Source organism: Lepidochelys kempii, unplaced genomic scaffold (assembly GCF_965140265.1).
Source record: "Lepidochelys kempii isolate rLepKem1 unplaced genomic scaffold, rLepKem1.hap2 scaffold_250, whole genome shotgun sequence".
Taxonomy (NCBI): domain Eukaryota; kingdom Metazoa; phylum Chordata; order Testudines; family Cheloniidae; genus Lepidochelys; species Lepidochelys kempii.
In genome coordinates, this window is record NW_027333627.1 from 1,822 (window position 1) to 73,100 (window position 71,279).

At 50.6% G+C, this 71,279-nt stretch overlaps 1 protein-coding gene across 1 annotated transcript; it reads right to left on the reverse strand.

Annotated features, from left to right (window-relative positions):
* Window positions 1-13,262: 13,262 nt before the first annotated feature.
* On the reverse strand, window positions 13,263-55,543 carry LOC140904570 (class I histocompatibility antigen, F10 alpha chain-like). The gene is made up of 9 exons (XM_073326991.1): window positions 55,342-55,543; window positions 54,683-54,841; window positions 35,617-35,880; window positions 24,504-24,779; window positions 22,605-22,880; window positions 20,689-20,790; window positions 20,239-20,271; window positions 15,868-15,909; window positions 13,263-15,300 (listed from the first exon to the last, which is right to left on the reverse strand). The coding sequence occupies exons 1-9, from the start codon at window positions 55,541-55,543 to the stop codon at window positions 15,296-15,298; spliced, it is 1,359 nt and encodes a 452-aa protein (XP_073183092.1). The 3' UTR covers window positions 13,263-15,295.
* Between the last annotated feature and the right edge of the window lie 15,736 nt (window positions 55,544-71,279).

Genomic DNA, 71,279 nt, shown 5'->3' on the forward strand with positions numbered 1-71,279 from the left:
CAAAGTATTTGGGACCCAAAGTATTTGGGGCATAAGACTTGTCTGGAAGGGCGCACAGGGCTAAAGTGTTTTTTGCCATAGCAGGTGACTTGTGCCAAGAATGACGTCCATCCCCCTTCCAAACAAGCCCCAAATGAGCTGTTACCAGAATTGCCCTTTACCTTGGGGTACGCCCATTTGTTAGGGTTACTCTTCTGGTGGGGGGGAGATTCTGCAATTCTGTGAATGTGCTGCTTTTGTCACTTGTGTTTTCCCATGGAGCGCTACTCCTTCCTTCTACAAGTTCCCTCCCAATGGAGCTACCCTGCAGGACCTCGGTTCCCCAGGGCTGGGGTCTTCCAGCCTCCAGATGTGATGAACACGAACAGACACACAGGCACACACACATGAACATAGCATGTCAGAGAGGACTGGGTCATCAGCACTCGCAAGCTGACCCCTGATGTGTCCCGGGACTCAGTGGGCTGGATTGAACAGCAATTTAAAGCTGGTCCCCTCCTATGTCCTTGGACTCAGCTGGCTGGGCTGAGCAACACCTTAATCTGCCACCCCCCTATGCCCCAGGTTCAGCACACCCCTATCCCCGCCTTCACCCCACAACCGTTCTGCTCGTAACCCACTTGCTGAGCAAACCCCTGAGGACTTTTGGGGCTGCAGGGATCTTTAGCTTGGGTACAAGGAGTGTTGCTGCCGAGTGAATGGAGAAGCCAAAACCACCCATGGAGGTGGCGTGGGGGGCTAGCAAACTATAACTGATCACATGAGGCAGGGTCAGGAGAGACAGAGGCACAGAAATAGACAGATGGATCTCAGCACTCCTTGAAGCTGGAATCGATCAGGGTTCCCAGGTGGCCTTGGTCGCTGAGGGACCAGAGCGCTGGAGCCAGGCAGAGCCCCCAGCACAATCAGTCAGGAAAAGCGAATGAGGAGGACTTGTGGCAACTTAGAGACGAACCAATTTATCTGAGCATAAACTTTCATGGGCTAAAGCCCACTTCATCAGACACATGCAGGGGAAAATACAGCAGGAAGATATAGATATAGATATATCGATACAGAGAAGACAAGAAAATGGGGGTTGCCCTACCAACTCTTAACGAGACCAATCGATGAAGGTGGGCTGTTAGCAGCAGGAGAAAAAAACACTTTTGTTGTGATACCTTAATCAATTGGTCTCGTTAAGAGTTCGAATGGCAACCCCCATTTCCTCATGTTCTCTGTGTATATATATCTATGTATCTTCCTGCTGTATTTTCCACTGCATGCGTCTGATGAAGTGGGCTTTAGCCCATGAAATCTTATGCTGAAATAAATTGGTTCGTCTCTAAGGTGCCACAAGTCCTCCTCGTTCTCTCTGCTGAAACAGACTAACACGGCTATCACTCTGAAGCCGCAGCAAAGTCTCTTACGTAAATTAAGTTGTCATGGGATAAGAGGGAAGACCCTTTCATGGATTGAGAACTGGTTAAAAGACAGGGAACAAAGGGTAGGAATAAATGGTACATTTCCAGAATGGAGAGTGGTAACCAGTGGTGTTCCCCACGGGTCAGTCCTAGGACCAATCCTATTCAACTTATACATAAACAATCTGGAGAAAGGGGTAAACAGTGAGGTGGCAAAGTTTGCCGGTGATACTAAACTGCTCAAGATAGTTAAGACCAAAGCAGACTGTGACGAACTTCAAAAAGATCTCACAAAACTAAGTGATTGGGCAACAAAATGGCAAATGAAATGTAATGTGGCTAAATGTAAAGTAATGCACATTGGAAAAAATAACCCCAACTATACCTACAATATGATGGGGGGCTAATTTAGCTACAACTAACCAGGAGAAAGATCTTGGGGTCATCGTGGATAATTCTCTGAAGACGTCCACGCAGTGCGCAGCGGCAGTCAAAAAAGCAAACGGGATGTTAGGAATCATTAAAAAAGGGATAGAGAATAAGATGGAGAATATCTTATTGCCCTTATATAAATCCATGGTACGTCCACATCTTGAATACTGTGTACAGATGTGGACCCCTCATCTCAAAAAAGATATACTGGCAGTAGAAAAGGTTCAGAAAAGGACAACTAAAATGATTAGGAGTTTGGAACTGGTCCCGTATGAGGAGAGATTAAAGAGGCTAGGACTTTCTGTCTTGGAAAAGAGGAGACTAAGTGGGGATATGATAGAGGTCTATAAAATCATGAGTGGTGTGGAGAAGGTGAATAAGGAAAAGTTATTTACTTGTTCCCATAATATAAGAACTAGGGGCCACCAAATGAAATTAATGGGCAGCAGGTTAAAAACAAATAAAAGGAAGTTCTTCTTCACTCAGCGCACAGTCAACCTGTGGAACTCCTTGCCTGAGGAGGTTGTGAAGGCTAGGACTAAAACAGGGTTTAAAAGAGAACTGGATAATTTCATGGAGGTTAAGTCCATTAATGGCTATTAGCCAGGATGGTTAAGGACTGGTGTCCCTGTCCTCTGTTTGTCAGAGAGTGGAGCTGGATGGCAGGAGAGAGATCACTTGATCATTACTTCTTAGGTTCACTCCCTCTGGGGCACCTGGTATTGGCCACTGTCGGTAGACAGGATACTGGGCTGGATGGACCTTTGGTCTGACCCAGTATGGCCATTCTTATGTTCTTATGTTCTTGTGTTTTCAAACTACAGGTCTTGGTTTTGTTTTGGTGTTTCTCCTACCTGACCACATTTTCATCAGCACCCTTTGGGAGCTCCCCTTCTTAGGGTGGCTAAAAATCACAACTAAATTTTTTATTTAAATTATGACATTTAAATATAGGGTTTTTTTGAAAATTTACATCAAATTTCTTATCTACATATTGCTAGTTCTTCTCTTCCATTTTATGGTCTTAAATTGTCAAAGTGGATGTTTTCTACTTGTTTGTTTTTTTCGTTTCCTAAGTGTTAATAAGATTTTGGATTTTATGTCGATATTTTTCTACTAAGAAGTTTCACACTTAAAATGCTCATCTGTGCTGAAAAAGACAAGCCCAAGGCCTCATTAATATCCCCTAGTATGAGACTATACAGACGCAGAATTGAAAATCAAGAAGCCTGTGCTCTGCGCCTCCTTGATCAAGAGCTTTGAGATCTACTAGTGAAAATCGACATGGACGAGCGAGAGGATTTCTGGCCAGGACACTGTACTTCCACAAGTAAAGAGCTGAAATGCTTCAACCATCAGGATTTGCAGTTTGAACTCAATAGGACTTGTGCCCTGAGCATTCTCGAAAACCCCTCTCTTAGGTGGCTAAAGGCAGGCTGAAGAGCCTAATTTTGGGCTCCACTTTTTGGAAACTTTGACCGGTATAAAAAAATTGCTATTGTAAATTACTGAGAGTTTAAATAACTTTTTATTGTTAAAACAAAATTGTTTTACTGTTGAAGTGACAGATTTTATGCCACTACATGCCAAGTTCTTAATAAAAATACACGGAGTCCCTGACGCTGCAAACGCTCACTGAACTTTAAACCACGGGACTGTTTCTAGAGTAAAGTTCTGTGTCTGTTTAAGTGTCTGCAGGATCCGGGAATTAATTTTCAATATTTGGATTTTTGCATATAGCAATTTTATAAATTATGAGACCCAGTGGCTGGGAGGTGTGGGGGCTGCGGGCTCTGGGATTGGGCTGGGGATGAGGAGTTTGGGGTGCAGACAGGGCAGGATTAATGCAGGGGCTCTAGGGGCTGCAGCCTGGGCTAAGGGGGACTCCGCCAAAAGATCTCCAGGCTGCCAGAAGTGCAGATCTTTTGGTGGGGCCCCCTTAGCCCGGGACCCTGGACTGCGGCCACTGACATCCCTGCGTCCGGCCCTTCCTAGCGGGGAGCAGGGAGGCGGCTTCGTGCACGGCTGTCCCTCCCCCACCGTGCTGGGCTGGAGCTGGAGCTGTGAGCGCCTGGAAGCTCCGCCCACCCGCTGCCCTCGCCTGCAGGCTCCACCCCCGCAGCTCCCATTGGCCCGGTACTGCAGCCAATGGGATCTGTGGGGGCGGTGCCTGCAGGCAGACGCAGGGCAGCACAAAGAGCAACCTTCCCCCCCGGGGCCGCAGCCAGGGACATCCGTGCCGTGCCGGCAGCTGCAGGGTCGCTCCGGGAGGAGCAGCGCAGGGCCAGGGCAGGCAAGGAGCCTGCCTCAACCCCAGTGCGCCCCCAAATGGGAGCTGCCCCAGGCAAGCACCCCGCACCTCACGCCCCAGCCCTGAGCCCCCTCCCACACCCTAACTCCCTCCCAGACCCCCAGACCCACCCCAACCTCCTCCCCTGAGCCCCCTCCCGCATCCTAACTCCCTCCCAGACCCCCAGACCCACCCCAAACTCCTGCCCTGAGCCCCCTCCTGCACCCTAAATCCCTCCCAGACCCCACCCCAACCTCCTGCCTGAGCCCCCTCCCACATTCGAAACCCCTGATCCCCAGCCTTGCCCCAGAGCCTGCACCCCCAGTCGGCCCCCTCACCACCTTCCGCACCCACCCCCCTGCCTCAACCTGCACTCTGAACCCTGCATTTTTCACCACAGCCTGGAGCCTGGGGGCCCACAAAATCGAATAGCCCTGACCCCAACGAGGCTGCGCGGGGGCTCAGGCCAGAGGACTCCCCCAAACCCTCTCCCCACCAGCAGCACGGTGCTCCGGGGGAAAGGGGCTTCTCTCCCTTGCCGGGTGCTGGCAAGAGGGAGCTCTGGGGCCAGGAGAGCGGCCTGTGGCAGCCCTTCATCCCCAGCTGGCTCCCCTCCCAGCTACCCCTCTCCTCTCCAGGCCCCTGCTGCGTGGCCCTTCATCGCTGGTGTGCGAGCGCGTGGCTGAGAGGGAACTGAGACTCCAGCCCCCTGCTCGAAGCAGGGCCAAGCCCAACTAAATCCTCCCAGCCAGGGCTTGGTCAAGCCGGGCCTTAAACACCTCGAAGGAAGGAGATTCCACCACCTCCCGAGGGAACCCATCCCAGTGCTTCACCACCCTCCTCGTGAAATAGTGTTTCCTAACATCCAACCTCGACCTCCCCCACTGCAACTGGAGACCATTGCTCCTTGTTCTGTCCTCTGCCACCACTGAGAACAGGCGAGCTCCATCCTCTTCAGGTCGTTGAAGGCTGCTCTCAAATCCCCCCTCACCCTTCTCTTCTGCAGACTAAATAAGCCCAGTTCCCTCAGCCTCTCCTCATAAATCGTGTGCTCCAGCCCCCTAGTCATGTTTGTTGCCCTCTGTTGGACTCTCTCCAATTTGTCCACATCCTTTCTGTAGTGGGGGGCCCAAAACTGGACACAGTACTCCAGGTGTGGCCTCACCAGTGCGGAAGAGAGGGGAAGAATCATTTCCCTCGATCTGCTGGCAATGCCCCTACTAATGCAGCCCAATAGGCCGTTAGCCTCCTTGCTGTCAGCCTTCATGTCCAGCTTCTCGTCCACTGTAACCTCAGGTCCCTTTCTGCAGAACTGCTGCTTAGCCAGTCGGTCCCCAGCCTGTAGCGGTGCATGGGATTCTTCCGTCCTAAGTGCAGGACTCTGCACTGGTCCTTGTTGAACCTCATCAGATTTCTTTTGGCCCTATCCTCCAGTTTGTCTATCCAGCATAGGGGTAGGGTCCAACTTTTCATTTCTACTTGATTGCACGTTATTTAATAAAATGGATACATTCCGGAGCAATAATGGTCTCCATGAGGTTTGAAATGCAATGTTCTGAGCTTGGCCTTGGGGTGACGGTTTATTTGTGACTTTCCTGCTGTGAAGGAGGAGGAATAACATGGGTCTGGATTTCTCAGATTCATTCATCTGCAGAGGGGAAGAATGTGAGAATGGGCCTTCATGGGGTGAGATGGGACCTTCAGGGAAGTCTCTTGACGTGTTTCTTTTAAATTACAGAGTCTAGCAGGGCTCTGCTGTTTATTCCCTGCAGGTATCATGCATTCCTAAATCTGGAAGGTTAGCTCAGTGGTTCTGAACCCGCGGCCCGTGGGCCACTTGCAGCCCAATCAGCACACAGCTGTGGCTCATGTGACATCCTCAGGGGCATTCAGGTAGTATCTGTGTTGTGTGGATGCAGCCCACATAAGGAGGAGGCTCAGGACTGGGGCAGAGGGTTGGAGCGCTGGGGGAGAGGGCTCCAGGTGGGGAGGTGGGCTCTGGGGTGGGGTTGGGACTGAGGGGTTTGGGGTGCAGGAGGGGGCTCAGGACTGGGGCAGAGGGTTGGGGTGCGGGGAGTGAGGACTCCTGATGGGGGTACAGGCTCTGGGGTGGATCCAGGGATGAGGGGTACAGGCTGCAGCGGGGAGTGAGGAGTCCCCCCAGCCCTCTCTTTGTGCAGCAACCCGGGGCCAAGGGAGAGGCACCTCTCCCCGCCTGCACGGCCTTGATAGCCTGCTGCACAGCCACGCGGCTTAGAGGGAACTTAGGTAGCTGCCAGGCAGCATGAAGGAAACACCACTGTGTGGTGCGATCCCCACAGTAATTGATACAAACAGGCTGCTCCACGTGTCACGGCAGTCACACAGCCAGACAGTTTTGGACAGGTTGGGAGGCACCCCCAGTGATGCCCTGGATGTATGGCTGGAGGAGGAGGAGGAGGAAATTGGGCAGTTACCTCTGCATGACATTTTCCTGGAGTGGCTTCCCTGGGTGGAGTGCCACGTCTGGGCTTGGCCGACTAGCGTGGGCTGGAGGGGCAGGAGAGTGCTGCAGAGCTGGGAGGAACGGCTGTGGGAACCGGACGTGGGGAGGTTGAAGTGTAGGTTCCTGGAGCCCTGTGCAGCGCTCAGCCCGGAGCTGCAGGGGTGAAGTCCTGACACGAGAGCTCCCCTCGGCCCCAAGAAGCATGTGGCCAGGGCCAGTCTTAGGGCAGGGCAGTGTGGGGCCCTGCCGAGAGTGCTGTAGCCAGGGGGCACCGTGGTGCAGAGGCTGCCTGCGGGGTGCAGCCTGGCGTGGCAAGAGCGTCTGCTTCCCTGCTCCTGAGCAGAGCCCCCCGGCTCCCCACCCCCAGGGTGTCCCTCCCAGCCTGGCTCCACGTTCTGCCCCTGCCCTCTGCCCCTGCGAGCCGGGTCTCCCTGTGACGCTGCACTCCGTATTCTGTACGGAAATGTGCTCACGAGTATGAATATGACGTAACTGGAATATGCTTTATGCAAACTGCCTCTTGTGAGAGATCATTGAAAAAGTTCTCATTGACTGAATGAGTTCATCCTATTTGTATGCATGTGTCATTTCCATGTCTGAAGTTAGAAATATGAGGTATAAACATGGATTACTAATGTCGTCAGACGAAGGGAGGGCCATTAATGGTATTTCAGGAACTGGATGACTCCAGTTAACTAGAACTAGTTGTGAATGGTTTTGTTTTCCTGTAAGCCTTCCTGCGGATGTGTGGGCTAGCCCATAAAGTGTGGAGACTGGGGTCTCACAGGGACATGTGACCATGTCACCTGATACTGGAATCCATCTTAAACCAGGTACTTTTCCATAAGGAACTGGGAGGGTCAAGCTGAAATAAGGACTGCCTCCTTTTGCCAAATCTATATAAGGGGGTGAAACAGGAGGGAAGCTGCGGCCAGTCAGCAGAAAGCCCCTGCTCACCATCCAGGATGTCTGCTGGAACTAACATAAACTAAACAGGGGGAAGGATTGGGACCGGACTAGAAATGCGTCCAGTCTGTGGAAAAAAAGCTCATTGGAACATCTTTGAGGGTGAGATATTGCATGGAGCCAGTTTCTTAGTGTATTAGGTTTAGCCTTGTGTTTGTTTTATTTTACTTAGTAACTTACTTTGTCCTGTCTGTTATCTCTTAGAAACACTGAAATCCTACCTTTTATACTTAATAAAATCACTTTTTTCATTAATAATCCCAGTGTAAGTCATTGGTCCCTGGGGGGAGAGCAGTCTGTGCAGATCTCTCTTTACAAGGAGAAACAGGGTGAATAATATGAACTCACACTGCGTACAACTTATACAGGGTGAGAGGAGTTTATCTGGGGTTCAGGCTCCCAGGAAGGCGCTGCACTGGGTGCTGGGGCAAGACCCTGTTAACAGAGTCGCCCCACGGCTGAGTGAATCTCCGCGTCTGTATTCGGCAGAGGGTGTAGGCCTATCTCTGGGTCTGTGCTGGAGGGGGCCTGCAGGGTCTGGCTCAGCAAGGCAGAGTCAAGGGGTGCCCAGGCTGGCAGAAGGGTTAGGCTCCGTGGTAGCTCAGGACATCAAGTGACAGTCCCAAGGGGGGCTCTACAAGTGAACCCGCCACACTCCCCTTCCCCTCCCACCACCACCCAGATGGTCCCAGCCCTGCCGTTCCTCTTTCCATGGGCCCAATGGAAGATGAATGGGGCCAGCCAACGGGAGCGGGAAGTTGCCAGACTCTTCCAGGTTGGGAAGCGAGGGGAGGGGAAGGGAAGGGACTGGGAACTAAAACTGCAGGGCAGAGAGACAGTAAGTCTTAGGGGGTCCCGATCCAGTCCCCCAGCTTCTAGCCCACCCCCCCTCCCAGGGGACCTCTCCCTGTGCCCCAGCTCACACCGACCCAGCTTCCAGGGGCCCCCCCCGTGCCTCTAGGTCCCAGCCCACCCAACTCCCAGGAGGTCCCTCTCTGTGCCCCCAGAGCCAGGGGGACTCCTCCCTATACCCAGAGCTCCCAGCCCCCGGCCATGTCCACACAGCTCCCAGGAGGCCCCTTCCCTCTGCCCCACAGGTCCAAGCCTCCCAGTTCTCAGCCTCCTGCTGCAATTCTCCCCAGTTTTCAGGGTCCCCTGCCGCAGGCCACACGCTGACCCGACAGGTCCCCATGCTCCCCAGCTCTCAGGGGCTCCCCCTTTTTCTTACTCAGCCCAAAGGGACAGGCTAGTGCAGGGGGTTGGGGAGATTTCGGGAGTCAACCTTCCACCATCACCACCCACCCTAGCTCCCTCCATTGCGCTGGAGCGTGTTAACCGCCCCCTCCCCCAGTCACCCCCTGCTCTGGGCCGGGGGAGGGGCACTCGAACATTGGTGATGCTCAGCATTGGGGTGGGAGAAATCTGCCCTTCTGGAGCCCGCATGTCACTGCCCCCTCCCGGTATCCCCACACCAGTGTGAGTCTATCCAGCCACGTCCGGCTCCTTCCCCCCCGTTCTGGGGCTCTCAGGTCACCATGCGCCCCGGCCACCACAGCCCTCTGGTGCCCTCCTGGCACAGTGCCCCCCTTGGGCTGCGACCCTCTGGGCTCTGGCAGAGGAGCTGGATGCGGGGCTGAGTGGGAGAGGTTGGGAGGTGCAGGAGAGGGACGCCGGCCCCAGAGCCCCCTCGCCCTGTCGGAGCGCGGCCGAACGCCTGCTCCATCGTCTTGGCTGTCCTGCTCAGCGACCAGACGAGGGGTCCCTGGGGCACTGGCTGGGGGAGTCAACGTGACCGCTGTGGGGTTTCCCCTGGGGCCCGTCACCGTGGCATCCAGACGTGAGTCACTGCGGGGCAAGACCGGCCCTCCGGTCTTTCCCCAGAGTCAAAGCTGGTAAGGACAGAAGGCCCCATTCTGATCAGCTCACCTGGCCTTTGAGAAAGGCTAGATTAGGAAAGTGAGACACGAGGGGACATTTTAAGGAATGATTGGTTGTGAACCCTATATTTAGCCAATTTTCCCCTAGAAAATTCAGCTGCCCTGTGAGTGCTGTTGGGCCGGAGCTGGAGTCTCTGTGTGAGGATCACACTGCGGGAGAGGCAGGTCAGTCCTGCTCTTTGTGCATTTTCCAGCACAGGCTGGGGACAGAACCAGGACTCAGGACCCCGGAGACAGGAGCCGGAGTACAGGTCTGCCAGGAGGTCGCTGCTGCCCTCTGCTGGCTCCAGGAGGCCTCACACCCCCCTCCCCGCAGTCCAGATCCCTCTGACCACAGAACTGTCCTTTATCCCGTGTTTACCATCGGGGCCATGGGCATGAACCAGGATCCCGCTGCGCTCGGCGCTGTACAAACACAGAACAGACTATCCCTGGTTTCTTCGTCAGGCGCTATTAAACTGTCTTAGTTGCATTACAGTTTGACCAGCATTGGCTGTGATAATGAAGGCAAAAGCTGTGTTATAATGGAGGCTGGGAGGCAGGAATTATGGGGGAGAGGTGGTCAAATCCTGGAATTTCTATTTTAGGGGGAATTTTAACATATTGAAATTTGCTTTTGATCCAATTCAGAATGAAAACAATTTTTTTTGAAACTGCCAATGAGAGAGAATTAAAAAAAAAAGAAAAAAAATCATTTTAGAAAATATAATTTTGAAGTTTCGTTTAGTTATTTTAGAAGATTATTTTTACATGGTTTCTTGTATTTCATGGCTACTACGGACATATCAGAATAGACTATGTAAAACATTCTCTTTTATAAAATCATTAAGGGCAGCTGCTACTTAGGTACCAGTAGAAACATTTTAACTTTCTAGATCAGCAGGTCTCAAACTGTGGGTTGGGACCCCAAAGTGGGCTGCGAACCCATTTTAGTGGGGTCACCAGGCTGGCTTAGACGTGCCTGAGGGCTTCGGTGATGGGGCTCAGGTTACAGGACCCCTGCCTAGGGCTGAAGCCTTGGGGCTTTGACCCCTGGACCCAGAGCAGTGGGGCTCAGGCAGGCTTGGACTTCGGCCCCCCCTCCTGGGGACATGTCGTAGTTTTTGTTGTCAGAAAGGGGTCATGGTGCCGTGAAGTTGGAGAACTCCTGTTCTAGATCAAACATCCCCTGTCAGCCACTCCCTCACCCAGAGCCCCTGGGCTGCCTGAAACCGGCACAGTCCTCCTCACAGCCACAACAGAGTGAAACTACACCGGATCACAGCAGCTGCAAGAGCCCTCCAACAAGAAGGGAACTGATCACGCAGAGAGGAGGCAGCCCCAGCTCCTGGGAGACCGCAGGGGGGATATGGATGAGCCTGGAGCGGGCTCCGGGGTGGGGGATATGGACAGGGAGCTCCCCAACCAACACCAAGCCCCCCCATCACCACACCAACTAGTGCAAATCGCTGTCCACGCAGCTCAGACGCTATTCATCTCTTAAAGGAAGATTTGAGGAAGATTTTTGACCTTTCAACTCTGGAGAAATAGGGGTAGTAAGGGTACAAGGCCCTGCCCAGAGTGAGCTGTTTGATGCCAGCTCACGCCCTGCGATGGGCCAGGAATCAGCTCCCTTTTGGGTGAAGGTGCCTGGCTCAGAGGCATCTTTAAGCCCAGCCACCCATGAGCAGAGGGGAAGGCTATACAGTTTGCACTGGCTGCTCCTGTGCTCTCTGCCACCAGGAGAGATGAACCCTGGGCACCAAGCACCCAAATTCCCCAGGGAGGAGCCACCAGCACGTCCCCGTTACACTGTGGTACGATCCAGTCTCACCCCGGAGGTGAGAGTTAAACCCAGCAAGCCCTGCAGGCTGCATGGGACAGGCAGAGGGGCTTGGCCCCATCTGTGGAGGCTGGTCAGGGAGGGGTCTCCAGGCCATCTGTGTCTCTCACCTGCCGCCCTCCCCAGCCTGCGGTGGGTCCAGGCAGCCCCAGGACGGGGGAAGGAACAAGGCAGCTCCCCTGCTGTGCTCCTGAGCACAGGGACAAGGAATGCCGGGGCAGCTGCAGCATCACTCCCCGGGACAGACCCAGGAACGTCACAGAGCGACTGGACCGGGAGGGAGGACGGACCCGCTGCCCTGGCGTGTCTGCAAGGCTCTGACTGGGCGCCCGTGGGAGTTTGAGTTAAAAGTTGCTTCTGCTGATAAGTTGCTTTTGCTGTTGCTAGAGAAATTGCTTTAGCCCATGAGGGGTTATGATTGGTAAGATGTCTAGTCATGCTTTGAGTAAAACACTTGGCGAAGAAGGTATTGTAAGAAGAACTCTCATTTTAACTCTATCCGGAGGGTGAGAAAACAAGCTCATTGGAAAGTAACTCGGGGATTCGGCTCAAGGCCAGAACGGCTCGCATTTTTAACCCTTGCATGACCAGACTGTGGAGAAGCCAGAGCCCCAGATGACACAATGCTGACTGGCCATTAGGAGAGGTCTGTCTGCTTTATTGGGGGTGGTGAGCATTAGATGCTCGGTGAGTGTATTCTGCTGATCAGCTGCTGATTGCTAACAAATACATGTACATGTTTAAGAATATTCACAGTGTGATAAAGGCTCTTTCACTGGAAAAAGGTCCTGTTAACCCGTAGAGGGTCACTGCACCCCGAGGGGGAGGAGAGAGCTGTAAATTGTGAGGGCAAAAGAGAAGGTCTTAAGTGGGGTTCCCCAGGGATCTGTTCTGGGTCCAGCATTTAACATCGTTATTAATGACCTGGATGTAGGTACAGAGAGCAGACTGATCAATGATGCAGATGACACAAAGCTGCGGGGTGGGGGGAAGGATGTTGCCAGCACTTTGGAAGATACAGCTAAAATTCAGAGGGACTTGGATAAACTGGAGAACTGGGCAACAGACGACAAAATGAAATTCAACAAAGACCAATGTGAGGTGCGCCATGTAGGGAAGGAAAACCAGATGCACAAATACAGAATGAGGCAAACTGCCTCGGCAGCAGCGATGCTGAGAAGGATCTGGGAGTGGTGGTGGGTGGGTGTTTGTTAGTGGAAAGGCTTGAATCATAAATGATGAAGAGTTCAGGTGTACTAAGTGTTTCTTTCAAACTCTGATACTGATGGTAAATAAACCACAAACGGCTGAAAAAGTTTTGAATCTGTTTCTCTCTCTCTATGCAGATATGCCTACAATAACTGTATTTAACAAAACTCACACAAAACTTAAACCTGTTGCCTGAAAGTATTTTTAATGCTAATAGTTGCATCTATTTGACATTTTTCTAAACACTTTCTCAATGGTTCAGATAAATTACATCTTTCTTGGAGACAAGTATCAGGGGGGAGCCATGTTAGTCTGTATCCCCAAAAACAACGAGGAGTCCGGTGGCACCTTAAAGACTGTTGCCGGCACCCAGTGCCCAGAGGCCAAACAACAGCAGGGGTTCGTTACCCGGTGTGCTTCACTCAATAATCACAACGGGGTGGAGAAGCAGAAAAGTTTATGTGCAGCTGCAAACAAGGTCCAGGGAGAACAGAATCTCCAATTCTGCACCCAGAGCAGGTCATTACACACACACTTATATTCCTTAATGCTACTGCACCACACATCAGCCAATTAAAACTTTACACAAATACTCTGCCTTCCTTATATGGGTTACAACAATGTTTACTTCCTGCAACCGCTAACAAGCATTCCTAGCAACTTAAACATCCAGCATGTCCTGTCTGGCCTTGTAGTTCTCTCTCCTATTATCTTTAACTTGGCGTCAGCAAACCTTACACGATGAGGCATTATCTGCGGCTGCAACATTGTTTTAAGAGCAAAAGAGCTTACTCAAACCAGCCAGGCCTGAATTCTATTAAGGGGGGTTGAGAAGAAGCCCTTCGGCCTTCAGCAGGGAGACTTCCTCGACCCTTATGGCCTTCCATCCCCTCGACTTAACTAGTGGCCATGCCCTGGGGTCTCCAAGAAGACTAACCAATTTATTTGGGCATAAGCTTTCGTGGGCCCATGAAAGCTTATGCCCAAACAAATCGGTTAGTCTTTAAGGTGCCACCAGACTCCTTGTTATCTTTCTTGGAGGTTATTTTTAGGCTATACCATGGCTTGATTTTATTTTTCATTTAATGCACTAAGAATATAAACAATATAGGCCCTGGGCACATTTCACAGCACTGCAGGTGTTCGTTGAACAGGGGCAGTTGTGGTGTGAAAAATATTTCTCTTGAGTCTGGACCGTGGCTATATCTTGACCAAGAAATTTGGACCTTGACAAAAAATAATTATCTACCCCGGCATTAAGGGCTGCTCTGAAGAGGACGGTGATCAAGTGTTCTCCAGGTGCACTGACAGTAGGAGACGGAGGGATTTAGGTTAGACATTAGGAAAACTCTCTAGCTCTAAGGACAGTTCACTGTGGGACAGGTTGTCACAGACTCACAGGCCAGTGCCCTCTTGGCTCCATATGGCCCCTGGGGGGAACCGGCCTTTCAGAGTATTGACCCTACACGAGGTCACACTCTTTGCTCAGGGTTTAAGCTGTCGGCTTCTCCTCCGCCTCCCAGTACCGCCCGTCTGAGCCTCCAGCATGCCTGCCTCTCTCGAGCCTGCAGCGATTCTCAGCCAGCGCAGCACAGAAGGGTTTATTGTACGTCTGGAGTATAGCACAAGACATTCTCAGGGGCATCCATCGGGGTCTGTCCTCATCCAGGTGGGCTAAGACCACTCTTTGTTCCCAGACCAGAAGTGAATCCTCCTTTCTGCGGCCCACCCCATATCACCTTCAAGGCCCCACCTCCATCTGTCTTCTTTCCCGGGAAAACAGGTCTCCAGGTGACTCTCTCTTCTGCTCTTTGTTCTCTCCGCTGCCCATAACTGGCTGGCTCCAAGTTGGGATGGGCCTTCAGATCATCAGTCGCTACGTTACAAAGTGCCCAGGCCATGGTCTGGGGTCCAGGCTGCTAGACTGGGTCACACCTGGTCTTCTAAAACAACAGACACCCCCCTCCCACCTGGGTTAGACATGCAGCACACGGGGGAAACTGAGGCACACAGTATACATATGCAACATGAGGAAAATATCCCACTTTGTCACACAGGTTGCCTAGAGAGGATGTGGAATCCCCGTCGTTGGAGGTTTTTAAGGACAGGTTGGACAAACACCTGTCAGGGATGGTCTAGGTTAACTTGGTTCTGCCTGAGATTGGGGCTGGACTTGATGATCTATTGAGGGCCCTTCTAGCCCAGCATTTCTATGGCTCTATGAATGGTGAAAAGGACATTAGAGGCACTTACAAACTAAACGCAGACACTTATTCCTGTCCAACAGACGTCCTTAGCTGATGATGGCAACAGCGCGACCAGCTGCGAGTAGACCCGGCCATTTACCGTGTTATAATCATGAAATTCGACAGAAAAAAAAGCCGTCCCCACCACAGACGCACAAGCAGTTACTGCTGACAGACCTAGCTCACCGCACCGCGCAGCCAGAGGACGGTGCCCACACTGAATGGGGCAAACACTGAACTCTGACTAACAGAGTTTTTATCCATTAAAATGTTGGAAATTATTTTGTGCAAATAAAACATTATTACAGAAAACTATGACATCTGAAAAGCAAAACGTGGTTCAGTGAGCAGAGAGACGAGGCCGGAAATCCCACATGGGACGCTCCAAGTGCCAGAGAAAAGCTAGGGAGGGGTTGACTGGTTCTTGCAGGGAGACAGAGCAGAGCTCATCCGTCTTCCTCTCGGGGGTCCCCTCAGGCCGTGGCACGGACTCCACCAGGCTCAGTTAAGCTGCAGAAGTTAAACACAGGCAATGTCTGTCAAAGGGAACCTGCCATCATGTTTTGCAATGACAGTGCAGGCTGCGGTCGGGGCGGTCGCCCGAGTGGCTGCAGGGTTCAGTGGATAAAATCTCTAACCCCGCTGACAAAGCTTGTAGCTCCAGGGTCAGAGACCCGGGTTCCTGGAGCCCCAAGTGCTGGGCTCTGTCCCTGCTGCTTCCTCCCTGCAGTTCACTGGAGACTGTTCTCTGAAGCAGCTGGAGTTATCCTTGCAAACGCTGAGCTCAGCCCACGCTGTACCAGCAGCCACAGAGAAATCCCTCTCACTAGCGTCTTTCACTCCGAAAGTCATCGCAGCGAAAACAAGGGGGATTTGGCGGCAAACCTGTTCCTGCACCCCCAGTGTGAATAAAAGGGAAATAAGAGATCCCAAACTCCCCTGTTCTGCTCCTTGGGGCTAGTTTGCTAGAGGGGATGGGCCAGGGAGATTCAGGGTCCAATGACTTGGACTAGGTCTCTCTCTCCAGAGGCCTCAGTGAGAGCAGTGAACCCCTAGGCTAGAGCCCCCGTCACTTACCCTGGGCAGATAGGTCAGAGCCACTAGATCCTTGGTCGTTTGCTGTGCAGAGGAGGAGGAGAAGAGAGAGTGTATTAGCGTCTCTCACAGGGCAGGGTTTCAGCGTAGTTAGTACATACGGGGACTCCTATCCAAAGGGAACAGTCATCACCTGACTCTTCCCGAGCAGTGAGCTGGTTGGTGCAGAGACCAGCCTACAGGGCAGCTGCCCAGGATTTCCATTATTCATGTGGAAAAAACATCACCACTGCAGGGGGACAGCACTGCTCTGTGCTCTTCATGCCTCGTCAGAACGGGAGCCCAGACTACTCAACATTCAACGGCTGGCAAAGCAGGAGATGCTGGGCTAAGGATACTCCTGCCAAACAACCTCAACTCCGCCTCCTTTGGTCTGTGCCCAGAGGGGTCCCTCACGCAGACCACAGACGTCACCCTCCCCCCACCAATGAACAGCAATTCCCGCCTTAATCAATGGCGCTGCACCGAACAGTGTGGACGGTATGAAGACGAATGCGGATTTGGGTGGTGCTGGGCACACAGACAAGGACAAGTTTGGTTTGGCATGGTGCTGGTCTACTTCCTGTTCCTATTCCCAGACCCACTGGGGCAGAGTTTGAGTTGCGTGGGAAGCATCATAATTAAGACTGTACCAAATTCACGGTCTGTTTTGGTTAATTTCAGTCACAGGATGTAAAAAATTGTCATTTTCATTATTTCAGCTATTTAAATCTGAAATTTCACAGTGTTGTACCTGTAGGGTCCTGACCCAAAAAGGGGCTGGGGGGAGGGGGGGCAGCAAGGTTACTGTCGATGGGTCACGGCATTGCCACCCTTACGTCTAGGGTGCTGCTGGGGGGCACTGCCTTCAGGGCTGGGTGCCTGGCCAGCAGCCACCGTTCTCTGGCTCCCCAGCTCTGAAGGCAGCACAGAAGTAAGGGTGGCTATACTGTGATCCCCTCCAATAACCTTGCAAACCCCCTCCGCCCCCCACAACCCTCTTCTGGGTCAGGACCCCCTGTTAGAGAAATGCAGGTCTCCCCTGTGAAATCTGTATAGATTTCATGGTCCGTGATGCGTTTTTTATGGCTGTGAATTGGGCCATAATATCTCTGCATATCCTGGTTTGCCAACCTTTGACTTCTGGGAATTAAACATTCCCATTCTGAAAGGACACAGGGAGCCCAGGGCAGGGCTGAGCACCTGCCACCTTAACTCCCCATTAACAAAGTTCTTGCATGTGAATTTCTGTTGTTCTGGAGTAACGAGGAGGAGGGAAGGAGGCACGACTGAGGGCCAGCTGTAGGAGGAAGGGTGGTGCTCTGCAGAGGTTTTGTTGGCACTTCTCAAACCCCCTCCGTTACCTGCTGGGGGACCCCTGAGAGCATAGAGAGAGAGCTGGATGACTACACCCTAGCAGGGCCCGGCAGATCTGTGCACTTTATACTGGCTCTTCATACCTGACATTAGAGGGCCTCAGATGCAGTCAATAATGTATGTAAATATATCCCATAATTTTTAGTCTTGGTCCTGTTGGTAAAGCTAATTACAGGAGACAATTGAGGAGGGCTCAACAGGTAGTGATCAATGGCTCCATATCTAGTTGGCAGCCGGTATCAAGTGGAGTACCCCAAGGGTCGGTCCTGGGGCCGGTTTTGTTCAATATCTTCATAAATGATCTGGAGGATGGTGTGGATTGCACTCTCAGCAAATTTGCGGATGATACTAAACTGGGAGGAGTGGTAGATACGCTGGAGGGGAGGGATAGGATACAGAAAGACCTAGACAAATTGGAGGATTGGGCCAAAAGAAATCTGATGAGGTTCAATAAGGATAAGTGCAGGGTCCTGCACTTAGGACGGAAGAACCCAATGCACAGCTACAGACTAGGGACCGAATGGCTAGGCAGCAGTTCTGCGGAAAAGGACCTCGGGGTGACAGTGGACGAGGAGCTGGATATGAGTCAGCAGTGTGCCCTTGTTGCCAAGAAGGCCAATGGCATTTTGGGATGTATAAGTAGGGGCATAGCGAGCAGATCGAGGGACGTGATCGTTCCCCTCTATTCGACATTGGTGAGGCCTCATCTGGAGTACTGTGTCCAGTTTTGGGCCCCACACTTCAAGAAGGATGTGGATAAATTGGAGAGAGTCCAGTGAAGGGCAACAAAAATGATTAGGGGACTGGAACACATGACTTATGAGGAGAGGCTGAGGGAGCTGGGATTGTTTAGCCTGCAGAAGAGAAGAATGAGGGGGGATCTGATAGCTGCTTTCAACTACCTGAAAGGGGGTTCCAAAGAGGATGGCTCTAGACTGTTCTCAATGGTAGCAGATGACTGAACGAGGAGTAATAGTCTCAAGTTGCAGTGGGGGAGGTTTAGATTGGATATTAGGAAAAACTTTTTCACTAAGAGGGTGGTGAAACACTGGAATGCGTTACCTAGGGAGGTGGTAGAATCTCCTTCCTTAGAGGTTTTTAAGGTCAGGCTTGACAAAGCCCTGGCTGGGATGATTTAACTGGGAATTGGTCCTGCTTTGAGCAGGGGGTTGGACTAGATGACCTTCTGGGGTCCCTTCCAACCCTGATATTCTATGATTCTATGAGGGGATTTGAACTTGTTGTCATCGAGGCGACAGAGTGGTGCTGATCTGAAGTCAGTGGAAAGACTCCCATTGGCTTCAACAGGCTTTGGATCAGGCCCAGATTTCACAAGCACCAAACCAACTTTAAGGTAAATCAAAAGAAGTGTAACATTAAAAGCAGGTCAGACACCTTCAGGGTCACACTCAGCCACAAACAGCACAGCTCTAGGGGGATAATAATTCAGCCCAAAACCACTGTATACATTCCTGACTATCACCTTGTCTACACTACTAAAATTGGGACCCATGCCTGCAAGCCATGCAGTTCCACCAGAGAGAGCAGGGGTGGAGCAATTGAGGAGATGGGGTTCAGGTATTTTTAACCCTTGTATCATCTAGACTTCCTCGGAGCAAGGTTAGAGAACATGTGTCTACAGCCACTCTACACTACTGAAGAAGACTCTGCTGGGAAAACAACACAGCAGGGCACAGATTATCCAACAAGTTCTTGGAATGTATTGGAGACCATTTTTCTTTCAGAATGTGGAGAAAGCTATGAGGGGAGAGGCTGTTCTAGATTTGGTTTGACAAATAGGGAGGAACTGGTTGAGAATTTGAAAGTGGAAGGCAGCTTGGGTGAATGTGATCATGAAATGACAGAATTCATGATTCTAAAGAATGGTAGGAGGGAAAACAACACAATAAAATAATGGATTTCAAGAAGGCAGACTTTAGCAACTCCCTGAGTTTGCTAAGGTAAGATCCCATGGGAAGCAAGTCTAAGGGGAAAAACAGTTCCGGAGAGTTGGAAAGTTCTCAAGGAGACATTATCAAGAGCACAAGTGCAAATTATTCCACTGCACAGGAAAGAAATGAAGGATGGCAAGAGATCACGCTGGCTTAACCAGGAGATCTTCAATGATCTAAAAATCAAAAGAGAGTCCTACACAAAGTGGAAGCTAGATCAAACTACAAAGAAAAACTGAAAACAAATAACACAAGTATGTAGAGGCAAAATTAGAAAGGCCAAGGTGCATAATGAGATCAAACTAGCTAGAGACATAAAAGGTAACAAGAAAACATTCTACAAATACATTAGAAGCAAGAGGAAAACTAAGGACAGGGTAGGCCCATTAGTCAATGAGGAAGGAAAGACAATAACAGAACATGTGAAAATGGGAAAAGGGCTAAATGATTTCTTTGTTTCAGTTTTCACCCAAACGTGTCATAGCGATTGGATGTCTGACATAGTGAACACCAGTGAAATTGAGGTAGAATCTGAGGCTAAAATAGGGAAAGAATAAGTTAAAAATTATTTAGACAAGTTAGAGGTCTTCAAGTCACCAAGGCCTGATGAAGAGCATCCTAGAATAGTCAAGGAACTGAGAGAGGAGATATCTGAGTCAATAGCTCTGAAAAGTCATGAAAGATGGGAGAGAGGACTGGAAGAGGTGGTTAAGCACTGGAATAAATTGCCTAGAGAGGTTGTGGAATCTCCCTCATTGGAGGGTTTTAAGAGCAGGTTACTCAGGGATGGTCTAGATAATACCTAGTCCTGCCATGAGTGCAGGGAACAGGACGAGGTGTCCTCTCAAGGTCCCTTCCAGTCCTACGATTCTATGGTACTAGAGCAATAGTTGGACATTTCCCTAAAATCCTCAGTGTAGACAAGGCCTATGAGTGGGAGCGAGGATCTTCTGTCAGTGGCTCCAGGCTAAAATCCACAAGCAAATACTGATGGCCGTTCAGAGATGGCCACTTGAAAAGAGGCGATGGGTCTCTTGTCACTTACCCTGAGCTACAGCATAGCCATCTCCCTTCTTCCCTGCGGAGAGAAGGCAAATTTCAGTGAACGCAGCTCCCAAGGCAGGAACCGACTCTGATCTGTGTCCACAGCTCAGAAACCGGGCCCCTGGCCCAGCACAGCCCCCTGGCGCTCAGTAATGGACTCAAGGTCCCAGGCGCTCACAATTGGCAGGAGAGAAAGACACAATGAGACAGTTTCCACAGACCTTGGTGCACTGGGTGCTGAGCTCTTCGGAAAACCTAGTCCCATCTAAACTGTAATCCGCACCCAGTTTCTGGGTCTGACCCTCCAGCAGCTCCCATTGGGGGTCATTAGCTCAGTCCCGCAATGGGGCAGTTACACCGTACTGACACAGGCTCCTGAACTGCTGTTGCCCTTAGGCGGGTGTGCAGGGCCCGGCAAGTCCAGAGAATCCCCCCATCCCAGGCTCTTTACCTGGGCATTTCTTTTTCCAGACGACTACTCCGATTATAACACCAATCAGGACAACTGCAGTGATAACTCCAGCCACAGTGGGAATCAGATTGTTATTTGGTTCTGAAATGGAATGGAAAGAATGATCAATGGGGAAAAATCTCCTTCCCCCGCACCACTAAAATCCCCCTTTCATCCCACTGCAGGGATCCGTCAGTCAGCTCCCCAAGTTAGGGCTGAGTCCTGCAACCCTCCACCCCTTCCAGTGCAACCACCATGCATTGCACCCCACCATAGGAAGTCCTGGACACAGTCTCTACCACTTCAAGTCATAATAAATATTTAGCACTTAAACTCGAATACTTTTATAACATTAACCAATCCTCAGAACTGTGGGAGAGCATGGATGTCAGTATCATCCCTACACGGGAAAGGGGGGAGACTTGCTGAAGATCACACAGTGAGGCAGTGCAAGAGCCAGGAATCGACCCCAGGAATCCTGGCTCTCAGCCCCTCCTGCTCTAACCCCCTAACCCCAACTCCCCTTCCAGAGACAGAACTCAGGAGTCCTGGCTCCCAGCCCCTAACCCCCCTTGACCAGGCTGACTTTCATGACTAATGGAACACAGTCCCACTGCGGGAATCTGGTGCCAAACTGGAAACTGACTTCAAAGCTCTGGATTTCTCTGCCATGAATGGAGTTACAGACACAATGCGTGTTTTTTGAGGGGGCAGGAAGTAAAGAGGGGAGGATAGAAATATTAATTCTGTTCTTGGTTTATATAAACCTGTTAAACCCCGAGTTCTGTATACACTTTCAGTTTCATTAATCAGCTTCTCCTGTTGTCTGAAAGAGCCACATGATAATACAGCAAAAAGAAAAATATTTCGAAGAGAATAAGGAAATGTGGGTTATGACACAAAAATTGGCAGGGGACGTAGTAGCAGGATTTTGATGTGAAACCATCTGCTGACGAGAGTCCCGGTGCAGGCTGCCCTCTCAGAAATTGTTTGCACTTCCAAATGCTGCATTTTTCCACATCCCATTTAACCAAGCAAAAAGATGGCTGGAAGGCAGCTCCATCTGTAATAAATTATTCCTAGACTTTCTTGTGCTAGGGGCATAGGAGACTCTCCCCCGTGATGCAGGGCTCTAATCTGCCTCCTCGCTCCATTCCAAGGCCATACTTCCCTTCCAGCATCACTGCGCACAGAAACAAGCTGCTCCCAACATTAAACCTCTCTCTCTGGCCACATGGGCAAGAATGAAGAGCCCGTAGAGCCATGTTTCTGAGAACCTGCTGAATCAGAGGACCGGAAGGGACCTCGAGAGGTCATCTAGTCCCGTCCCCTGCACTCATGGCAGGACCATGAGTACCTGAAGTTGAGACCGGGCTGCAAGCTGAACCAAGACCAATTCTGTCTGGAAATAAGAGGCAGATTTGAGCTTCCCCTGGGATGTGGTAAATTCTCCATCCCTTGGAGACTTTACATCTGGAATGGGCATCTCTTTCTGAAGGATGAGCTCTAGTTTGCTCACAGATGACCAGACTGGATGCTGGGGTCCCTGGTGTGATTCCCCCCTGCCCTGGGCTATGCAGGAGCTCAGATCAGATGGTTAGAATGGTCCCTTCAGGCCTTAATATCCCATTGTTAATCTTCTCCCTTCAGAGATAGTGTATTGCTGAGATGTATCGAACAGCCCCAGAGGCAGCAAACTGGAGAGCAAGACATGAGCCCCAGGCACTGTGGGTCCCAACTCCAGCACAAGAACTTGACTGCAGAGGGACAGGGCCAAAGGGGACAGGGCCTCACAGACCCTGAGGAAATTCCAGCTTCAGCCTATAAATCCAAATGAGAATTTTTCAGGGGTTGAGTTTAATGGATTCCCCCTCTCCCACAAGGAAAAAAGAGACACACACACACAAATGCCTTACCCCAGGAGACGGAGAGTGGCTCTGATAGGCTTTCATGCTCCACGTGACATGAATAATGGCCTTTGATCTTGGGATCAATCTCCATTGTCACCCAGGTCTGGTAGGTCCCGTCCCCACTGGGTAGGATGCCTTCAGAGTAGGTCTCTTGCTGTCTGTTCTCCCCATTTCTCAGCCAGGTCACGGTGATGTCCCGGGGGTAGAACCCACTGACCTTACAGGACAGGGTGGTGAGGCCGTCATGAGATGACCTGTCGCTCACTCTAGCTGTTGGGCGCACTGGGAAAAAGAAGAAACTGATGTTAGTTGTTTTCAAGCTCTAATCCAGGCAGCCTTTGCTGGAGCTTTGCAGCATGAAATTCTGAGACCCCAGCAGGGGGAGAGGATGAGAGTCCATGAGACGGAATCCCTCTGATGAGAGAGAACCACCATGTTAGAGAATTCCTGTGCTGAATTCCCAGCATCAGCAATGGTGAATCCTGAATCCAGGTCCCTGAACTGGCTTCCGCTCCCAACTACAGTGACACAAGTACCTTGAAAGGCTTCACTAAACTCCAGATACGGATGTGAATCATGTGCCAGGTTTGTACCCATCTCCTTTCCATCCCTGGATTTGAAAGAGACAAAAATCTTGCCCAGGCCAGGGAGCAAAAAATGGACTGGATAAACTGACCAATTAAAGATGGAAAGTGACACACAGTGCTAAATTGCCCCTCAAACTAGCTAATATTAATTGGCTAATTTCTTTTCGGTTGTTACCAAATCTATTTACCCCAATATTATGGATTTCAAAAGGATTTACCCTTATGTTCCCTTGGCACTGAAATACACATTACACTGCTGTGTGTGGCTTTTTCTTCTTGGCATTTGTAAAGATGTCAAAAAGGACAAGACAATGTTCTGCTGAGGGTTGTGAGAGAAATAAGCAACTAGTATAATTGTTGCAAAAAACTGGGTACAAATTTCAAGTAACCTTGAACAGCAAGTGCAAACTGTTCGGGAACGGAAAGGGTGTGTAATGATGCTAACTAATCTGGGAAATGTGTGTCCACAATAACAGACAAGGTACGTACATGGGTAATAGGGAGTTAACATTTTGAAGCAGACTACGCTGCAACTGTCCTCCTGAGTCAGAGTGGTAAAGCATTTATCCTCTTCCCTTCTATGTTTGTGCTGATTAATCTTTAACTAAAAAGCTTTGGTAATAAATGTGACTGATTGTGATTATCTGATGTCGTATTGATAAAAGAATCAAGCAAGTAAGTATGAAAGTGTTGCAGCAAAGGTAGGTCTGGAGAGGGAAAGCTTTAAGGACAAGGGGAGCCTTCTTCCAGATTAGTATGGGGAGGGCAATTCCACATGGAGGGGATGGCATGGAAGGAAGCACATAGATGTCTGTGGGAAAAGTTTGGACAAAGAGGCAACAAGGACAAAACGACCATCATTGGTGGTACACGGGCTGGGGGGGTCACACAACAAATATGATGGTGCAGAGAGCGAACGAGGAAGAATTACATGGTGAATGAAGCTTGGTGTCCACAGAAGTGGTGGCACTTCCATAATTAATCAAAGTGCTCTAACATGCACACACACAGGTATATTGCCTTGATAACTACTGTGTCACACCAGGGGAAGAGCTAGAATTTGTGCTGTAAATTTGGGCTCATTTGGTCAAGTGACTCTGGAGATACAGCTTCTCTACAGTGAGCTGCTTTTAACATTTTTAATTTCTTCTCTTCTTTTCCAGCAGAGCTCAGGGAGAAGGGGTTGTTTTCCCACCCATCCCTGGTGCAAGGTTCGCTGAACTGCCCCCTACCCCCCTGCTCCATTTTGGAGCTGGGGATGGGGAATGGAGATGTAACTTGTAGTGACCTCCTGGGTGGAGCTTGTCCCCCATCTTACCTTTCCTCTGTAGAGTCTCCTTCCCGTACTCTAGAGAATTCCTTAGCCAGGGAATACATTCCTCCTCCAGGTAGTGTTTCCACCGCTGGTTGTCAAATACTTCAACATCCCATCTCCTTTTGGTGATCTGAGCCCCAATATCTGCTGATACCCAAGTCACGGTCTCCTTATCGAAGGTAAGAAAGTCGCGTCCGTCATATGAATCCTGGTAAAACCCCCAAGTGGTGTTGTCTTCCCGGAGATCACAGCCGTATATCGTCTGGATAATGTGAAACCCTGAAACACAGCCCAGGGTCAGCAGCAGCCTCTCTCTGAAAATCTTACCAGGACCCCACTGCAGGTAGCCCAGTGGGTCCTCCCCTTGCTACTGGGCCCTCCCTCCCCTGAGAAATGGGGTTCCCACTTATGCTGCTGGGTCGTAAACCCTCTCAGCTCCTTTCAGGAGGGAACCCAAAACCTCAGGGGGGCCCACGCTCCATCTGTTGGGTCTTTGTACACTAAAGACCATCCACTACAGAGAGTTCACAACTTTTAAGGAGTACCTCATTGCTGCTTGTTCTTGTACACTCCCTGCAGGGGGTGCAGGGTGGCATGACCCCAAAGGGAGTACTCCAGATATTGCAGGGGTCTATCCCCCTGCAGCTCTCTTCTGCTCTCTGAGGATTCCCTCAGTTCTGGTAGTGAGGATCATTCTGGAGAAGAGAGAGTGTGCAGGGTGTCTGTACCCCCGCTCTCCTGCTCTGGTTGTATTAATTTTGCAGGATCCTCAGGGTCACTTGGTCCCCCACCTCCTCCATTCACAGTAACCCCATGTCCCTGTGGGGAGGGGGTACAGGAGGTCTGTCCCCCACACTAAGCTCTGCTCTGGTTTAATGACCTCACAGAATCCCCAGGGTCCCTCTGTTTCCCTGCCCCATCTTCCCCATGCCCCCAACTCAATCTAGGAACCGCAAAGCACCAACTTCGGATGCTTGGCCTCTTTTTCACATGGCCACTGTCTCCAGGTGATTCCCATTGCGGCCCTTAGTTCAGCTGGCCACCATTTTCCCACAGCCAGGCTAATCTTCACAAGAGCAGCCACCATCTCGCACACAACCAAGAGCAGACTCAGTTAATACAGCCACCCCTGGGCTGATAGGAGGCAGGGAGGGAGATGTGGACAGGAAGGAGAGTCTAGGGGAGAGGGAGGGAGGCTGTGGGGAACAGAGAACACTGTGGGGATCACAAGGAAGACTGAAACGCGTGGGGAATGGATCAGACCCCTCGCTTGGCAAACAGGGCAGAATGTGGGGGCACAAAAATACCCCACACAGGGTCCCAAATATTTTCACTCCTCCCTCACCCTGCATTAGATACATTGAGGTAAACGCCTAGATTTTCAACAATCATTAGTGATTTTGGGTGCCCAGCTGAGACCTTTTAAAGGGGCCTGATCAGAAAGTGGGAGCACCTGGCCGCTGAATATCAGACACCCAAAAAATCACTAATCGCTTTTGGAAAAACGTCGGCCAAGGGATTAAAATACAATTTGGGGTCACAGCCACAGGTGAGAGCCAAGCCCACTAAGCTGTGTCCCTGAACTATGCCCCAGGTTTGGATAAAAAACAGTTACTAACCTTCCTGTAACGGTTGTTCTCAGAGATGTGTTGCACACGTCCATTCCACACTAGGTGTGCGGGCCCCGCACACAGTCGCTGGAAATTTTTCCCTCAGTGATACCCCTCAGGCCGGCTCTCGCACACTCTAGTACCATGTGCTCATATCACAGTGTGAAGGGACCCGTTTACTCTGCACCTTCTCAGTTCCTTCTTGCCAGTGTGACAAAATTCCTCCTCTACCTTGGTGGGTCTTGCACTTATTGGCGGATTTGCTCACCTTGGAGCTTCACAGCAGCCTGCAGTTTGGCCGTTTTCATGAACCCACAGTTCAGGTTGACTCCTCCTGTGTCTGACCAGGAGTTGGGAGGATTTGGGGGGAACCCGGGCCTGCCCTCTACTCCGGGTTCCAGCCCAGGGCCCTGTGGAATGCAGCTGTCTAGAGTGCCTCCTGGAACAGCTGTGTGACAGCGACAACTCCCTGGGCTACTTCCCCATGGCCTCCTCCCAACACCTTCTTTATCCTCACCGCAGGACCTTCCTCCTGGTGTCTGATAATGCTTGTACTCCTCAGTCCTCCAACAGTCCACGTTCTCACTCTCAGCTCCTCGTGCCTCTTGCTCCCAGCTCCTCACATGCACACCACAACTGAAGTGAGCTCCTTTTGAAACCCAGGTGCCCTGATTAGCCTGCCTTAATTGATTCTAGCAGCTTCTTGATTAGAAGACATGGGTTGCAGCCATGCAGACAGCAGAACTGCTGACATTTCCTGTTCTGTCTGGTTGTGAACAGTTCTACAAGTGGAGTACCCCACCACTGGAAACTGCCCCTTGCTATGTCGGGGCATAGGGACCATTCGCAGTGAGAAGAGCTGATCTGCCAGCTCGTTCTGGGCTCCCAAAAGGTGAGAAGCTTCAAGCTGGATTGAGCGCTTTATGCAGAACTCCCACAGGCAAATGGCCTCCTGACACAGGGGGGAGAAGAGTGGGCCGTCTCTGCCTGTTGATGTAAAACATGGCTGCCATATTCTCTGTAAGAACTCGCACCACCTTGCTTGCGATGGGGGATAAGAACACCTGACGTGCTAGGCGGACCGCCCTGAGCTCTCTGATGTTCATCCGTAGCAAGAGTTACTGCTGAGACCACTGACCTTGTGTCCTCAGGTGCCTGAGATGGGCCCCCAACCGAGCATGGATGCATCCAAGATTAGATACTGAGGGTTGGGGCCTGACGAAGGGAACGCCCAAGGCTACCAACCAGGGATCTGTCCACTAGTCGAGGGGGACGAGGACTGGGACAGGCACTGTGAGCACCGAGTCCAGTACACTGAGGCCAGCCAAGCCTGAAGGGTTCTGAGGTGCAACCTCGCATACCACACCACATATATGCACGCGGCCATGTGACCCAACACCCTAAGTGGGCCTTGACCCGTGATGACATTGACTAGAAGTGGGCTTCTGGGAGGAAGGCCCTGGCGTGGGTAGAATCGAGCACCACTCTGATAAACTCTTTAAAAAAGGGAAGAAGGAGGATCCTGGGAACTACAGGCCAGTAAGCCTCACTTCAGTCCCTGGAAAAATCATGGAGCAGGTCCTCAAAGAATCAATCCTGAAGCACTTACATGAGAGGAAAGTGATCAGGAACAGTCAGCATGGATTCACCAAGGGAAGGTCATGCCTGACTAATCTAATCGCCTTCTATGATGAGATTACTGGTTCTGTGGATGAAGGGAAAGCAGTGGATGTATTGTTTCTTGACTTTAGCAAAGCTTTTGACACGGTCTCCCACAGTATTCTTGTCAGCAAGTTAAGGAAGTATGGGCTGGATGAATGCACCATAAGGTGGGTAGAAAGTTGGCTAGATTGTCGGGCTCAACGGGTAGTGATCAATGGCTCCATGTCTAGTTGGCAGCCGGTATCAAGTGGAGTGCCCCAAGGGTCGGTCCTGGGGCCGGTTTTGTTCAATATCTTCATAAATGATCTGGAGGACGGTGTGGATTGCACTCTCAGCAAATTTGCGGATGATACTAAACTGGGAGGAGTGGTAGATACGCTGGAGGGCAGGGATAGGATACAGAGGGACCTAGACAAATTGGAGGATTGGGCCAAAAGAAATCTGATGAGGTTCAATAAGGATAAGTGCAGGGTCCTGCACTTAGGACGGAAGAATCCAATGCACCGCTACAGAGTAGGGACCGAATGGCTAGGCAGCAGTTCTGCGGAAAAGGACCTAGGGGTGACAGTGGACGAGAAGCTGGATATGAGCCAGCAGTGTGCCCTTGTTGCCAAGAAGGCCAATGGCATTTTGGGATGTATAAGTAGGGGCATAGCGAGCAGATCGAGGGACGTGATCGTCCCCCTCTATTCGACATTGGTGAGGCCTCATCTGGAGTACTGTGTCCAGTTTTGGGCCCCACACTACAAGAAGGATGTGGATAAATTGGAGAGAGTCCAGCGAAGGGGAACAAAAATGATTAGGGGTCTGGAACACATGAGTTATGAGGAAAGGCTGAGGGAACTGGGATTGTTTAGTCTACAGAAGAGAAGAATGAGGGGGGATTTGATAGCTGCTTTCAACTACCTGAGGGGTAGTTCCAGAGAGGATGGTTCTAGACTATCCTCAGTGGTGGAAGAGGACAGGACAAGGAGTAATGGTCTCAAGTTGCAGTGGGGGAGGTTTAGGTTGGATATTAGGAAAAACTTTTTCACTAGGAGGGTGGTGAAACACTGGAATGCATTGCCTAGGGAGGTGGTGGAATCTCCTTCCTTAGAAGTTTTTAAGGTCAGGCTTGATAAAGCCCTGGCTGGGATGATTTAATTGGGTATGGGTCCTGTTTTTGAGCAGGGGGTTGGACTAGATGACCTCCTGAGGTCCCTTCCAACCCTGATATTCTATGATTCTATTATTCTAAACTCTATCCTCTGAGCCAGGAAGAGTGTTGACTTCTGCTCGTTTATCAGCAGGCCCAGTGCTCGAAAGGTTGTTTGAACAAGGTGAATGCTGGCTTTCACCTGGGACTTGGACTGGCCATTGACCAGCCAGTCATTGAGGTACGGATACACCTATACCCCTCGCCTTCTCAGGAAGGCTGCCACTACTATGCATTTCATAAAGACCCATTTGGCTGCTGACAGGCCGAACAGGAGGATGGTGAACTGGGAGTGAGTCTGGTTCACAGCAATCCCGAGAAACCTTCTGTGGCCTTGGAAAATAGAGATGTGGAATAGGCATCTTTCAAATAGACGGCAGCGTACCCGTCCCCTGCATCCAGGGAAGGAATGATGGAGGCGAGGGAGACCATGCGCAACTTCAGCCTTTGAGGTGTTGCAGGGCTAGAATGGGTCAGAGACCCCCTTTGACACTCAGGATTAATGAATTGTGATGTTGTACTCCATATGCTTTATGGAAATATGCTTATGAATGTGAATATGATGTACCCTGAATATGCTTTATGCAAAAGGTCTCTTGATTGATGTCATTAGAAAGCTTGTAATCTACTGCAATCTACTGCATCTACTGGAAAATATGCATATTCATCCTATTTGTTTGCATGTATTATTTCTATGCCTGGAGTTGGGGAAATAAGATATAAACTTGTATCACTGTTGTAGTCACTCCAGGTGAGGGCCATCAATGGGGCATTAGGAACTTGATGGCTCCCATTGATTAGGACAATTGATGGTAAATGATTTACCTGAAAGCCTTCCTGTGTAGTGGGGGCCAACCCAGGAGGAATGGGGACTTGAGGTCTCAGAGACAGGTGACCATGTCACCTGGTAGTGAAATCCATCTTAAATCTGGTACTTTTCCATTTAGCAGGAGGGGCGGGGACCTGGAGAGACAAAAGATTCCCGCCCTGTGCCAAAGTTATAAAAGGGGGTGGAGCAGGACAAAGGGGGCTGCCAGTCATGAGAAAACCCCTGCTTATCACCTGAGATGTCTGCTGGATCTAACAACGACTGTACTGGGGAAAGGATTGGTCTCAGACTAGGAAAGAGTCCAGCCTGTGAAGTAAACTTATTGGAACATTTTTGAGGGTGAAATATTTCCTGTAATCAGTTTCTTAATGTATTCGGCTTAAAATTGCGTGTTTTGTTTCATTTTGCTCTGTGACTTACTTCGTTCTGTCTGTTATTACTTGAAATCACTTAAATCCTACTTTTTATACTTAATAAAATCACTTTTGTTTATTAATAAACCTAGATTTCAGAGTAGCAGCCATGTTCGTCTGTATTCGCAAAAAGAAAAGGAGTACTTTTGGCACCTTAGAGACTGACCAATTTATTTGAGCATAAGCATCCGATAAAGTGAGCTGTAGCTCACGAAAGCTTATACTCAAATAAATTGCTTAGCCTCTAAGGTGCCACAAGTACTCCTTTTCTTTTTGCAAAGAAACCTAGAGTAAGTGATTAATACCTGGGGGAGCAAACAGCTGTGCATCTCTCTCTATCAGTGTTATCGAGGGCAGACAATTTATAAATTTACGCTGTATAAGCATTATACAGAGTAAAACAGATTTATCTGGGGTTTGGATACCATTGGGAACTGGGTGTCTGGGCACTGGAGACCGGTAACCTGCTGAGCAGTTTTCAGCTAAAGTCTGCAGCTTTGGGAGCGTGGCCCAGACCCTGGGTCTGTGTAAACAGGCTAGCATGTCTGGCTGAACAAGACAGGGTCCTGGAATTCCCAAGCTGGTAGGAAAAACTGGCTCAGAGATGATTTCAGCACATCAGTGACAGTCCCAAGGGGATCTCTGTGACCAAACCTGTCACAGGAATAACGAGAGTGAAACCCTTTCCCTCTTAAGTTCCAAGGCAGCTCTCCACGGCTCCTACCTGGAGAAGACCTTGCACATCCTGGGCTAAAAGTTGCTCATGAGAAGGGTTCCTGAAGAGGGTTGGGGTTGGGGGGTAGGAGGGAGGCATGGAAATGAACTGAAGTGTATAACCCTCCTCCACCGTACTCAGTCTGTGCTGATAAGGGACCATGCCGAGCTGAAACAGGAAACATGGTCCATAAACAACGGGGGAGCAGGATCCAGTATGGGGACTAGTGTAATGCCCTCGGGCGCCCTGTCAAAAGTTCTGCTTGGCGCCCTCTGAGTATCTGTGAGGGCCAGGCAGCGAGGCTGAGGCAGAGAGGGGCAGCTGTCTGCACCTACAACCGCTGTTCTGCTTTTTGAACAAATCCTGACAAGGCGGTGGGCCTGGGAAGCGGGCAGGCTATTGGGGCTTGAAATGTTTCCTCGAAGGCACCAGGGCAGGGAGATTCAAGGACTTGAGGCTGGCTCTGGAGGCCTTCAGGCTGTGAAGTTTGCCGTCCATCTGCTCTGAGAAGAGCGAAGTCCTTCCAAACGAAAGATCTGTAGGCCAGAGGAGTGAAGCCAGGAGCCCCTTTGCATGGGCACTGCTGACGCCATAGCCCCGGCTGCCGCATCCGCTGTGTTAAGGGTGGCTTGTGGGGAATCCCTGGCCATCACCTTCCCTTTCACCAGAGCAACAATCTCCTGCCTGGACTCTTGGGGAAGCGAGTCTTTACATTACAACATGGAGTGAAAGTCATATCTGCCCAGCAGGGAATGTTGGCTGGAGCTGTAGTCCATTGGTAGAATACATTTTCCTACAAAAATGGTCTTGCTTTTTTGAGTCTTTTGACTTCGGCATTGCTCCTTACAACCCTGGCCTTTCCCTCTCACTGGCTGCCGAGGCCACCAAGGATCCGGGAGGGGGATGGAAACATACGCACTCCTACCCTTTGGTGGAGACATAGTACTTCCTATCTGCCTTCCTTGACGTGGGGGCAGTGAGGAAGGGGTCCGCCACAGAGTTTTAACTGGACCCATGATGGCCTCATCGAAAGGCAGAGCTACCTTCAACGCGGCCACTGCTGCCCAGATGTTGACCAGGCTGTGGGAGGATTTTTTTAACTACCTCCACTTCCAGCCCTAAGCTTGAGACCACCTTCTTCCATAACTCCTGGTGAGCCTTGAAGTGTTCTGGGGCGGCAAAACACCCATCCCTGCCTCTTCTGGGGGGTTGAGGGGAGGAGGCAGCCTCCATCATCATGGGACCTTCCTCCTCTCTTTCTGCACCAACCAAATCCCGTAGCTCCAGGTTCTGAGAGTCGGTACCTGGCTCAATATCGTAGTCCGCGTCAGCTGCTGTTCTGTGTGACAGAGGAATCCTTCTCTCAGACGCCACTGAGTAGGACCACCTAGATGGGGGGCCAGGCAGCAGAGGAAAACCCCAGGGGTTCCAAAAAGGCCATTGTATCTGCATTGGCCATTGTCCACTGGGCAGGCGATCAGAGGAACCCCCACCCCGGGATCCACCATTGCATAGGGCTGATTGGTGAGGTTCTGGTACCAGTCCCTCAACTAGGTGAAAGATTCAAACTCCAACTTGGATGATGAGTCATCTTGTGGGGATGAGCGGTGTGTGATACCCGTCAGCTCCAAGGGACGGTGCTGAGGATCCAGGGATCGGAGCCAAGATGGGGAAGCCTGCTTCGACATAAGCAGAGAGCAAGGGGCCTGGTACCAAATAGGAGCTCGAGGCAACATGCTCCCTTCTGCTTCCCCCACTGCTGGCACCAAGTGTTATACTGCCGGCAACAGTGGTAATGAACATGCCAGAAAGTCCCTGGCCACCACAGGCGGCTCTGGGATGGATGGTACCGCAACCCTGCTGGTGCTTCACTGTCCCTCTGGTGCCGGCGGCTGGTTGGGCACTGGACTCCACAGAGCCTGTGGACAGGGCGGAGTTGGTTTCACCTGAGGAGCAGGATCAGAGGAGTGACCAGACACAGGTTGCACTCCCCTGCACTCCCCATGCTTGTCCATTCTTAGAGATGGGGAACCTCTCAGACAACTGCTGCTTATGTTTCTTTCTTGGCCCTGGGCATGAGGAATGGTGCTGAGAGTCCCATATGGACTCTCTCTGCAGCAGCTCTTCATACCAACACTGAGGTACACGCTGCCAAGTTTGGCTGACTCGGCTCTGAAGAAGGTCTGAGTGCGGCTTCCATCAGGAGGGACTTCAGCCTGGCCTCCCTGTCCTGTTTCATAGGTGGACTGAACCAGTGGCAGAGCTGACTGCGATCCGCAAGAGGAGTCTCACCCAAGCACTTTAGACAGCTAGAGTGCAGGTCGCTCAAAGGCATGGGCTCGCCACAGGAGACCCCGGGTATGAAGCCTGGAGACTAAGGCTTGCCCAGTTCCAGGGGCAGAAGAAACTCAGTTGGACTCTCGTAGCAAACTATTTACACCAATCAAGTAAAGTCAAAAATGAGAAAATAACTGAGGGGAAAAGGGATGGAGTAACAACAAGAGAACCACTGAGAATCTTGAGAGATGCAGGGCGGCTGCTCACAGAACACGCAGGGATCCCAAGCCAGGGGCCCGAGAGGAGTGGGGTGCGTTAAGCCTCCCCACCCACCCCTCTTCTCCTCCGTGTTGCATTCCACACAGATGAGTTTATAATTTAAAAAAGCAGATACACTTGGGGTTTGAGAAACAGCTTTTTAAAGCCTAGAATGAAGGTTTCTATATATAAACCTGAGCATGGTGATGATGAGCAGGGTGGGAGCACTGAGGGGGACTCACAGGGACCAGAACCCGAATTCCCCCGTGTGTGTGTTGGGGGCAGGGAATGGTCCCTAGAGAGGGAAACATTGTTGGTGGCCAAGATGCAGGACTCAGGACAGTGTCCGGAGAGCTGGCAGACCCAGGACTGCGAGGAAGGGGTAAATGGCGGGAGTGGGGCAGGAGGGGGCAGTCAGGACAGTGGTGGGGGAGGGGGCGGTGGGGACAGAACAGCAGCTCCCCAGCGCAGGGTTAGGGGCAGGTGAATGGAGCCCCTCTCTCAGCACTGGGGAGGCCAGTGTCCGTGTGAGCAGGTCAGGCTGGACGGGCTGAGCAGCAGGGGACCAAGGGGCGAGACTAGTCAGGAGAGGGTTAAACTAGCTACAGAGGGGGCAGGCTAGGGGGGCAGACACTAGGCAACCCTCCGCCCTGTAGCTTAGTCCCGGGGCAGGGGCACCAGGAACCCAGGTGTCCAGGATAGGATGGGAATTAGTTCTCATTGCTGCTGTCTCAGTGCTGGGGGCGGGAGGGTACCAGGAGGGTTGGGGACTCTCCTGGGTGAGCACCAATGTGACAGGCCAGTACCACTGACACGGGGGAATCAGGGGACTGGGGAGTGAAAATCCCTGTCAGGAAGGGCAGAGCAATTACATCAGAGAGACCCTCACCTGCCAGGAACAGTTCAGCAGCGCCAGGCACTGAACACTTATGGATGGATCATCCCCGTGCTGAGTGAGACAGCACAATCCGGGGGCCTGGCCAGGTGGCTACAGCCCCACACATCAGGGACCGAGCAGGAAGAATGGCTCTTTATACATGTATCGATAGTGTGCAGGGGAACCTGTCTGACCTTGGGGGCTCCAACCGGGGGACACGGGCTGGGGTTTGTGCTGCCGGGGTAAGGACCCGGGAGTCTCTGCACGTTGCAGGGGCTGATTCTCTCACTAACTCTCCAGCCCCAGTTGATGTCAGACCCTCACTCTGCGGAGTGAAGAGGAATCTGACCTTCGATAAACTCACTCTGGAAATAAGACAAAACGGACAATGAAGGAGGCTCACCGGTGAACAGCTTCTCCCCATGGCTGGGGTGAATGCAGCACTGCCCGCTTTTGTGACTTTACCGTGCTTCTCATGATGTTGGGTGGTTTTATTAAATCCCCAGTTCCTGGACTCATGGGATTAGAGGAGGGTCTCAGCTCTCTTTTCTTACAGTAGTAACTTCTAGTCCTTCTAGGAGCAGGGAAAAACCCGGAAATGTGTCAAACCAGAGGGCAAATAAAAATAAGCTCCAATATTACTCCCAATAAGCTCCCAAAATACTCATGACATTTAAGCCAAAATCAGAATTTTCAGGGCCAGACTTGTAATGTCTGAACACTTGGGGCTGTCCCTATTGGGATTCCCCATCACTCGGTGTCTGGGAAATGAGACAAGATGTCTCAGAGCCCTGTTCTAGCTCTAGGGTCTGACAGAGTCACTGTCATAGCTGGAAGCAACAAACCCCTCCGTGCAGGAATCGCTGGGTGCCATTCTCTGGCCTGGGTGACCAGGCGGTCAGACTAGCCGGGTCTGCTGGGAACTTCTGGCATTCGCACCTCTGCCACTCTGCCTGTGAAATAACCAGACACGAGGGGCGGGGGGGGGATCCCCCGAAGGGCAGCAGAGACAGCTGTAAGTGGGACTGGTAGCAGAAATCTGGGGTGTTTGGGGAGGGTCAAAAAAAAGGTCTTTTGCATGAACCCTCCACCCTGCAGCCCCTCCCCATGTCCCTTTGTCCCCCACATTCACACTGACTCCAGCAAGAAAATGCCCCTGAGGGCTGTCCCTTCCCCCCATCCCCAACACGCATCCCCGTGTCCCTTCAGCCTGTTTACATCCAGCGCACCCCCCACCCCATGTCCCTGTGTCCCTAGGTCGGGTCGTGTCCCGCACTCACCTTCGTTCTGGTTGTAGAGCTGACCCAGGGTGTTCAGACTCGCTTTGAACCACTTCTGGTGGCGCTGTGCCCACCAGGTCCTCTCGTCCCAGAACTCCGGACCCTCGTTCTCCGCCATCCACGCTGGGCGAGGCTCCGCCCTCTGCGTCCCGCTGGTGTAGACGTAGGTGACCTGATCGTCCACGTACACAACACGGCTGTACCAGGGCAGCCCCGGGCCGGGCTCCGACACCACCGTGTCCAATACGCGCAAGGAGTGCAGGCCTGGGGGGGAATGGGGGAGGGGAGAGTCAGACCCAACCAGACCCTGCCAGGGAGCCCCTGGCAATACACAAGAGGCGCCGCCAGCCCTCAGGAGTGCTCCTGTGGGAGGGAGACCTGGGACGGGGCTCACAGAACGGCCTGACCGGGGAGCAAGAGAGGGTGGGGTAGAAGAAGAAAGAGAGCAGGGCCGGAGTGTGGTGTGGGGAAAAGGAAGGGATGTTATGGGAGAGGGTGGGGCAGAAGGACTGGGGGATAGGAGATGCTTCACAACATCCTCTGGAAAGGAGTTCCACTGGTTGACTGTGTATTGTGTGTAGAAATACCTCCTTTTGTTTGTTTTAGACCTGCTGCCTATTAATATCCTTGGGTGAGCCTTAGTCCTTGTGTTACGTGAAGAGGTAAATATTCACTTTCCCCATACCCGCCATGATGAAGACTATGATTTGGTCATGGATATTTTTAGTGAAAGTCCTGGACAGGTCACGGGCAACAAAGAAAAGCTCACGGAAGCCCGTGACCTGTCCATGACTTTTACTAAAAGTATCCATGGCAAAACGGGGAGCTCAGCTGCATGACCCACACACCACCTGCAGGGGCTAGGCAACTGAGGGCCACTCAGAACTGCAGGGTCCCTCTGCTGCCTACGGCAACTGGGAGCGGTTGGTCCCCACACAGCCCATGGAGGCCCCCCCGCCGCTCCCGGCTGCTGCAGGTGGCAGGGGGACCCCACAGCTTCCGGCCGCCACGGGCTGAAGTCGTGGAGTTTGCTGGAAGTCACAGATTCCGTGACTTCCGCGACCTCTGTGAAAAAAACATAGCCTTAGTCTTGATTTCGTAGACTTTCATCATATCCCCCTTAGTCATCTCTTTTCCACCCTGAAAAGTTCCAGTCTTATTAATCTGTCCTCATGTAGCAGCCATTCCATACCCCGATCATGTTTGTTGCCCTTTTCAGTACAATTCCAATATATCTTTTTTCAGAGGAGATGACTACATCTGCACGCAGTATTCAAGATGTGGGCGTCCCATGGATTTATAGAGAGGCAATATGACATTTTCTGTCTTATTCTCAATCCCTTTCCTTATGATTCCCAACATTCTGATAGCTTGTGTGATTGCCACTGCACTTTGAAAAAAACAAGGAGTCCTGTGGCACCTTAAAGACTAACGCATTTATTTGAGCATAAGCTTTCGTGTATGCATCTGACGAAGTGGGTTCCAGCTCACGAAAGCTTATGCCTGTTAGGATATAGACATTCAGGCCTGTCTCAGAATGAGAACCTGGGGATAAGGGTTCCCAACTGTTTCAACCCAGGGAGCCTACTCTTGGCTCAGAGCTAACAATGTCCTTTTCTTCTTTTCCTTCTTCTTTTTCTCGGTTTACTTAATTTGCTGCTTGTAGCCTATACTTTAAACTGACCTGACAGGCTTAATTGGTTTCTTTCCACCTCTCCCCCTGCCTTTTCACACTTTTGTTTTTCTGAAGTTTTAATGGAGGGTACTTTGGATACTTATGTGAGATGTTTTTGGTTATTTTGGACAAAGTATGAGGGAGGTCTGCCGTATTCCACCAGAATTTTTGGAGTAAAAGATCCATGAGCATCCATGGAGACAAATGTTTTATGGCCTCTTTGAACAGTCTCAAGGTAAAGACAGCACAGGTTAAGGCAGCTGTGTGGCAATAATTGTACTTGGTGACTAAGTTGTTACAGACAAATTGCTCTTCCTTAAAGAACTAAATGTAAGAGTAAGTGATTTAAAGAAGTGAGTGAAAAGTTACAAATAGTTTTTGCAAAAATTGATAATACAGGGTTTGCAGGAAAGTAAACATTTGGGAGTTGTGGAAATGGTAAAAGGTAACTGTTGTGAAGACGTTAAAAGAGTGACAGCTGTGGTGTTACAAGAAGGAAGTTTTTGTTTAATGATAAAACCCAGTTATATAAATGTAACTGTATGTGCAACTCTGTGCAGTCACATTGGATGGAAGCTTGGTAATTAAATTATCCAAGGGGGTCAGGTAGAGTGGCTACTACCACCACTATGCTTCTGTCCCCAGAAGCCTTTACAGCTATTCTGAGGGAAAATGGGCCCTTTTCCCACAGAAATGGTCTATAAGGGACTGCAGCAGGCAGAGAGAGAATCTGATCAAAATTATTTGACTATTGGGTAATGTAATCAAAATCACTAAAGGATGTAAGGGGTTTCTATTGGAACTTAACTTGGCTGCCCCTGGTTGTGTCTAGTTGTACAAGATGGAAGTGTAATCAGGATACAGTTGTGTAAAAAAGAGTAATCACAGTGAAAGGGATGTTAGGCAAAAGAGAATTTTGTGTGTGCGCATAGGAAAAAGAAAAGGAAAAGGGGAAGAATGATGGGAACACTGAGCCTTGGGGTGTCTCTGGGGGATCAGATTGTTACTTTGGTGGGTGTGCATGAAAACTCTGTGGGTGCGGGGGAGGCAGTTACACCTTGTGTAAAATTAATATGGCTAATATAATGTTATGGAGGTTAAACTATACGGAAGGAATGTGCATTTTCCCAGGACGTGTGCAGTGTATATTGGAGAAAGGATAAAAGAAATGCTAATAAAACATGGTACTTCATTAAAATAAACTACTGCAAACATGGTCTGTTGTACAAGAGGGGAAACTGAGGTACACTACCTCATGAATTTCATAAATGACCAGTGAGTGGGGTAATTCACTAGCCTGACTATAGAACAAAATAAGGACAGCCTGGAGGTAATTATTCTGTTTTTCCTGCAATTAGCAAGGACATTTATAAAAGAAAGTGGTATTATTATTATTAAGCAATAATCTGTCCCCACCAGGGGGTGGAAATTGTTTCTTTTGTTTTTCAGACACTCTACAGGCAAGCTGGCACCAGCAGGAAGAATAACCCAGAATACCATGGATCTGTGTTTTGTGTTTGTCTTGTCTTGTTGCTAGCATTGTTGTGTTTTAATGAACAGAAAATCTCATGATGTGGGTGGGGGATGGCTTCAAAACGCTAACCTTGGGGGGGGAGAGATGTGTATGGGAATGCAAAATGCTCAGCTAGAAGGCCAGCACCTGTGTAATAGCTACCGTGGTACCTGGAAATGGAATGGCAACTAAGGTGGTCCCCACAAGCCCTATAGAAATAATGAGAAGGGGAGGAGCTCACTGGGAATCAATGGAGGGGTGTGTAAAATAGTGTAAATCAACAGAAGATGTTTGGATGTGCCCCTCTCCTATGACTATGGAGCAGCAGGATCAATGGCCTATGCAAGGGATGGACAATTGGGTGTACTGTGTATAAGGTGTTTTGCTGGGAATGTACATATTACTGGGGGCACAATTACACCAACCCATACCCAAACTACACACATCTACATGCTGCTATATGGACTTTGGTGCACAAATGGATCTGTGAATCTTATTGCTGTGATTAATCAAACCAGGGCATACTGCCTGATTCCATACCAAGTGGTCAAGCTGGTTTGGACAATATCCCATCTCTCTGTGAACATTCAATGGACTTATGATATGGACAAAAGCATGCAAAACTTGCAGGAGCAGCTTGTTGCAACTGCCAGCAACTGGACACATACGATTGTGACCCTGTCGAAGGAGGAGAGGCAGTGTTTTGGTGGTGGCTCGGATGTTGGACCATAGAGCAGTGGTCAGGACTCGGTGTTGCTGTTGATTTTGAATTGTTAACTGTACTTGTGTTACGTTGCATATGGAGATAACCTATAAGTAATGTAATAAGCCCTCCAAACCCTACAGTGTACTAGACAACCGGGACTCAACCTTCTCAAGCCTGCTTTAATGGGAAGTCTGGAACACTAATTGGAATAGGTGTGGTATGCCCGTACGAGAGAAGATGCAGGGCATGGTACTACACAAGGGGCAGTGGGACAGATGGAATATCGACACCTTCCACCTTGATGCAGGCCCTATCAGGAAATGTGTTGCCATATGTCCTATGCTTTTCCAGGGATACCTGGGCAGGAGGATCCCAAAAGAAAAAGGAAAAAAAAAAGGGGGAGGAATGTTAGGATATAGATATTCAGGCCTGTCTGTAAAGGCCTAGACTCTAAGAATTTAGGTGTATTCTTATCACTTGGCTAGTTCTAGAGGTATAAAAGAAAGAATCAAAATCACTGTCTGCCAGCGAAAGGCCCTTCTCTTACTGGGACAGTCTGAGGCCCTGTGCTTAGGCTAAGGCCTTTGGCTAAGCAGCAGAGGCAGCCATAAACTGGGAAGTGACAGGTCACCTCCTCACATTCCAACCTAGTCTCATTGAAATAAGGTGCTTTTGGGCTGTTAGGATACAATCCTGTCCTGATAATGCCTATCGCCTCCAGAGAAAGGGAAGTGCCCAGAAGATCATGTAAAAGGAAACTTAGTTTGAGAGCATCCTGTCTGGCAAGAACTCACTTCTCAATAGCTGGGATTTGAAATCCTCATTTCTGTGTTGTTCTATCATTGTAGTCCTCATTTCCCCATTGTTTGTCTGTATAATCTCTGTCTGGTTCTGTGATTGTTCCTGTCTGCTGTATAATTAATTTTGCTGGGTGTAAACTAATTAAGGTGGTGGGATATAATTGGTTACATAATCAGGTTCAATATGTTAGGATTGGTTAGTTAAATTTCAGGAAAATGATTGGTTAAGGTATAGCTAAGCAGAACTCTAGTTTTACTATATAGTCTGCAGTCAATCAGGAAGTCAGTGGGGGCGTGAATGAGAACAGGGAATGGGGGTCCACCCACTCCTGCAATAAACCTCTCACCTATGTCTGAGCTATTGAAGTCCTCAAATCATGGTTTAAAGACTTCAAGGTGCAGAAAATCCTCCAGCAAGTGACCCATGCTACAGAGGAAAGTGAAAAAGCCCCAGGGCCTCTGCCAATCTGCCCTGGAGGAAAATTCTTTCTCGACCCCAAATATGGCGATCAGCCGAACCCTGAGCATGTGGGCAAGACTCACCAGTCAGATACCCAGGAAAGAATTCTCTGTAGTAACTCAGGTCCCACCCCATCTAACATCCCATCACAGGCCATTAGGCCTATTTACCACTAGTAGTCAAAGATCAATTAATAGCCAAAATCATGTTATCCCATCATATCATCTCCTCCATAAACTTATCGAGCTTAATCTTGAAACCAGATAGGTCTTTTGCCCCCACTGTTTCCCTTGGAAGGCTATTCCAGAACTTCACTCCTCTGATGGTTAGAAACCTTCGTCTAATTTCAAGTCTAAACTTCCCGATGGCCAGTTTATATCCATTTGTTCTTGTGTCCACATTGGTACTGAGCTTAAATAATTCTTCTCCATCCCTGGTATTTATCCCTCTGATATATTTAGAGAGAGCAATCATATCTCCCCTCAGCCTTCTTTTGGTTAAGCTAAACAAGCCAAGCTCCCTGAGTCTCCTTTCATAAGACAGGTTTTCCATTCCTTGGATCATCCTAGTAGCCCTTCTCTGAACCTCTTCCAGTCTGAATTCATCCTTCTTAAACATGAGAGACCAGAACTGCACATACTATTCTAGATGAGGTCTCACCAGTGCCTTGTAGAACGGTACTAAAACCTCCTTATCTCTACTGGAAATACCTCGCCTGATGCATCCCAAAGACCGCATTAGCTTTTTTCACGGCCATATCACATTGGCGGCTCATAGTCATCCTGTGGTCAACCAATACTCCAAGGTCCTTCTCCTCCTCCGTTACTTCTAATTGATGTGTCCCCAGCTTATAACTAAAATTTTTGTTATTGATCCCCAAATGCATAACCTTACACTTCTCACTATTACATTTCATCCTATTATTATCACTCTAGTTTACAGGATCATCCAGATCTTCCTGTATGACAACCCAGTCCTTCTCTGAATTGGCAATACCTCCCAGCTTTGTGTCATCCGCAAACTTTATTAGCACACTCCCACTTTTTGTGCCGAGGTTAGTAATAAAAAGATTAAATAAGATTGGTCCCAAAACCGATCCCTGAGGAACTCCACTGGTAACCTCCCTCCAGCCTGACAGCTCACCTTTCAGTATGACCCACTGTAATCTTCCCTTTAACCAATTCCTTATCCACCTTTCAATTTTCATATTGATCCCCATCTTTTCCAATTTAACTAATAATTCCCCATGTGGAACCGTATCAAACGCCTTACTGAAATCTAGGTCAATTAGATCCACGACGTTTCCTTTGTCTAAAAAAACTCTTACTTTCTCAAAGAAGGAGATCAGGTTGTTTTGGCACGATCTACCTTTTGTAAAACCATGTTGCATTTTGTCCCAATTACCACTGACCTCAATGTCCTTAACTATTTTCTCCTTCAAAATATTTTCCAAGACCTTGCATCCTACAGAAGTCAAACTAACAGGCCTGTAGTTACCCGGATCACTTATTTTTCCTTCCTTAAAAATAGCAACTATGTTAGCAATTCTCCAATCATACGCTACAACCCCTGAGTTTACAGATTCATTAAAAATTCTTGCTAATGGGCTTGCAATTTCACGAGCCAGTTCCTTTAATATTCTTGGATGAAGATTATCTGGGCCCCCCGATTTAGTCCCATTAAGCTGTTTGATTTTCGCTTCTACCTCAGATAAGGAAATATCTACCTCCATATCCTCATTAGCCTTATTAAAGACTGAGGCAAAGTATTTGTTTAGATATTGGGCCATGCCTAGATTAACCTTGACCTCCACTCCATCCTCAGTGCTTAGCGGTCCCACTTCTTCTTTCTTGGTTTTCTTCTTATTGACATGGCTATAGAACCTTTTACGATTGGTTTTAATTCGCTTTGCAAGGTCCAAATCTACTTGACTTTTAGCCTGTCTCACTTTATCTCTACATGTTCTGACCTCAATAAGGTAGCTTTCCTTGCTGATCCCTCCGATCTTCCACTCTCTGTATGCTTTCTCCTTTTTCTTAATCACCTCTCTGAGATGCTTGCTCATCCAGCTTCGTCCACAACTCCTGCCTATGAATTTTTCCCCCTTTCTTGGGATGCAGACTTCTGATAACTTCTGCAACTTTCACTTGAAGTAATCCCAGGCCTCCTCTGCCTTTAGATCCATACGTACTTCAGTCCAATCCACTTCCCTAACTAATTTCTTTAATTTTTGAAAGTCAGCCCTTTTGAAATCAAAAACCCTAGTCGCAGATTTATTTTTGTTTATCCTTCCATTCAGTTTGAACTGAATTAGCTCATGATCGCTCAAATCAAGCTTGTCCCCTACAACCATTTCTTCTATGAGGTCCTCACTACTCACCAAACCCAAATCTAGAATGGCATCCCCTCTTGTTGGCTCAGCAACTACTTGATGGAGGAATTGATCGGCTATCGCGTCGAGGAACATCTGAGCCCAACAATAATAATTATTATTACTAGCACTGGTCCTCCAGTCTGTATCTGGGAAGTTAAAGTCTCCGATGATCACACAGTTCCCATCAATATTTACTTCATTAAAAACGTTAAAGAGGGCTCTATCCATATCCAAATCAGATCGCAGTGGTCTATAGCACACTCCAAGCACTATCCCAGGGGAAAAAGAAAAGGAACACTTGTGGCACCTTAGAGACTAACAAATTTAAGTACTCCTTTTCTTTTTATGGATACAGACTAACACAGCTGCTACTCTGAAACCTATCCCAGGGGAGGCTCTAGGAGCTTTCTTTCCCAATGTGATTTCTGACCTTGAAAACCTCTATAGAAGGAGATTCCACCACCTCCCTAGGTAACCCATTCCAGTGTTTCACCACCCTCCTAGTGAAAAAGTTTTCCCTAATATCCAACCTAAACCTTCCCCAGTGCAACTTGAGACCATTACTCCTCGTTCCGTCATCTGTTACCACTGAGGACAGTCTAGATCCATCCTCTTTGGAACCCCCCTTCAGGTAGTTGAAAGCAGCTATCAAATCCCCCTTCACTCTTCTTTTCTGCAGACTAAACAATCCCAGTTCCTTCAGCCTCTCCTCATAAGTCATGTGTTCCAGTCCCCTAATCATTTTTGTTGCCCTCCACCGGATGCTTTCCAATTTTTCCACATCCTTCTTATGGTGTGGCACCCAAAAATGGACACAGTACTCCAGATGAGGACTCACCAATGTCGAATAGAGGGGAACATTCACGTCCCTCAATCTGCTGGAAATGCCCCTACTTATACAGCCCAAAATGCCATTGGCCTTCTTGGCAACAAGGGCACACTGTTGACTCATCTCCAGCTTCTCGTCCACTGTAACCCTTATATCCTTTTCTGCAGAACTGCTGCCTAGCCACTCGGTCCCTAGTCCGTAGCGGTGCATGGGATTCTTCCGTCCTAAGTGCAGGACTCTGCACTTGTCCTTGTTGAACCTCATCAGATCTCTTTTGGCCCAATCCTCTAAGTTGTCTAGGTCCCTCTGTATCCTATCCCTACCCTCCAGGGTATCTACCACTCCTCCCAGTTTAGTGTCATCTGCAAACTTGCTGAGCGTGCAATCCACACCATCCTCCAGATCATTTATGAAGATATTGAACAAAACCGGCCCCAGGACTGACCCTTGGGGCACTCTGCTTGATACTGGCTGCCAACTACACATGGAGCCATTGATCGCTACCCGTTCAGCCTGACGATCTAGCCAGCTTTCTATCCACCTTATTGTCCATTCATCTAGCCCATAATTCTTTAACTTGCTGGCAAGAATACTGTGGGAGACCGTGTCAAAAGCTTTGCTGAAGTCAAGGAATAACACGTCCATGGCTTTCCCCTCATCCACAGAGCCAGTTATCTCATCATAAGCCAGTTTTCTCGTCATATTTTGTTGCTCAGTCACCGAGTTTCGTGAGATCCCTTTATAACTCTTCGCAGTCTGCTTCAGACTTAACTTATTCACGCTGTGGCTGCACCTAGGTCCCCTGCCAGTCACTGCACGGGCCCTGCCCCATGGAGCTCACAGGCTGATCACCCATCCCTACAGTCGGGTTCACCCCACAGATCCACAGGCAGGATCAGGGCCAAAGTAGGGGGTCGGGAAGGGCAACAGCTCCCAGACAGAGGGCCTGGTGCTGCAGACACTGAACTCCTGATCCCTTCACTCCGGTGAGAGTCCCACTGACGTCAGACACTGCTCAGGGGAATTATACACTGCCTCTCTGATCCCCACAACTGGCTCTCCCTTCCAGCCTCCCACACTCATCTTCAGTAAATTCAGCTTCCAAGGCGATGGCCCATACGACCTTCTCCTCACCCTCCTCTCAGTGTTCACCCAGCAGCCCTGGGTCAGCTCTCCCACTCTCCAAAAGGGCCATGCACAGGACATGGGTTCACCAGGCCCTGCTCTCTGAGCTCTCCGGTGCGGATTCCCCTTCTCCAGCTATCACCAGGTCTCTCTCAGCATCACCCATCAGCCACATCTCCCCATGTTTTATAATGAATAGTGTGTGTGCCTCAGTTTCCCCTATGAGCTGCATGGTTAACAAGGTGGGGTAAAAGATTAATTGCTCCGCAGAAATCCAGGTGTGACTGATGCCTCACTGTCTGGGGTCTGGGCCCCAAGCTGATGGGGGGTCCCAGAAGACAACTGCCCGGACATTAGGCACCTAGCAACTAATGACCACGGAGGACCCATCCTCTGCAGGAAGCCAGCCAGCTGTGACCAGCTGGAAAACAAAGAGCTGAGGACAAGGCCAGGTGACAATGTTTGGCAGGAACAAGAACAAAAGACAAAAGAGGGGCCCCTTCAGGCTAAGTATGGGCTGCTGGAGGGAGGAGAAGCTTCTGGACTGGGACAAAAGAGAAAGTTCTGGGTTCTGGACAGACCCAGATGGACTTGGCTGTAACTTTCCATTCTCTAACGGAAAGCCTGTTGAGAGTCTTTAGAGGTTAAGTTTAGAGGACAGAGCAACAAGGGTGATGTCGTGGTGGGCGTGTGCTATAGACCACCAGACCAGGAGGATGAGGTAGACGAGGCTTTCTTCAGACAACTAACAAGTTTCCAGATCACAGGCCCCGTTTCTAATGGGGGACTTCAATTACCCTGACTTCTGCTGGGAGAGCAATACAGCAATGCACAGACAATCCAGGAAGTTTTTGGAGAGTGTTGAGGACAACTTCCTGGTACAAGTGCTGGAGGAATCAACTAGGGGCCCTGCTCACCAACAAGGAAGAATTGGTAGGGGAAGTAGAAGTGGATGGCAACCTGAGCAGCAGTGACCATGAGATGGTTGAGTTCAGGATCCTGACAAAAGGAAGAAAAGAGAGCAGCAGAATACGGACCCTGGACTTGAGAAAAGCAGACTTTGACTCCCTCAGGAAACTGATGGGCAGGATCCCCTGGGATGCTAATACGAGGGGGAAAGGAGTCCAGGAGAACTGGCTGTATTCTGAAGAAGACTTATTGAGGGCAGAGGAACAAACCATCCCGATGTGCAGAAAGAATGGCAAATATGGCAGGTGACCAGCTTGGCTTAACAGTGAAAATCTTTGGTGAGCTTAAATACAAAAAGGAAGCTTACAAGAAGTGGAAACGTGGACAGATGATTAGGGAGGAGTATAACAATACTTCTCAAGCATGCAGGGGTGTAATCAGGAAGGCCAAAGCACAACTGGAGTTACAGCTAGCAAGGGATGTGAAGGGAACAAGAAGGGCTTCTACAGGTATGTTAGCAACAAGAAGCTGGTCAGGGACCTTTACTGAATGGGGGAGGCAACCTAGTGACAGACGATGAGGAAAAAGCTGAAGTACTCAATGCTTTTTTTGCCTTGGTCTTCACAGACAAGGTCAGCCCCCAGACTGCTGCACTGGGCAGCACAGTGTGGGGAGGAGGTAAGCAGCCCTCAGTGGTGAAAAGAACAGGTTAAGGACTATTTTAAAAAGCTGGACATGCAAAAGTCCACGGAGCCGGATCTAATGCTGAGGAAGTTGGCTGATGTGATTGCAGAGCCATTGACCATTATCTTTGAAAACTTGTGGTCATCAGGGGAGGTGCCAGATGATTGGAAAAAGGTAAATATAGTGCCCATCTTTAAGAAAGGGAAGGAGGAGAATACAGGGAACTACAGACTGGTCAGCCTCACCTCAGTCCTTGGAAAAATCATGGAGCAGATCCTCAAGGAATCCATTTTGAAGCACTTGGAGGAGAGGAAGGTGATCAGGAACAGTCAACATGGATTCACCAAGGGCAAGTCGTGCCTGACCAACCTGATTGCCTTCTATGATGAGAGAACTGGCTCTCTGGATATGGGGAAAGTGGTGCACTTGATCTATCTTGACTTTTAGGATTTCTTGCCTGTGTGCAGAAAGAATAGCAAATATGTCAGGCGACCAGATTGACTGAACAGGAAGGCCAAAGCACAATTGGAGTTGCAACTAGCGAGGGATGTGAAGGGTAACAGGAAGGGCTTCTACAGGTATGTCAGAAAGCAGAAGGAGGTCAGGGAAAGTGTGGGACCCTTACTAAATGGGGAGGCAACCTAGTGAGAAATGATGTGGAAAAAGCTGAAGTACTCAATACTTTTTTTGCCTCGGTCTTCACAGACAAGGTCAGCTCCCTTGGGGAGGAGGTGAGCAGCCCACAGCGGTGAAAGAACAGGTTAAGGACTATTTAGAAAAGCTGGACATGCACAAGCCAATGGGGCCAGATGCAATGCATCCGAGAGTGCTAAAGGAGTTGGCGGATGTGATTGCAGAGCCATTGGCCATTATCTTTGAAAACTCCTGGCGATCGGGGGAGGTCCTGGACGACTGGAAAAAGGCAAATATCGTACCCATCTTTTTAAAGGGAAGAAGGAGAATACGGGGAACTACAGACTGGTCAGCCTCACCTCAGTCCCTGGAAAAATCATGGAGCAGGTCCTCAAGGACTCCATTTTGAAGCACTTGGAGGAGAGGAAGCTGATCAGGAACAGTCAACATGGATTCACCAAGAGCAAATCATGCCTGACCAACCTGATTGCTTTCTAGGATGAGATAACTGGGTCTGTGGATATGGGGAAAGCAGTGAACGTGATATACCTTGACTTTTGCAAAGCTTTTGATACGGTCTCCCACAGTAGTCTTGCCAGCAAGTTAAAAAATTATGGATTGGATGAATGGACTATAAGGTGGATAGGAACTGGCTAGATTGTCCGGCTCAATGGGCAGTGATCAATGGCTCGATGTCTAGCTGGCAGCCGGTATCAAGCAGAGTGCCCCAGGAGTCGGTCCTGGAGCTGGTTTTATTCAACATCTTCATTAATGATCTGGAGGGTGGGATGGATTGCACCCTCAGAAAGTTTGTGGATGACACTAAACTAGGGAGAGAGGTAGATATGCTGGATGATAGGGATAGGGTCCAGAGTGACCTAAACAAATTGGAGGATTGGGCCAAAAGAAATCTGATGAGGTGTAAGAAGGACATGTGCTGAATCCTGCACTTAGGACGGAAGAATCCCATGCACCGCTACAGGCTGGGGACTGACTAGCTAAGCAGCAGTTCTGCAGAAAAGGACCTGGGAATTACAGTGCATGAGAAGCTGGAGATAAGTCAGCCGTGTGCCCTTGTTGCCAAGAAGGCTAACGGTATATTGGGCTGTATTAGTAGAAGCATTGCCAGCATATCGAGGGAAGAGATTATTCCCCTCTGTTCAGTACTGGTGAGGCCCCATCTGCAGTATTGCAGCCAGTTTTGGTGTGTGCCCCCCCCCCCCCCCCGCACTACAGAAAGGATGTGGACAAATTGGAAAGAGTCCGGTGGAGGGCAACAAAAATGACTAGGGGGCTAGGGCACATGACTTATGAGAAGAGGCTGAGGGAAATGGGCTTATTTAGTCTGCAGAAGAGTGAGGGGGGAATTTGATAGCGGCCTTCAACTACCAGAAGGGGGGTTCCAAAGAGGATGGAGCTCGGCTGTTCTCAGTGGTGGCAGATGACAAAACAAGGAACAATGGTCCCAAGTTGCAGTGGGGGAGGTCTAGGTTGGATATTAGGAAACACTATTTTACTAGGAGGGTGGTGAAGCACTGGAATGGGTTACCTAGGGAGGTGGTGGAATGTCCTTCCTTAGAGATTTTTAAGGCCCACCTTGACAAAGCCCTGGCTGGGATGATTTATTTGGGGATTGGTCCTGCTTTGAGCAGGGGGTTGGACTAGATGACCTCCTGAGGTCTCTTGCAACCCTAATCTTCTATGATTTGATGACCCCGTAGGGCCAGGCTGCACCGGGGCCTAACCCTGTTTAGGTCAAACCAAGCCTGTTATTGAGGTGACACAAGAGCACCAATGAGCGTTAAACCACTTCAAACAAACCCGACGCAACCTGCAGCCTCACGCAGCTCAGTACGGGCTGCTGAGTTCCCCAGGATCTGAGCTGCTGCCTCCTGGGGAACAAAGAAGATTCAAGTCCACGCTAGGGAAAGCAGGATGTGCCTTCCCCTCTCCTCACCCCACCCTACTGGGATCATGTCAAGGTTCCTTCCCCACTCTGAACTCTTGGGTACAGATATGGGGACCTGCATGAAAACCTCCTAAGCTTACTTTTGCCAGCTTAGGTTAAAACTTCCCCAAGGTACAAACTATTTTACCTTTTGCCCTTGGACTTTATGGCTGCCACCACCAAACGTCTAACCGCTATATTACTGGGAAAGAGTCCGTTTGGAAACGTCTTTCCCGCCAAAATCCTCCCCAAACCCTGCACCCCCTTTCCTGGGGAAGGTTTAATAAAAATCCTCACCAATTTGCATAGGTGAACACAGACCCAAACCCTTGGATCTTAAGAACAATGAAAAAGCATTCAGACTCTTAAAAGAAAAACTTTAATAGAAGAAAAAAAGAATCACCTCTGTAAAATCAGGATGGTAAATACCTTACAGGGTAATCAGATTCAAAACATAGAGAATCCCTCTAGGCAAAACCTTAAGTTACAAAAAGACACAAAAACAGGAATATCCATTCCATTCAGCACAGCTTATTTTCTCAGCCATTTAAAGGAATCAGAATCTAACGCATCTCTAGCTAGATTACTAACTAAGTTCTAAGACTCCATTCCTGTTCTGGCCCGGGCAAAAGCATCACACAGACAGAGAGGCTTTGTTTCTCCCTCCCTCCCTCCCTCCCTCCCGCTTTTGAAAGTATCTTGTCTCCTCATTGGTCATGTGCCAGCAAGGTTATCCTAGCTTCTTAGAATCATAGAATATCAGGGTTGGAAGGGACCTCAGGAGGTCATCTAGTCCAACCCCCTACTCAAAGCAGGACCAATCCCCAATTTTTGCCCCAGATCCCTAAATGGCCCCCTCAAGGATTGAACTCACAATCCTGGGTTTAGCAGGCCAATGCTCAAACCACTGAGCTATCCCTCCCCGCAACAGGTATGTCATAAATATAAAGGGAAGGGTAAACCCCTTTGAAATCCTTCCTGGCCAAGGGAAAGCTCCTCTCACCTGTAAAGGGTTAAGAAGCTAAAGGTAACCTCGCTGGCACCTGACCAAAATGACCAATGAGGAGACAAGATACTTTCAAAAGCTGGGAGGAGGGAGAGAAACAAAGGGTCTGTGTGTCTGTCTATATGCTGGTCTTTGTCGGGGATAGACCAGGTTTGCTCCAACCCCTCAGACAGAGACAAACACCTACAAGATCTCTGTCAAGCTTTCTTACAACTACAATACCCACCTGCTGAAGTAAAGAAACAGATTGATCGAGCCAGAAGAGTTCCCAGAAGTTACCTACTACAGGACAGGCCTAACAAAGAAAATAACAGAACGCCACTAGCCGTCACCTTCAGCCCCCAACTAAAACCTCTCCAACGCATTATTAAGGATCTACAACCTATCCTAAAGGATGACCCAACACTCTCACAAATCTTGGGAGACAGGCCAGTCCTTGCCTACAGACAGCCCCGCAACCTGAAGCAAATACTCACCAACAACCACATACCACACTACAGAACCACTAACCCAGGAACTTATCCTTGCAACAAAGCCCGTTGCCAATTGTGCCCACATATCTATTCAGGGGACACCATCACAGGGCCTAATAACATCAGCCACACTATCAGAGGCTCGTATACCTGCACATCCACCAATGTGATATATGCCATCATGTGCCAGCAATGCCCCTCTGCCATGTACATTGGTCAAACTGGACAGTCTCTACGTAAAAGAATAAATGGACACAAATCAGATGTCAAGAATTATAACATTCATAAACCAGTCGGAGAACACTTCAATCTCTCTGGTCACGCAATCACAGACATGAAGGTCGCTATCTTAAAACAAAAAAACTTCAAATCCAGACTCCAGCGAGAAACTGCTGAATTGGAATTCATTTGCAAATTGGATACTATTAATTTAGGCTTAAATAGAGACTGGGAGTGGCTAAGTCATTATGCAAGGTAGCCTATTTCCTCTTGTTTTTTCCTACCCCCCCAGATGCTCTGGTTTAACTTGGATTTAAACTTGGAGAGTGGTCAGTTTGGATGAGCTATTACCAGCAGGAGAGTGAGTTTGTGTGTGTATGGGGGTGGGGGGGATGTGAGAAAACCTGGATTTGTGCTGGAAATGGCCCACCTTAATTATGCACATTGTAGGGAGAATGGTCACTTTGGATGAGCTATTACCAGCAGGATAGTGAGTTTGTGTGTGTGGTTTTTGGGAGGGGGGTGAGGGAACCTGGATTTGTGCAGGAAATGGCCCAACTTTATTATCATGCACATTGTGTAAAGAGTTGTCACTTTGGATGGGCTATCACCAGCAGGAGAGTGAATTTGTGTGTGGGGGGGTGGAGGGTGAGAAAACCTGGATTTGTGCTGGAAATGGCCCACCTGATGATCACTTTAGATAAGCTATTACCAGCAGGACAGTGGGGTGGGAGGAGGTATTTTTTCATATTCTCTGTGTATAAATAAAGTCTGCTGCAGTTTCCACGGCATGCATCCGATGAAGTGAGCTGTAGCTCACGAAAGCTCATGCTCAAATAAATTGGTTAGTCTCTAAGGTGCCACAAGTACTCCTTTTCTTTTTTAGAACTTTTAGTAAGTAATCTAGCTAGGTAGGTGTTAGATTATGATTTCTTTAAATGGCCGAGAAAAGAATTGTGCTGAATAGAATAACTATTTCTGTCTGTGTATCTTTTTTGTAACTTAAGGTTTTGCCTAGAGGGGTTCTCTATGTTTTTTAATCTAATTACCCTGTAAGATATCTACCATCCTGATTTTACAGGGGGGATTTCTTCATTTCTATTTACTTCTATTTTTATTAAAAGTCTTCTTGCAAGAAACTGAATGCTTTTTCATTGTTCTCAGATCCAAGGGTTTGGGTCTGTGGTCACCTAGGCAAATTGGTGAGGCTTTTTATCCAACATTTCCCAGGAAAGGGGGGGTGCAAGTGTTGGGAGGATTGTTCATTGTTCTTAAGATCCAAGGGTCTGGGTCTGTAGTCACCTAGGCAAATTGGTGAGGCTTTTTACCAAACCTTGTCCAGGAAGTGGGGTGCAAGGTTTTGGGAAGTATTTTGGGGGGGGAAGGACGCGTCCAAACAGCTCTTCCCCAGTAACCAGTATTAGTTTGGTGGTGGTAGCAGTTGGAAGGGACCTCAGGAGGTCATCTAGTCCAACCCCCTACTCAAAGCAGGACCAATCCCCAATTTTTGCCCCAGATCCCTAAATGGCCCCCTCAACTCACAACCCTGGGTTTAGCAGGCCAATGCTCAAACCACTGAGCTATCCCTCCCCCCAACAGGTGAAAGAGTGTTTCCTCTGGCCAGGAGGGATTTTAAAGGTATTTACCCTTCCCTTTATATTTATGACAGATCCAGAAGCTCTTTATCCGGCAGTTACGTCCCAGGCAGACTGCGAAGAGCTACAAAAGGATCTCACAAAACTGGGTGACTGGGCAACAAAATGGGAGGTGAAATTCAGTGTGGATAAATGCAAAGTGATGCACTTTGGAAAACATAATCCTAACTATTCATATATAATGATGGGGTCTAAATTAGCTGTTACCACTCAAGAAAGAGATCTTGGAGTCATTGTGGAGCGTTCTCTGAAAACATCCACTCAATGTGCAGCGGCCGTCAAAAAAGAAAATAGAATGTTGGGAATCATCCAGAAAGGGATCGATAATATGACAGAAAATATCGTATCACCTCTATATAAATCGATGGTACGTCCACATCTTGAATACTGCGTGCAGATGTGGTCGCCCCATCTCAAAAAAAGATACCTTGGAATTGGAAAAGGTTCAGAAAAGGGCAACAAAAATGACTAGGGGTATACAATGGCTTCCGTATGAGGAGAGATTAATAAGACTGGGACTTTTCAGCTTGGAAATGAGGTGACGAAGGGGGGAATATGATAGAGGTCTATAAAATCATAAGTGGAATAGAGAAAGTAAATAAGGAAGTGTTATTTACTCCTTCTTATAATACAAGAACAAGTTGCCACCAAATGAAATTAATAGGTAGCAGGTTTAAAACAAACACAAGGAAGTATTTTTTCATGCAACGCACTGTCAGCCTCCAGAACTCCTTGCCAGAGGGTGTTGTGAAGGCCAAGACTATAAGGGGCTTCAAAAGGGAGCTAGATAGATTCATGGAAGATAGGTCCGTCAATGGCCATTAGCCAGGATGGGCAGGAATGGTATCCCTAACCTCTGTTTGCCAGAAACTGGGATTGGGTGACAGGGCATGGATCACTTGAGGATAACCTGTCTGTTCATTCCCTTCGGGGCACCTGCCATTGGCCACTGTCGGAGGACAGGATACTGGGCTGGATGAACCTTTGGTCTGACCCAGTACGGCCGTTCTTATGTTCTTACAGGAGATCCTAACAGCACAAACGCAGCAGCTGTTCCGTGCTCTGCAACGGGAGCTCACCTCGCCCAAACGAAGACCTGACTAACGCACAGATCCAGGGGCTCCAAACTCTCCCCCCGCCCTGCGGCGCCAACACACCGCCAGAGACAGAGAAGGGGCTGACATCTCCTCCCTGGGATGACACCTCCAATGACCTGCTTCCACAACAGATATGACCCGTTGCCATTGCGGATTGTGGGTGCAACTAGACTGGTGCAGACACAACTTAGCCATAGGGAGCCAAGGACAAGCCGCACTCAGGAGTCCCAGGCCCTGGGGATAAACCCAGCAGGAAGACCCTTCTGGGAGCCATTAAAGGTCAAAGATCCAAGAAGCCCTTTCCCTTCATTTAATGCTGATCTGTCTGGGGGGGGTTAATTTACTCCCGCCACCAGCTATCAGCCTGCGCTCTGCACACAGGAATCCTGTCTGTGCCCCACCCGGGGGGACCCGATGTCCAGATGTTATAGGGACAGTCCCGATTTGGGGGCTTTTTCTTATATAGGCTCCTATTACCCCCCAACCCCAGTCCGGATTTTTCACACTTGCCCTCTGGTCACCCCAGCCCCACCCTGCCCTGAGAATGACCCGGCCTGGGCAGCGCCTGGCCCCGGGGATGCCCCGCAGCCCGGGAGCCGCACGGGGCCGCGAGGGGCTGGTGGGCGGGTGCAGCACCCATGGGTGCCGGTCCGAGCGGGGCCGCACCCCCCGGCTGGGGGCGGTCGGCGGGAGACGCCGGGGTCACCGCTCGGGTCAGGGGCGCTCCGCCCCCCCCGGCACATTGTCCCCGCAGCCCCCGGCAGCGCCGGGCACAAGGGGGCCAGGACCCCGCCCCCCCGGTCACTATAGCAACGTCACTGATCCCTGTCAGCGACCGCTCAGTGCCGGGGGGGGGGCGCGGGGGGGGATCCCGACACCTCTGAACGCAGAGCCCAGAACCGCCCCCCCCGGCTCCCCCCAGCCCGGCTGCCCCCGTCCTGCCCCCCCCCCGATGCTGACGGGATCGGGCCCCCGGCAGGGCTGCAGCCCCCAGCAGCGGCAGCAGGAGGCGCAGCGCCAGCGCCTGGCCCGGACCCCCCGCAGCGCGGCAGGACGCGGCCCCGAGATTGGAGAACGCCGCGGGGGGCGGAGCCAGCTCCTGCCCCGGGAGCCTCCGGCCTGCAGGGATTGGCTGGGGAGAGGGAATCCCGCCAATCGCGACGCGGAGCCCCGGCGCCGTCACCGGTCGCTGGGCAGATCCCGGCGGGGCCGGCAGGCGGAGGGAAAGCGAAAGTCCGAGCGGGAGGGGAGGGGCGGGTTCGGCGCGGGACCCGAGAACGCCGCGGGGGGCGGAGCCAGCTCCTGTCCCCGAGCCTCCCGCCAATCGCGACGCGGAGCCCCGGCGCCGTCACCGGTCGCTGGGCAGAGCCCGGCGGGGCCGGCAGGCGGAGGGGGGGGCAGTACAAGCGGGAGAGGACGGGCGGAGGGTTCGGCGCGGCGGGGACCGTGGCCTCGGGGCTGCCCGGCCCGGAGCCGCGACTCGCTCCCCGGCCGAGGTCGCTGCTCCATGGATGCCGGGGCTGGAGCCCGGGGGGGGCCGGCGGGAGAGGGGGGGTCACAGCTCGGGCCGGGCCCCGCCCCCCTTGTCCCCCCGCCCCCGGCCGGGGACCCCCCCGAGCCTCCAGGGGCCCCGCAGCCCGCGGGGGACGGGCCGCGGCAGCTCGGGCTCCGGTCGGTCCGGGGGCCCCGGGGCCGGGGCTCTCGCCGCTCTCCCGGAGCTCGGCCGCTGCTCCGGCCGGCGAGGGGCTCGAACCGCTCCGCGGGGCCGGTGAAGGAAGCGCTCGCCCCGCTCTCCCCTTGGGGGGAGTGAGACACGGTCATCCCGGCACCTCCCTGGGCATGGGGAGAGGAGTCCGGGCCCCAGCCCCCTGCTCTAACCCCTAGACCCCACTTCCCTCCCGGAGCCGGGGAGAGAAACCAGGAGTCCGGGCTCCAGCCCCCTGCTCTAACCCCTAGACCCCACTTCCCTCCCGGAGCAAGGGAGAGAACCCAGGAGTCCGGGCTCCAGCCCCCTGTTCTACCCCCTAGACCCCACTTCCCTCCCGGAGCAAGGGAGAGAACCCAGGAGTCCGGGCTCCAGCCCCCTGTTCTACCCCCTAGACCCCACTTCCCTCCCGGAGCAAGGGAGAGAACCCAGGAGTCCGGGCTCCAGCCCCCTGCTCTAACCCCTAGACCCCACCTCCCTCCCAGAGCAAGGGAGAGAACCCAGGAGTCCGGGCTGCAGCCCCCTGCTCTAACCCCTAGACCCCACTTCCCTCCCGGAGCAAGGGAGAGAACCCAGGAGTCCGGGCTCCAGCCCCCTGCTCTAACCCCCTAGACCCCACTTCCCTCCCAGAGCCAGGGAGAGAACCCAGGAGTCCGGGCTCCAGACCCCTGCTCTAACCCCTAGACCCCACTTCCCTCCCGGAGCAAGGGAGAGAACCCAGGAGTCCGGGCTCCAGCCCCCTGCTCTAACCCCTAGACCCCACTTCCCTCCCGGAGCAAGGGAGAGAACCCAGGAGTCCGGGCTCCAGCCCCCTGCTCTAACCCCTAGACCCCACCTCCCAGAGCCAAGGGAGAGAACCCAGGAGTCCGGGCCCCAGCCCCCTGCTCTAACCCCTAGACCCCACTTCCCTCCTGGACCAAGGGATAGAACCCAGGAGTCCGGGCTCCAGCCCCCTGCTCTAACCCCTAGTCCCCACTTCCCTCCCAGAGCCGGGGAGAGAACCCAGGAGTCCGGGCTCCAGCCCCCTGCTCTACCCCCCTAGACCCCACTTCCCTCCCAGAGCAAGGGAAAGAACCCAGGAGTCTGGGCTCCAGCCCCCTGCTCTACCCCCCTAGACCCCACTTCCCTCCTGGAGCAAGGGAGAGAACCCAGGAGTCCTGGCTCCAGCCCCCTGCTCTACCCCCTAGACCCCACTTCCCTCCCAGAGCAAGGGATAGAACCCAGGAGTCCTGGCTCCAGCCCCCTGCTCTACCCCCCTAGACCCCACTTCCCTCCCAGAGCCAAGGGATAGAACCCAGGACTCCGGACTCCAGCCCCCTGATCTAGGCACAGGCAGATGATGACCTAACCCCTTTATTTTCTCTGCTTTTGCCGGTCACTCGGCTGTTTACATCATTTCTGGGAACTCTTTTTGGTGCGTCTCCTCCTCTGGCGGGGAGAGGAGGTTCCGAGGCTCTGGGGCCTGGGAAGGTTGCCCCATGCTGCAGTAGGGTCACTGTGGGCGATAGTATCACTGGGTTTTGGATCCTGCCCTGGGCTGGTCTGTCCTGGTCTGGGGAGCCAGGCTCATGGGAAACTTCCCCATCTGGGATGCTGTCAAGGCGGATTCCCCACTGGCACTTCGAGCGCAGAAGGCCGGGATCCACAAGGTCTCTACACATTAATACTGGCCACTCCAGGCTTGTATTAAACTCCCTCGGTTCCAGATACCCCTGGCCTTGGGCTGGGAAATGCTGCCACTAAATGCAGAACCCCCCTGAGAGCCCAGGAAGGCACATTCGGGAATTCTTTCCTGTGGGGTACCCCCAAGCTCTTCCACCCACCCACCCCCCCCAAACCCCGGGGAAGAGCTGAGAAAAGGAAAAGAAAACGAAATCAGCTGTTGCCAGCAACTAACTGAAAAATGTGCACGGACCTCTAAAGACACAGAAATCCAAGCATGGTCTTCACAAATGTAAATGTTATTAAGAAAGAAATAAAGAACAAGCATGTGGAGACTCAGGCAGTTGCTAGATATTAAAAGAGCAGCTGCAAGGATTCAGCACCAAGAGTGACGTTCTTGGGGTCCAGCTTAAAGGTTACAACAACCCCTGCACTTCAGGGCAGGGGAAAGCAAGTCACAAAGTTCCATGAAAGTGCCCTTACACACGCGAAAGTTTCGCAGCCACTGGGAATCGTCCCAGACCTGCAACACTATGCGGTCCCACCAGTCTGTGCTTGTTTCCTGGGCCCAGAATTGGCGTTCCACCGCATGAACCTGCCCCATTAGCACCATGGTGCACCATGATGGGTAACGCGTGTGGTATTTAATGTGATCCTAATTGCCCAAGTGAGCTGAGCGGGCTCCATGCTTGCTGTGCCATGGCGTCCGCACAGGTAACTCAAGAAAAAAGGCGCAAAACGATTGTCTGCTGTTGCTTTCACGGAGGGAGGGAGGGAACGGGGGCCTGACGATAAGGACCCAGAACCACCCACGACAATGTTTTAGCCCCATCAGGCATTGGGATCTCAACCCAGAATTCCAATGGGCAGCGGAGACTGCGGGAACTGCGGGATAGCTACCCACAGTGCAATGCTCCGGAAGTCGACGCTAGCCTCAGTCCTATGGAAGCACTCCGCCGAGTGAATGCACTTAATGCACTTAGAGCATTTTCTGTGGGGACACACACAAATCGACTATCTAAAAAGGATTTCTAAAAAAACGACTTCTATAAATTCGACCTAATTTCGTAGTGTAGACACCCTTAGAATTTAGTAAGTAATCTAGCTAGGTATGTGTCAGATTATGATTTCTTTAAATGGCTGAGAAAATAGCTGTGCTGAAGAGAATGACTATTCCTGTCTGTGTGTCTTTTTTGTAACTTAAGGTTTTGCCTTGAGGGATTCTCTATGTTTGAATCTAATTACCCTGTAAGATATCTACCATCCTGATTTTACAGAGGTGATTCTTTTTACTTCTATTAAAAGTCTTCTTGTAAGAAAACTGAATGCTTTTTCATTGTTCTAAGATCCAAGGATTTGGGTCTGTGGTCACCTATGCAAATTGGTGAGGATTTTTACCAAACCTTCCCCAGGAAGTGGGGTGCAAGGGTTGGGAGGATTTTGGGAGGAAAGACGTTTCCAAACCACGCTTTCCCAGTAACCCAGATAAACGTTGGGTGGTGGCAGTGGAAGTCCAAGGGCAAAGGATAAAATAGTTTGTACCTTGGGGAAGTTTTATCCTAAGCTGGTAAGAGTAAGCTTAGGAGGTTTTCATACAGGTCCCCACATCTGTACCCTAGAGTTCAGAGTGGGAAGGAACCTTAACACCAGTGGATGCATCCGATGAAGTGGGTTTTAGCCCATGAAAGCTTATGCCCACATACATTTGTTAGTCTCTAAGGTGCCAGAAGTACTCCTCGTTTTTGGGGGGTTCTTGCTGATACAGACTAACACGGCTCCCACTCTGAAATAAATTAGTGCATCTCTCCTCAAAATAGATCTGTAAGCACAAAGAACACCCTGGAGGCCAGGCCTTTAAACGTTAGGAAACATCAGAGTTAAGGTGACGTGTACATACTTCGCGCAGTGCTGTTGTGCATGTGTGTTATGATACAGACTCACAAGTGTGGCCTTGGGGTCAATTCCCTGCCCCCCACAGCATCAATTTCCTCCAGACTCCCAAGCGAAGTGGTGCTTCTTCCATCCCTTGATGAGATGCCTTTCTGGAGTCTGCTTTGGTCCAAAACTCGCTACTGCACCATACAGGAGGCCTGTGATGTGTAGGGGGCCAGATGAGATGATCTAAGAGTCTCTTCTGGCCTTCAAGTCTCCAAATCTCTGCAAAACCGAGTGCGGCCCATTGAGCATCCTCTGATGGTTCCACGTGTGGCCTGCGTGAACCCTTGCACGACCACTGAGTGTGTGGGGGTGACCCAGGGGGAGCAGCTCAAACACGCACAGTAGCCGGCTCGGGGCAGGACATGAGCCCTGCAGGGCAGGGGTGGGGGTGGCAGTGACATCACAAGGGCCTTTTGCAGCACTCAGCTGATTGGTGAAAGGCGGTTGGGAGGCGGTGACCTCACAGAGAGTCCACGACAACGGCCAGGGAGGACAGGCTGCAGGGCAGGGGGATCTCAGAGACCCCCGGGGCTTTGCTGCAGGGAGTCTCCTTCTGGAGGTGTCTCCTTGAGGACTGAGAGAGAATTCAGGGTCTCGTATGTGAGCGCGAGGTGGAGCCTCTCTGGAGTTTTCTCCTTTCCCACTGCTCATTGAGCGAGAAGACAGACGTCCCTGTGGAGAAGGGAAGAGCCCCAGAGAGGTTTGGTACCGAGGCAGCCTGATCCGCCCGGTGCTGGCCAAATTCTCGGCACGGAAAACAGGAGGTTAAGGTGGGACAATTTTCCCCCAGCTAGGCCTTTGTCCCTTCGAGTCCTTGGGGTTTGTCCTTTTTGGTTTCCCTTTTCCTGCTTCCCTCCCTCCACTGGCGAGGAGGGGGCTGCTCTGTAGCCCTCATGGTGGGAGGCCTCCCAAAGAGATGGGACAGGAAGCGTGCTCTGAGAGTGATCCTCATCGGTGACCTGAGCCATCCCTGGGCCATCTGGGGAACCCTCAGCCCACCGCCAGAGTCTCCACGCTGATTGGCTGAGCAGGGGGTCTCGTGGCAGGGAGGAGACTCAGGACTTTGTTGTTCTCGTTTAAGGCGCAGCAAATAAGCCAGAACCAATCATCTGCTTGGTGAATTGATTGTCTCTGAGCCGTTCCTGGTTCTCGCTGGTGTTCTCGTGCTTCTAAAACACTTGCTGAAGAATCAGTGTGAATGGTTGTTGGTCTGTAGCTCATTCCAGGTCCGTTTATTCAGTGTGTGAAACTCCAGACTGATGGTTCGTTTGAAAGTCAGGACACCCGGGTCCTGTTCCCAACTCTATCCCGACAGGTTGTGTGAGGGAAGAGAAGGCCCTTCACCTTTCTCAGCCTTTGTTTCTCCTTCTGTCAGTTGGGGAGAACAATCCTTTCGCACCTGCCTCCCGGTGTGGGGAGGCTGGGGAGCTGTGGGGACCTGTTTGAGAGCGTCACTCGGAGCAGTGTATCACAGGAGGTGTCCTATCGGGTTGAGTCATTCCAGAGGATGATGTCGTGCAGCAGAAGCCCGTTTTCCCAACCTGGCGTGACACAGCTTTGCATGGGAACCGAATCAAGGGCGCACACAGGTCCAGAAGCCGGCGATTTCTCCTTTGGCCGCTAGATGGCGCTGCAGGCTCCCACTTCCCCCTTCTCCTGGTCAGCGCAATGCGGGTTAGTCTCCCCAAAAAGAACGCCCGTCTCGCTTTTAACGTTCCTTGATGTGCACCCTGTGGACTGTCGGGATACGTGTCCAAAAGTTGCAGGGCTTGTTTCATGGTCTCCACAACGACAATCTTTCTTCCTTTTTAGACGTGACGACCTTTTTGGTCAAGATCCTTGATTATTCAGGGACTTATCCCGGAAGACCCAAAGTATTTGGGACACAAGACTTGTCTTGAAGGGTGCACAGTGCAAAGTGTTTTTGGCCATAGCAGGTCCCTTGTCGCAAGAATAACATCCATCCCCCTTCCAAACAAGCTCCAAATGAGCTGTTACCAGAATTGCCCTTTACCTTGGGGTACGCCCATTTGTTAGGGTTACTCTTCTGGTGGGGGGAGATTCTGCAATTCTGTCAATGTGCTGCTTCTGTCACTTTTGTTTTCCTATGGATCGCTACTCCTTCCTTCTGCAAGTTCCCTCCCAATGGAGCTACCCTGCAGGACCTCGGTTCCCCAGGGCTGGGGTCTTCCAGCCCCCAAATGTGATGAACATGAACAGACACACAGGCACACACACATGAAGATAGCATGTCAGAGAGGACTGGGTCATCAGCACTCGCAAGCTGACCCCTGGTGTGTCCCGGGACTCAGTCGGCTGGATCGAACAGCAATTTAAAGCTGGTCCCCTCATACGTCCTTGGACTCAGCGGGCTGGGCTGAGTGACACCTTAATCTGCCACCCTCCTTTGTCCCCAGGTTCAGCACCTCCCTATCCCCACCTTCACCCCACACCCGTTCTGCTAGTAACCCACTTGCTGAGCAAACCCCCGAGGATTTTTGGGGCTGCAGGGATCTTTAGCTTGGGTACAAGGAGCGTTGCTGCAGAGTGAATGGAGAAGCCAAAAACACCCATGGAGGTGGGGTGGGGGGCTAGCAAACTATAACTGATCACAGGAGGCAGGGTCAGGAGGCTATTCCTAGAGAGAGACAGAGGCACAGAAAGAGACAGATGGATCTCAGCACTCCTTGAGGCTGGATTCGATCAGGGATCCCAGGTGGCCTTGGTCGCTGAGGGACCGGAGCGCTGGAGCCAGGCAGAGCCCCCAGCACAATCAGTCAGGAAAAGCGAATGAGGAGGACTTGTAGCACCTTAGAGACGAACCAATTTATCTCAGCATAAGCTTTCATGGGCTAAAGCCCACTTCATCAGATGCATGCAGGGGAAAATACAGCAGGAAGATATAGATATACATGCTATTTTATATAAATGTTTGTTTAATAAGTTTGCTCTTGTGACTTCGCAGGAGTTACTAACTCCGCATACGTGAGTAAAGTAGTTGAAGCCTTCGGCCGAGGTCGAGCTGACCTGCGAGGAAGGCTGGAGAAGCAGCTGCCAAACCAGGCAGGGCCGCCCGTTATCCCTGGAGATAAGGGAGAAAGGCAAAAAGAATAACTCATCGTCCTCAGGGGGCGTCTGGCACCCGCAACGGCCTGTCCACTCAGCAGCAGAACTGCCCGGTCAGGAAGAGCAGAGACCCCGACTCAGATGAGGGGGTCGGACTTTGGAGGCGGGCGAGGGCGGTGTTTCCAACCGTCGAGGGTACACACGCTTGCAGTGTCTGGGGGGCGGGGTCCCTCTCCGGAGGCACCCAGCTCGGGCTGTATTTCGGTGGCCTAATACAGGACGCTGGTGGAAACTGGACTCAGAGTTGAGAAGTTCGTGGGATCCTAGAGTCGAATCTAACACCGAAATGGTGAGAGACCGGCTAACTCATTTTTCCTTTGACAGTCGTGTTGTCTGTGTTTGTGTGTGTGAGCTGTTTTGTGTCTCGTCTTGTGTGCGTCGTGATATGTGTGTGTGTGACAGGTTGTGTGTGTGTGTGACGTCTTGTGTGTCGTGTTGTGTGTGTGTTGTGTGTCGTCTAGAGTGTTGTGTGGATTGCGTGTGTGGTGGTATGTTTGTGGTGACATGTGAAGTGGTGTGTGTGTGTGTGAGACGTGTTTTGTGGAGTGTTGTGTGTGTGTGTGACGTGTTGTGTGTCGTGTTTCTTTGTGTCTATCTGTGTGTCATGTTGTGTGATGTGTTGAGTGTTTGTGTGGTGTTGTGTTTTTGGTGTCATGTGATGTGTTGTGTGTGACATAGTGTGTGTGTGTGTGTGAGATGTGGTGTGTGTCATGTGCATGTTTGTGTCTATCTGTGTGACATGTGTGTTTTATTGTGTGTGTGACATGTGTGTAGTGTTTTGTGTCTGTGCGACATGCGGTGTGCTGTGTGTGTGACATATTGTGTGTGTGTCTTTGTGGTGTGGTGTGTGTGTGATGTGTTGTGTGTGTGTAATGTAGGCCGTTTTGTGTGTCATATTCAGTGTGTGTGTGGTGTTGTGCGTGTGCTGTCATGTTACAAGTTTTCTGTGACATGGTGTGTGCAGTGTGTGTGTATTTGTTGTGTTGTGTATCGTCTTGTGTTTGTTTGTGTGTGTGACATATGTGTGTGTGTGACGCATTGTGTGACGTGTTGTATGTGTTGGGTGTCATCTAGAATGTTGTGTTGAGTGTATGTGATGTTTTGTGTGTCATGTTGTGTGTGTGTCTATGGGTGTCTGTGATGTGTTGTTTATAAGGTTGTGTGCCTGTGTTGTGTTGTGTGCCATTTTGTGTGTTGTGCTGTCTGTGTGACGTGGTGTGTGTCGTATTGTGCGTGTGTGAGACGTGTTTGTGAGTGTGACGTGCGACGTGCTGTGCGTGCGTGCAACGCGCAACGTTTTGTATGTCTGAAGTGCGATGTGCTGCGTGTATAACGTTCGATGTGACGTGTTGTGAGTGCGACGTGCAAAGTGTTGTGTGTGTCCATGCAATTATGCGATGTGCATCGTGCAACAGCTAACATGTTGTGTGTGTGCGTGTGAGGTGCGATGTTTTGTGTGTGTGATGTGCACGCGCGTCGTGTTGCGTATGTGATGTGCGATGTGTTGTGTCTGTGCGTGCGACACACACCACATCACACACAACACGTCTCATGACACCACAACCACACACTCAACATGACACACAACACGGCACACAAGTCAACACACACACACAACACGACACACAACACATCACAGACACACAACACAACACTCACCACACAGACACACACACAACACGACACACAACAGGTCACACAACACTCTAGATGACACACAACACACAACACGAAACACAACACATCACACACACACTGAACACAAGACTCTGCACGACACACAGCACACACACAAGACATCGCACACACACAGACGTGTCTCACACACACACGTGGGCAAACGTGGCTGGTTGCTGTCAGGGTCTGCGTCTCCCTGCGGGTCCAGGGGCCTGGCTGCAGCTCCCGCCCCGGCCCTCCCCCCGGGGGCGTTGGCTGCTGCCCCTTCCCGTGTCCCGGCCCCTCCGGCCTGGGTGTGTGGCTGGTGGCTGGTCTGTGGAAACGCCTGTGGGATGCGGCTTCCTTCGAGTTCCCAAAGGGTTGGTTGGACTCGGGCTTGAGTCTCCTTTCCTGTGCGAGAGATCCCGGTGTCACCTTTCCACCACGTCCTTGCCAAGGCTCCCTGCGCAGCTGAGCCGGGAGGGTTTTCTCACCTGTGTTTTTCTCCACCATCCTGCCTGCAGAGGGAGAGCTGCATTCGGGTCTCACTGTGGTGTGTTGGTCAAGGGGTCGGATTCTCACTCGGGGCGGGAGAGAGTGCGGAGAAGACCTTGGAAAGGTGAAGTCGGGGGCAGGACATTTTCAGGTGCCTGTTTTTGTGGGGGTTTGTTGAATGTTGTTTTTTGCTGAAATGGAGAGAAAGGTTGTTGGGTTTTCGGCCTGAAGGCTTGTTCTGTCCAGCAGCCCAAACTGCCAGCCTTGTTTCACCTCTTTAATGTTGGACCGTGTTGCCGGCACGCAGTGCCGAGAGGCTAAACTACAGCTGGGGTTGGTTCGCTACCCAGTGTGCGTCACCCAATAATCACAATGGGGTGGAGAACAGAAGTTTATTTGCAGCTGCAAAAAGGTCCCAAGGACACCTGGGCCTAGTGCGAGGGGGCTTCATCGACACTCGTGGTCTTCTATCCCCTCGAGTTACCTACTGGCCATGCCCCAGGGTCCCCAACAACTCCCCCCTTTGAGAACACTCAACAGCCTTGGCTCTGAGTTTTTTCACTTGGGCTACTTATTTCTTTATAATAGGACTTTGCATAAGCACTTTGTGATAGCCCTGAAGAGAATGACTTATTAACTTTTGCAAAAGGGCCCTAACGCATGAGACTGCACAGCATAATACCATTAACACAAGCAATACAGGAAAGAGAAGTCTCAATAACAGACTAAATAAACCACCCAGCCAAGACGACAAACCCCAGCCTGAAAACAAGGTTTGCAACCAATCGCTCTCGGGGGCAGTATAGGCAACCTGTGCTCCGGCTCGGGCCTGGGCCTCAGCCTGTACCACCTTTTCATAGATCTCATAACTGCTATCATTGACATATACGGAACATCGGGGCCCGACGGGGGCACAAACCCCTCCTTGGGATGCCAAGAGATAGTCCAAAGCCAGCCTGTTTTGGAGGGAAAACGTCCTGAGCTGCTGAACCTCTTTCTTTAATGTTTTTACTGCTGACCCTAAATCACTAACTGAGTCCTCTGACTCTAAGGCCACCTTCTCAAGTACCATTTGCAGCCTTACAGTATAGCGGCCTAGGCCTGCCATGGCTGGCCCGGTAAACAGTGGCGCTATTCCCAGTACAGAGCACCCTACCAGCTTCTCGGTTGTGAGGGGATTCTTCATCTTGCCCTCCAATGCCGTAGTCAGTCGCCGCAGGGTCTTTTCTCGTGACTCAACAGAGGTGTCTCGGGCATTTCTAATCTTTCCTTTGGGCAGTGTGGCAGTTATGGAAAGATGAGGAACTCCATGAGCTATATAACAGCTACCTGTCCAGTTGGCTGGCAGCACCTTGTAAGCCTTTCGGCCACATACAAAATAGTGACTCTGTAGGGCCCAGTAAAGACTGTTTCTTAAGGGGATTCCTGGGATATTTAAGGCTGCTTTGGCTGCTTTTCCAAACAGTTCATATGCCCCTAAGGGGGCATCCCATCCTCCTGATTGGGTACAAGTGGGGGTGTTTGTAATTGTGCCGTTCAAATTACACTCGCCATAGGGACCACTACAAACCCACCATTGGCTTGCGACATTGGGGATATTAACTGGACGGCAAGTTATATTTCCAAACCTTTCTTCTGTGGTAAGATTATTTGTAAGAGTTTCCCTAAAAGGGGAGGAACCATTACACCCACACTGATGGCCTCCCCTCTTGGTCTTTATCCAATACCCATCAGCCCACTGTGTAAATAACACAGGAGCTGTTTCCCACAGGACGCCCATAGTGATCAGATTGGCTTCGGGTAAAACATAACACTCCCTCAGTGAGTACTGCAACTGAATACTCCTGGTCCTGAGAGGTGGCTTGCTGTAAAGAGGTCTTGTTCCAGAACGGCAAGTCCGTTCTTTCCTGCTCTTTGGTGGCGGCTAATTCTGCTAGGGTCAAGGGCAGCATGTCAAGGGGCATTCCCGTTTTGGGGGACAGTGGAGCCGGAGCACATACCCAGCAATCAGTCTGGTTTGTTAAAGTAGCATCATGGTGTGCAAGCGAAACAAAGGAGTTATGCTCCCGATATGCACAGTTTGGAAATACCAATACAGAGAATAACAATGTTACCCAATTATTTATCACCCGAGTCTTCCCAAGCCAGCGTCTCCAGTACCTGGGTGGGCCCATTTTAGTGTTAAGATGCCCGCTATTTGTGTCTTTTAAAAAGTAGCTTTAGCCCGAGATCGTCACTAGATGAGGAATCAGCAGGTTGGACGGTCCACTGTTCCGCTGACGAGGGGGCGGGTACTGCCTTCAGACGAGAGTGATGGATCCAGTTCTTGTGTCCCTCGGTCTTTGCCGCTGTATGGGAGATCAGCAGGACAGTATAGGGTCCTTTCCACTTTTCCTGGAGAGGCTCGTCTTTCCAGGTACGAACAAGCACGGAGTCACCGGGCTGTAAGGAGTGGACGGGAGTGTCCAAGGGTAGAGGCTGGGAATCCTTGGTACACCTGTGAAGAGACAAGAAAACATCAGACAGGGAACACATCTACTGTGACAAAAAAACATTACCCAACTCCCATTCCCCTGACAGAACCGGGGTGCCATTCATAGGCCATGCCCTTCCAAACATAATTTCAAAGGGACTGAGCCCTAATCTACCCTTTGGAAGAACGCGGATATGGAGTAGGACAAGGGGCAAAGCATCAGGCCATCGCAGTGAGGCTTCTTGGCACACTTTTGAGAGATGCCGTTTAAGGGTCTGATTGGTCCGCTCCACTACCCCACTGGCTTGCGGTCTCCAGGGCGTATGGAGTTTCCAGGCGATCTGTAAGGCATGTGAGATGCTTTGGATGATTTTTGACGTGAAGTGTGTCCCGTTGTCAGATTCCATCCACTGGGGGAGTCCAAAGCGAGGAATGATCTCCTTAACAAACTTGAGGGCCACTGTTCTGGCAGTGCAGTTATGGCATGGGAAGGCTTCTGGCCATCCGCTGAACCGATCCACTATAACAAGCAGATATTTGAACTCTTGGGTCTGGGGAAACTCAGTAAAGTCTATTTGCCACACTTGTCCGGGGCCCGGAGTGGGTTCTAGGGCAGCTGGTGGCACAGGATGTCCCGGTCGAGGGTTATTCTTTTGGCAGACTAAGCAGTCCGCTTGTACCTGGGCAGCCAGGGGTCGGAGTCCGGAAGTGATAAAGTATTTTCCCATTAGCTGGATAAGTGCTTCCCTGCCAGCATGAGTGGTTTGATGTAGTTTCTGCAGCACTGGCCGGATTAGGCCCTTTGGTAAGAGGACCTTCCCTTCTGGGGAATGGAGCCATCCCTCCTTTTCCCGGAGACCGAGTTTTCCAGTTAGCTGTCTCTCCTCCCCAGAGTACTGAGGGGTTGGAAGCTCCCCTCCTGATGGGATAAGGGCAGCATATGGGCGTTCTCAGCCTGAGGGGATGGCAGGGTGGCAGCATGCTTAGCCTCTCTATCTGCCCGGGCGTTACCTCTGGCCACATCTTGATCCTCCCTTTGATGGGCTTTACAGTGTACCACCGCCACTTCCAAGGGAAGTTGTACGCCTTCTAGGAGCTGGAGAACTTGGGGCCCGTACTTGACTGGGGAGCCTTGGGCTGTCAGCATTCCCCTTTGCTTCCACAGGCCAGCATGAGCATGCAGCACCCCAAAAGCATACTTTGAATCAGTAAAAATGTTGACCCGCTTTCCTTTTGACAGTTCAAGTGCACGGGTCAGGGCTATTAGTTCGGCAAGCTGGGCAGAGGTCCCAGCAGGCAAACCTTCAGCTTCCACAGTGTCATGGAGGGTCACGACAGCATAACCCACCCTCCTTTGCCCATCTATTACAGTACTGCTACCATCAGTGTACCACTCATAATCTGCATTTGGGAGGGGTACATCCTTTAAATCCGGACGGCTGGAGTACTGGGCATCTATGATCTCTAAACAGTCATGTTTCTGTTCCTCTGTTTCTGGCAAGAGGGTGGCTGGGTTAAGGGAGGGGCAAGGCTGTAGGGTGACTTCAGAGTTCTCTAACAGCTTAGCCTGGTAACGAGCAATGGAGCCTGGGTGAGCCAAAGCCCTGCCTTTGCAGCCAATAAGGCTCGGACCATATGGGGAGTATAGATTTGCATAACCCCTCCCAATGTTAGCTTCTCGGCTTCCTCAAGCAATAGGGCAGTAGCTGCGACCGCCCGTAAACATGCCGGCCAACCCTTTGCAACCTGATCCAGTTGCTTAGAAAAATAAGCCACAGGACGCTTCCATGCTTCAAACAGCTGTGTAAACACTTCTAGGGCCACCCCCCTTTGTTTATGTACATACAACTGAAACGGCTTAGAGAGATCTGGCAAGCCCAGAGCCGGGGCTTCCATTAATTTTTTTTTTAGGATTTTAAATGCCCTGTTAGCCTTTGGGGTCCAATAGAAGGGGTCATGATTTGCTCCTTTTACACAGTCGTACAGGGGTTTAGCCCACAGTCCAAACTCTGGGATCCATATTCTGCAAAAGCCTGCCATACCCAGAAATGCCCTGAGCCGCTTACGGTTACTTGCGGTAGGAACTTGACAGATAGCTTCCTTTCTTTCGCTTGAACGCTGACGCTCCCCTTGCCTTAGCTGTAACCTGATCCCTCTTCACCTCAGACAACAGGGTTCTTAGGAGGACGTTACAATCATTCCAGTCCGGCTTGTGACTACTGAGGCACCCCTCAAAGACTGATATAAACCTGCTTGCGTTCCTTGAGAATTCCCCAGCCTGTGTTTTAAAAGCTGCTAAATTTATTGGATTGAATGGCACATGGGTGTAAACTTGCATAGTGGTAGCCTGACGTCCATCTGCCCCTGGGCAAGCCACAACAGTCTCGGTAAGCAAAGGATAGAGTACCACCGAGGGGGCAATCTCTGTAACCCGAGGCATCCTACCCTTATACGGTGGGGGTGTGGGGGCTGAAGGGGACACCGGCTCTGCCATTACAGTGGGGGTGGGGGTCTGGGGACTAACATTAGCTGCTACCGAACCAGTTGGAGTCAGATTACAGCGCTGTAAAATATCTGGTCGAGTACATAAAGTCAGAAACAAATGCGCATACATATGTTCATTTCATTTCCTTGTTCTCTGACAGAACAGGAGTAACTGAAGGATCGTGTTGTAATTAATTGACCCTCCTGGTGGCCACCACTCCTGGTCCTCTAGTTGATATTGAGGCCAGTCAACTGTACAGAATTGTTTTAATTGGCTCTTAGTCATCGGATCCGCACCAAATACCTTCCAGTTTGCTAGAATGCACTCTAGGGGCGTACACCGTGCCCTAACCTCTGAGCTCTGTCCCTGTCCCATACCTACAGGGTAACTCTGGGCGTTCCCAGGTTCCAACAGAGCATATAATCCGGATTTTAAAAGGTTCCTACCTTATCCAAGGGACCGGTTCTTCACCGCCGTCCTGCAGCTGCTGCTCCCCCACGTCTAAGGGACCGGTTCTTCACTGCCGTCCACAACAGCTTCTCCACTATATGAGTGCGTTGCACCGTTGTGCCCTCTGGGGTCGATCAAATTGCGTTTTCTCCGAGGCCCCCGATGAACTCACCGGTGCGTGCTGGGCGTCGGTTCTTGCCGCAATTCTTGACCTCCAGGAGGGGTCCGGGCAAGGCTAAATTGCAGCCTCGAGCCCACCCAGGGACGCCAAAAGCTGTTGCCGGCACCCAGTGCCGAGAGGCTGAACAACAGCTTGAGTTGGTTTGTTACCCGGTGTGCTACACCCAATAATTACAACGGGGAGGAGAAGCAGAAAAGTTTATTTGAAGCTTCAAAAAGGTACAGTGAGATTTGAATTTCAAATCCTGTACAACAGAGCAGGAAATTACACAGGCTTTTATATATATATATATTTTTAGCATATTTATTTAATAGCAAGCTGCTTTAAGTATTCATATAGCCAGCCAATCCAGTTCCCAGCTAGTTCCCTAATTTTTTGTATTATTTGTTAAACTATACATAAAGCTGCTTTATTTAGCATTGTTTTTTTATATTTTTTTTGTTTGGCCTTGCTTAGTTTTAGGCAGTCTGACTTTGCAACATACTGTTGCAGATTCTCAGCATAACTGCTGTGTGTTCCTCCAGGCGGGGGGGCCAAGGACACTTGGGCCTAGCACGCAGAGCTGCTGCGAGTGCCTCCAGGCAGGATGGGGGGGGGGGCAAGGACACCGGGGCCTAGTGCGAGGGGGCTTCATTGACACTTGTGGTCTTTTATCCCCTCGACTTACCTAGTGGCCATGCCCCAGTGTTCCCAACAATGGAGTCCCTCCCTGACGTCCAATGTCAAGAGAGCAGCAGCCGTCCATCGCTGTCCCTGCAAGAGAAGGGAGAGAGAACATCAACATGACCTCCTGGGTGTAATTGTTTGGGAGACTGGAGCACTTCCAGAGTTCAAGTTTTGTTAATCCACCCCTTCTCTTGCCTAGCCTAGTCCTTTTCCCTCTCGTAAATAAAGTCTTGTTTGTGTGCTTACCACTGCCTGGCGTTATTTTCTTGTGCTAAGGCAAGCTCTGACAGACTGGCTTTACAAAGGGGACCATGTGGGAAAAATTTACTGTAAGATTCCCTGCATCTTCTGAATGGGATTTGGGTTCTGCCCTTTTGAAAGGAAGGAAAAATCCTTCCAGGTGATCCTACGGGGCTGAAACCCACTGTGATTACTTAAAAAGAAAAGGAGTACTTGTGGCACCTTAGAGACTAACCAATTGATTTGAGCATAAGCTTTCGTGAGCTACAGCTTACTTCATCGGAGGCATACTGTGGAAACTACAGAAGACATTATATACACAGAGACCATGAAACAATACCGCCTCCCACCCCACTTTCCTGCTGGTAATAGCTTATCTAAAGTGATCACTCTCCTTACAATGTAGTGGTCATCTTGGATAAGTTATTACCAGCAGGAGAGTGAGTTTGTGTCTGTGGTTTTTGGAAGGGGGGGTGAGAA

Excerpts from the sequence above, each read along its gene's own strand:
- LOC140904570 (XM_073326991.1), bottom strand. The coding sequence starts at position 55,543 with ATGACCGTGTCTCACTCCCCCCAAGGGGAGAGCGGGGCGAGCGCTTCC. Across the intron at positions 20,791-22,604 it reads GCCACTCTCCGTCTCCTGGG|AACCAAATAACAATCTGATT; the intron begins GTAAGGCATTTG and ends ATTCCATTTCAG. Across the intron at positions 15,910-20,238 it reads TGGCTATGCTGTAGCTCAGG|CAAACGACCAAGGATCTAGT; the intron begins GTAAGTGACAAG and ends TCCTCTGCACAG.